This window comes from Prosopis cineraria, unplaced genomic scaffold, assembly GCF_029017545.1.
Source record: "Prosopis cineraria cultivar Desert tree isolate PC_DT_omini unplaced genomic scaffold, ASM2901754v1 PC3, whole genome shotgun sequence".
NCBI lineage: Eukaryota > Viridiplantae > Streptophyta > Magnoliopsida > Fabales > Fabaceae > Prosopis > Prosopis cineraria.
The window spans coordinates 19,507,128-19,579,216 of record NW_026555334.1 but is presented as its reverse complement, the minus strand read 5'-3'; the positions used below and the strand labels follow the sequence as shown (position 1 = coordinate 19,579,216).

The 72,089-nt window shown below is 30.0% G+C and overlaps 2 protein-coding genes across 2 annotated transcripts; both read right to left on the bottom strand.

The window, feature by feature from the left end:
- Positions 1–21,190: 21,190 nt before the first annotated feature.
- On the bottom strand, positions 21,191–31,647 carry LOC129305437 (uncharacterized). Its single transcript, XM_054945468.1, has 4 exons — positions 31,547–31,647; positions 21,880–21,913; positions 21,502–21,694; positions 21,191–21,426 (listed from the first exon to the last, which is right to left on the bottom strand). Exons 1-4 carry the CDS (start codon positions 31,645–31,647, stop codon positions 21,191–21,193), a joined length of 564 nt encoding a protein of 187 aa, XP_054801443.1.
- Positions 31,648–32,896: 1,249 nt separating this feature from the next.
- On the bottom strand, positions 32,897–39,475 carry LOC129304528 (protein RGF1 INDUCIBLE TRANSCRIPTION FACTOR 1). Its single transcript, XM_054944214.1, has 4 exons — positions 38,801–39,475; positions 35,465–35,539; positions 34,756–34,896; positions 32,897–33,627 (listed from the first exon to the last, which is right to left on the bottom strand). The coding sequence occupies exons 1-4, from the start codon at positions 38,981–38,983 to the stop codon at positions 33,379–33,381; spliced, it is 648 nt and encodes a 215-aa protein (XP_054800189.1). The 5' UTR covers positions 38,984–39,475; the 3' UTR covers positions 32,897–33,378.
- Positions 39,476–72,089: the final 32,614 nt, after the last annotated feature.

Below are 72,089 nucleotides of genomic sequence, written 5' to 3'. Positions count from 1 at the left end.
AATTTCTAGCACATGCCATGCAAGCCACGGCTCCTGACGTAACAAGCAACAAGTGGATTTTGCTCCCCCCGATGCCTCCCGACTTGATCCGACTTTTATCCTAACTCAATTTAGAGCCAAATATGACCTAAAAATCCAATTAGCCACCCAAAAATATAATTAAATAAATTAATCATATTTTTAACTAATTTATCCCTTAATTAATCAACTTTTCTAGTTTTAAAGTTTTAGGATGTTACAGTAAGCATGTATAAGTTGCCTTAGGATTTGAGCATATGCATATTATGGTATTTGATAATTTTAAGCTTCCTAGCCCTTGTACATGTGTGAATGAGGAAAAGGTTGGATGGGCTAGTGAAAGAATGTGTATGTGTGTGAATATGTGATATGTGAAGTAGATGGATAGTAATTTGGCCATGTATGAGATTATAAAAATGAAAACGATATTTTGGCCCAATGGGTATAATGGGTACTTTACAGGCCAAATGTGTGTATATGTGATATATCCCGCATGTGTGTGGTCAATCAAGTGTGCATTATCCATTTGGAAGTGGTCAAGGCCCAAAAAGTGGCTAATGACATTTGGTTTTGAATTGAGACACTTGAGTAGTAATATTTTGGCAAAAAATGATCAAAATGCACTTGGATATCCAATTTTTGAAAGAGATATCAGATTGAGTTGAAACAAATGTCATTAGTTAAATTTTGAAGAAGCTTGGTGTGGGCACTTGAACTATCCCAATTGGACATCGTATGTGGAAATGGCATGCATTTGAATTTTATATTAGAAACTGCCATTTTACATCAAATTCAGGTATGTGCATCGCAGCACATGTACTCACATGGCCCAGTGCACGGCACAGAGCGAGCAACTATGGCCTCTGTGCCACATGCCATAGCGCATGTGGCACGAGCCATGGCACACGATGTAAAGTTTTACTTTGTTTTTTGGAATGCATATTTTTTTAAATTAAATACCCAAGTACTTATTACTTTCGTGGTGTATAGGTTTTATGTTATCAGTTTTCTAACCCAAGTGATTTATAAAATAATTTGAAATATTTTCTTGGAATCCCAAGGCTATGCTACAATATACATTAAGCAAGCAACAACATTTAGTAATTTGTGAATGGGTTAAAGAATTGAAATTACCTTATGGCTATGCTTCAAATCTTAGTAGGTGTGTTGACATGAAAGAAGCAAAGTTACATAGGATGAAAAGGCATAACTTTCATGTGTTTATGCAACAGTTATTCCCGATAGCTTTCAAAGCATTAACAAAACCTATTTAAAGTGCCCTTGCTGACCTAAGTCAATTTTTTAAAGATTTGTGCTCAACAAAGCTAAAATATGATCAATTGGAGGCAATGGAAAAGAATATACCCATAATATTGTGTAGGTTGGAACAAATATTTCCTCTAAGTTTGTTTGACTCAATGGAGCACTTACCTATCTACTTGCCATATGAAGCAAAGGTTGGCGGTCCTGTTCAATACCGTTAGATGTATCCCTTTGAAAGGTTGTTCATTTTATTTGTGATACTTTGAATTTTAAAAAAATTCACATAATTTTAAATATTAATGAATATTTTTCTTTCATTAGGTTCTTATGCAAACTCAAAGACTAGGTTAAAAGTAAGGCTAGAGTTGAAAGTTCCATATGTGAAGCTTATTTGGTGGAGGAAACATCAACTTTTGCTTCTTATTATTACCCATCTCACATTCCATGTAGAATGACAAGAGTTCCTTGTAATGATGATAGTGTTGAAGGTTGTTCTTCTTGCCCACTGTAGTCAATATTCAATTTTCCTAGTCATCAAGTTGGAAAAGTAGTCAAACATAAATTAGATCCTAAGGAATCACAAGCTGCAATCCTTCATGTACTTTTAAATTGTCCAGAGGTTGAACCTTTCATAAAGTAAGATTTTAGTGATGTTAGTTTTAAACTTAGTTCTTTCAATATTAATTGATTTGCTTATCTATTTTACTCATGATAGATCTGCCACAATATATACACAAAATTGATACGTGAACTTATTCCTAGGATCAATGATGCAAACCTTAACAAAGACATTTCCTCAAACTTTCCATTATGGTTCAAGAATTATGTATGTTCATTCTCGAATTCTTTTGCAATCATTTTATTTAGTAAATGGGATATAAGTTTTATTTAATCAAAATTTTTTTTGTTTTTACATATAGGTTGGGAATCCAGAAAATCAAATTGAAGATGATTTATTGAAGAGTTTGGCATTGGGGTCTATTTTTAATAGTAGAGATATGGAATGTGTACTTGTTTAATGGATATAAATTTCACATAAAAGCATCAGGTGATGGGATGAAAAGTTCCAATTATGGTGTGTATGTTTGAGTTAAGGACAATAGCCAATCAGAACATGATTTCTATAGGATTTTAACTGATATTATAGAATTAGAGTATGTTGGTTGGCCAAGAAAGAAGGTTGTTCTATTCAAATGTGATTGGTTTGACCCTACTCCTAATCAAGGGACAAAGATTGATATCAAGTATGGATTGGTTGAGGTCAAAGCATCTACGAATATAAGTCATATGATCCTTTCATACTTGCTCAACACACAGAGCAAGTTTACTTTACACCGTATCCCCCTGATAATGGGTGGTTATGTGTTATAAGGACAAAGGCTCGAAGCACAATTGTTGTGCCTAGTACTTCAAATTCTTTCAATGACTAACCATATCAAGAGGGTGGCATACCCCTGTTTCTCCCAACAATTATCGAAGATGATTTTTACTAAAGCCTAGTAGATAAGGAAGCTCATACAAATTAAGTTGATAAAATAAAAGTTAATAAAGATGTTGAGGAGGAAGAGGAGGATGAGGGGGAGGAGGATGATTGGAATCTAGTAGTTTTAGTTTGATATGCTAAGCTTTGTGAAAATATTGTATTTATTGTAGTTAAGGTACTTTTTGCCAATTTACTTAATTTTTGTTTTTCAAGAAAAGTTTGCTAAGAAAAAGGAAGAAGTGATGATGTTAGATACACCTACAGATAATAATGTTGAAACTCATCCTTCATCTTCTTCTGACAACTAAATCTTCCTTTTATTAGATGGGGTGATGAATGAGAGAAGACACGTTTACAGTCTTAGGAAGCAGAGTTCATCTTATACTTCAGGTCACAATAATGATAATGAGCAAGTAACTTCTCAATTGGAGATTGAGATGATGCAGAAAACAATCTCTATGCTAAATGAAGAATTGAAACAAAAACAAGAGAAATTAGAGGATGAGGTTAAGCAAAATAAAGAGATGATGTGCCTAGTCTTTCAACATCTTGGCCTCGATGCTTTTGAAATGAATATTCATGTACTTGAACCATCTCAAGCTAAAGTTGTAGATGACTCCACTAGCAACCTTCACTTGGAAGATGATGACTAGGAGAAACCTTGATCATTTGGTTTTCTCTTTGGAAATTTGTTTTTTGAATACTGATGTTATGGTTTCTTTAGTATTAATGTAAATTTTTGGAAATTGATCAATCTAGTGTATGTCACAGATTATGTTTTAGATACTAGTGACAATATATGCATTTTATTTTACAATTGCTTCCTTTAGAAAATGTTGTTGGTAACTCGTTATTGATTATCATTGTAAAGTTTCAAGTAAATTTTACAAGTTTCAATATGAAACAAATAAAAATAATAAAAATATAGAAAAAGAACAAAGATAGATTTAGATACACTTACAAGTCATCTTAAATTATGTCTTTAACATTATCAATAATAGAGACATTTCTAATCCATCTTTAACTAGAGATGATCTTTTAAGAAATAGAGATAGATATTATATGTCTCTAAAGAATTTCAAAGATGATTTATCAATAGGTTAGAGACCAGATTTATGAGAAGTTAGTGACTGCCTATGTTCGTCTCTATTTTAGAGACACATTAGTTTTAATTTTGCAATGGCGTACGTGCATCTCTAATTGATTATCAAGATAAACTCAGTTCATAATTAGCGACATCTTGTTTAAAGTTAAAGACGACATTTATATGTCTCTATTAGAGATAGTTTACAAATATCTATCTCGAAATAATTTAGCAACGCCACTTTTAGAGACGAGCATGATTATGTTGCAAAAGTAGTATCTAATATGTTGCAGATGGATTTTTTAGTCATTAGAGATGAATTCATGACAGTCTCTAAATACCCTTCTCTTTATAGTGTCTCTTTTTGCCAACATTACTGAAAAGACAAGGAAGAGACTTAACGAATGGAAAGGAAGGTTCCTGAACAAAGCTGGATGTGCTACACTCATTAAGGCTACTACTTCTCAATTTGACTTCATATTTGGATCTGTAAGAAGTGATAGGAGCAGTGGTTGTGGTGGGGTTATACAAGATGATTGAAATAATTGGATATGGGGTTTTAGTTCCAAATTGATATCTATTCCCCCAATGGTGGCCAAGATTTTTAATATTATATAGGTGCTCTACTTATGCAGGGAAGGAAATTTTTCCAAGGTGGCTATTTTCTCATATTGCATTGAAGTGATCAACCTGCACTACTACAAAATAGCCCCTTACTTGACGGTTATTTTAGAAATTAGTTGATGGTTTTTAACCATCAAGTAATGAGACACCATATATTTATTTGATGGTTAAAAACCATCAAATATTCTAGAGATTACTTGATGGTTATTTCAAAATAACTATCAAGTAATCAATTGAACATTTGCATATACTACAGCAATATGCGTGACGGTTATTTAAAATAACTATCACGTATTTAGTAATATTTGATGGTTATTTTGTAACAAGCATCAAATATGTTTTCACAAATTCTGTGTGCCAAATACTTAATAGTTATTTCATAATAACCATCAAGTATTCGTATATACTTGACGGTTATTGCAAAATAACCGTCAAGTAAACTTATGCTTGACATTTCTTTCTAAATAACCGTCAAGTATTTATGATGTGTTTTTTTAAAAGTTTGGGGCTACTTTTTAAGCAGTCCCCCTGCAAATACAAAGTAATCAAATATATATACCAACCAGCCAATAATAAAAAATAATTGAATCATTATTTATATTGAAATTACAATCCAAACATCTTTAATTTATCTTATATCTACCTATACTCTAAACCCGATGCCATAAAAAAAATCTATAACTTTTTTACCTACTTTACAAGTTTAAATTTCAAAATTAATTGGCCTCAGATATAAAATTTACCAAAAAAATAAATGTGTATACCAAAACTAATTGGGCCTAACCACTGCTGCTATCGACATGTTAAACACGACCTGAGCTACCTCTTTAAAGGTTTCCTCTATATGTGCAGCTGCATACTGAATATAGTAGGCATCCTCGAAGTACTGTATGCAAAGAGTTACAACAAATTCAAGTTAATAGCTATCTAACAAAAGTTGTTAAAATTTATAATTTAAGTATCATTAAATTTAATATATACCTTGTTAGGTAATGTGGTAGGGGCATGGGTGATAATTTCCTTCAAGAATCTCATCAATCAATAGCCACAGTCATTGCTATAATCTGGCTGGAGTGGATACTGTGCAAAAAAAATCACATATCAATAAAATAACAGTTAAAAGGCCACAGTTTGTTAATTAAAAACTCAGTCCATTAGGTTTACCTTAACTGTGACCTATGTCTCACAAGAGTCCAATACCTTTAAGCTAGGGGACAAGGTCTTGTTGGTTGCAGTAAGATACAAGACCACAGCCCTAAAAAGAAAATAAACAATAAATGTTAGAAATTCAATATATATGGATATTAAAGTAACAATTGATAAAAATTCAACTTACTTATTAAAAAATTCTACCATATCTAGCCTATTGCTTGGTTCTCCGTTAAGAGGATCAAGATACCAAATTTTTAAAGCAACAGGGTTAACCACAATAAGCATCCAGTGCCCCCTAATAAGAAATAACAAGTGTTATCAAATAAGTAAATATAAAAAATATTTACTTGTACCAAAAGTAGCTAGAAGGTGGCTTACCCTTGACAATAAGGAGCAAGAAAAAAAGTATCATTGCTTGCTCCCCTATCCTTAAATTGATTTGAAAGCTGCCTTGCTTGATCTTCAAGAGCTTCCTTTGTAATTCCATTATAGGCAAAGACATCATGGGGATTAATCAGCTTGAATCTCGACTCAAGGCCACCAGGAACCACAAATGAGGTATAAAGGTGGCTTAGGTAAAAAAATAACCAGGTTAATACACGCACGTGCACACATACATATATATAATTTAAATAATTAACTGAGCATTATCGAAGAAATACCTCATGTAAAAACTCATCAGACTAGTACTGTCCATTTCGTGCTTGAGAATTTCATTTAAAATTTCATCCCGGACAACTTCAAACAAGCCCGGTCTTCCATACAGCCCATCATCAAAACTAATGATATCCCCAATCGTAACTTGACGAGCCATCCTCATAGCCATCACATATATCTCAAGAGAGGCACGGTATTTGTATTCTACAGTTGGCATCAGTGCTGCTGGATATTGCGAAACTATGGCTGACTCTTTGGTATGGCCCAACTTACTTTTTAGCTTGCTCTTCCCTCTTAACTGCACAACAAAAAAGTTAGATATTTATAATCATATTATAAAATTATAAATAACTATTTAAATCGTACCTTTTTCTTTGGAGGCAATGGGTCCTTTGCCGGCTTTAGTGTTACCACTATTACAAGGTGGTCAGGCCATGCAACGAAGCTCCCTACTACTTCCCCCACCATCTGTGCCTCATCAGTAGGAACAAGTAATGGATAGTTGGGGTCGATGGCAACAAGTAGAGAAACTCTAACACAGTTGAGCGGGAGGGGATGATTATGGATTGTGTCCCTGAGAATGTTATACATACGCCCTATTGCAACCACTCTACGTTCAAGAGTGTTTGCCAAACAATTGCAATCGTTCTCGCCCTAATTAAACAAACAATAATAATCAGTTTCTAAAACAAAAATAATTAGACAAATTCATAAGGTAAAATATATTATCTCAGGTAGTTTTTCTAAGGGGACTGTGCAGTTATCTTTCTGACTAGGGCTAATATCACCCAAAGTCCTCCCAAGGACTTGCCCTTTTAACAACATGTCAATTAATGCTGCCTGGGCTAGTAGTTGCTGCTTCATAATGGCTTGCTCTTCTCTCAACTCTTGGACCTCAAACGAAGAAGCTAATATTCACTTTTTTTATCTTGCCAAAATATTGCTTCTTCATGACTCCGAGGCTAACACCCCTGACACAACCAGGGTGGTTAACAGATCCTAATGCCCTAGCCAAGATATCCTCATCCTCAAGAAGGTTGCCCTATGAGACTTCCTGAGAGATGGAATCCTATGTAGAGTAAATATGATTAGTTTGGATATTCATAATTAATTATTAAGTAGTAGATAAATATAATACTTACAATCTTTTCAATAACCTCCTTCATGCAGGAATTGTCAATAATTCCTTCTTTATTAGTGCGTGCCAATGCCCAGAGCTTATAGCGAGATATGGTAACCTCTAATCCCTCCTCCTCTAATTGTTTCTGATCAATGCCTGCATACCCCAACCTCCCTGCTCTATAAGGATATTCATTCTTCGCTACTCTCTCCTTATTTTGCGTACTTAATTCCTTGATGAGTTAATAATAAAAAATTTTGTTAGTACATACACATATAATCAATAAATAACACCAAACTTGAAATTTAAGAAATATTAATACCTTGAATTCCTTCTCACGCCGTGAGGCAACAAGAGCATCCCAATCCTCTTGTTTTACCAAAGGTTGTAATAAGGGAGGAACTAGAGCTATAAATTCAGCATCAGGATCTTTCAAATATTTTTGTATGATGAAATATCTGAAAGACCTTAGTGCCCTCCCAGCCTTTTGTAGGACAAAATCTTGCCTACTCTCATTAATGTCAAATCCTAATTGCAAAATAAAATAAACAACATAGCAGATGCATTAATTTTAAAAATAGTTTATACGAAAATATACTTAGTAAAATGTAACTTACTACTACAGTATCCCAAATAAGAGCCTTCATGGCCTCATCTACTTTGTGCCATGATTTTACTGTGATAGGCACAGTAGTCTTTGCCACCACCCCAATATAACTTATGAATTTTGAGGATTTAATTGCTTGCCCTTTCTTGTTCCATTGCACATCAATTTTTTTTCCTACAGCTCTTGTTTTTATCACCTCTTCCATTATCGTTAGGACCCGTTGAATGTTATTGTACTCCTGCTCTAGCTTTTTCTATATACTCGGAACCTCAGTAGAATTTGTAGCTAGAATTGATGGAGGGGTATCAACAGACTCGCTATCAAAAGCCATTTATCTGTAAAGGAAGATAATTAAATCAAACAAATAACTTAAACAAAATTCACATAATTAATTCAAACATTAATCAACTTAAATAAAAAGAACACAATTAATCAACTTAAACAAAATTCACACAATTAATTCAAACATTAATCAACTTAAATAAAAAGAACACGATTAATCAATTTAAACAAAAAGTTTCATCATTTAAGTTCTCATATAACTGAATTATACTCAATCAAGTTACCCAACAACAATTGATATAAAAATTTTATCCCAACAATCTATTTTGTCCTATAAATTCAATATAACTCAATCATATCTAATCAAGTTATCCAACAACAAAATTAATCACCATCACCACAACAAGGGAAGCAAATTTTCAACAAATTCATGTAATGCCCAATAGTAAATTAATTTTCATATAATCTTAAATTTAATTTCAGAACTAATAAAGAACTAAAAACAAAAGCCTATATACATTCAATCATAAATCGTAGTTCTAATGAACAAAAAATTCATATTCCAATTGCTAATTCCAATCAACTCCCTAATTATAATTAATTGACAACAATATCACAAGGAAGAAGGATAAGCCAACTTACTTAAGAGAGGCAAAGCACGAGAACGAAAAAGAAGAGCAGGGGAAAGAGGAAAGAAGACAACTCGTGTTTTGCACTGTTGAAAAGCAAGTAGGGAAATTTGAAGTCAAATTTACCCTAAATACTAAACCCAAAAATGAATTAAATATATGAAGAAGAAATTAAACTTGCATATGGAAGATGGAGAACGAACCCAAAATGCCCGAAATGAAGACTTGGATGAACGAATAACCCACGAACCCAAAAAAATGGAACCCACGAGCAAAACTCAAGAAGAATCGAGTCTAAATTTGTGTTTTTGGGCAATTTTAGTGACAGAAAATGATTTTCGAGCACTCTGGGTGTATTTTCGAAAACGTTCGAGTTGCAGAAATGTGAAAATGAAAGGTTCTGGAGCGTAAATTTAAAAGGTAAAACTTGACGATTATTATGAAATAACCGTCAAGTATTCATTACTTGACGCTTGTTGTTAAATAACCGTCAAATAAAATACAGACATACTTGACGGTTATCAATAAACAAGCGTCAAGTAATTAATTTTTTTATTTTTCCTTTTAAACCATATATTTGACGCTTTTTTACAAATAACCGCCAAAAAGACAATACTTGACGATTATTTCATAATAATTGTCAAGTATTAATTACTTGATGCTTGTTATTAAACAACCGTCAAATAAAATGCAGACATACTTGATGGTTATTAGTAAACAAGTGTCAAGTAATTAATTTTTTTTATTTTTTCTTTTGAACCATATATTTGATGCTTTTTTACAAATAATCATCAACTACTCCAAAATATACTTGACGGTTATTAGAAAACAAACGTCAAATATATTTATAAAAAAATTAAATCTGGGATGTAGATATATTTGACAGTTACGCCAATATAACCGTTAAATATATACTAAATACTTGACGGTTATTTTGAAATAACCGTCAAGTATTTAGTGCCTTTTTTATTTTTCGTTTGTCACTTATGACCGTCAAATATAAGCCGTCATATTTAGCTTATTCTATTGTAGTGCTAATTGTTTAGGGATGTGATATCAATTATCTCTTTAAGGATATTGTTGAGCAGGCTAGATCCTTTTTCTCTATGGAAGATCAAATTGAGTTCAATCATGTTCTTAGGGATGTTGATTATTTAGCTAGACTATCTCACATTCTAGAAGTTAATTTTTGCCTCTTTGATCGTCATCCATGTCCTAATTTTGGTATGAAAGATGATGAAAGAGGATAGACTTTTTTGGTTTTTTGTTTCTTGATGTATTTCGTTTCCTTCGTTTAGTATTGTATTTCAATTTCCCTCAAAAAAGAAAAAGAAAAAAGGGTACAAAAACAAAGCAAAACAAGTAAACAACAATCCAAAATGAAAGAGCCCACAAAACAAAATGCCTTAGGAATTGGCTAGGAACAAAACCTTTTACAGTTTCCTTTCACTAGATAGCACTCAAGATTCGTGGCCACAAATCAAAACTAGAGATGGAGCCATTTGAGAAAATAAGTTTTTTTCTTTTAATAAACCATTTCAGAAATAGGTTCAATGAGCATAAAGATGGCTTAGACTTTCTTTCACCAAAAAACGTGAATCGGAGTAGCCAGGTCCAGATATATCCAATCACACCCATGAAATTCACCACTAGGCAAGAGATAATGCGGGAAAATTCCTCAAATTTGTTACATTAATAGACCACACTAGAGAGAGGTAGACTTTGACGCTATTAAAAATACAGGATCATAATATAGAAGTCCAGACCAACCTACCCGATTAAACCAATAAATCATTAAATTAAGGTCTTGACTAATTTAATAGAATGTTTTTTAATTTATGATCAATTTGATCACAATTCAACTATAATTTTAATCATTAAATCTTGCACCAGTACCTTAATTGATTCAATGACAGATTTAATTTTCAATACATTAATAAGATCACAAACGTAAGTGAGCTGATGTTGTATATATTTTCACGACATAACTGTGTTACATTGTTATTTAGGTTTGGCATATTTCCCTTTTCTTTCACCATGGACTCCCTCCAATATTTTATATCATTCACTTTTTACAATGAATTTGTTCTCTCCTAAATAAAAATTACTTTGCATACGCTTCTTAAAAATTTTTAAGGCACGTCATGTTTTTCTTATATTAAATGAATGATGCTAATTAGAGGTAAATATGAAACTTCTTTAATTTTATGACCATTTTAGCATGGCAATTGTCTTGGTTGCGATGAAATAATTAGAATTGACTTATATTTGAGATCATAGGATATTATATATATATATATGTATATATATGTATATATATATGTATATATATATATATATATATGTATATATATATATATATATGTATGTATGTATCTCAAACACATATAATCTTTTTTAAAATATACATTATTTTCCTATAATTTTTATGTAAAGTACATGAATATTATTTTTCTCGCTCATAATGGTTGGGACTTTGAATTCTTTCAGTTCCTGGACGTAATTCATATGTACATAGAGTACATATATTGGTCCAAAAAAGGGGATAAATTTTTGTATCATGAAAGCTGGTTTTGTCACGTACTATCTTCAATAATGCATGAAGTAGATAAATTTATCTTATTCATTTTATAGTCTGTTTAAGAGTTAATGACATGTATATTTTTCTTCAGATTCTTCAAAATTACTTAAATATTATTTTTCTTGAATTTGAATATATACTAATTTCATAAAAACGATATTCTAATTTTTTGCCTATTTTAAATTAACATAAAAATAGAATGAACTTACACCAGTCAAATTAAATTCACTAATTAAATTATTCCAGTAAATAATTAAAAATTATTTAAATAATATATTTTCATCGGCCTAAGCATATCAGCTTTAATTAACGAAGACTGTTTGATTATTACCGAACAACAAAAAACTGCTTGATTAATAAAACGTGGGCCCATATGAAAATAAAGCGAAATTTTCAGGCGATATTTGGTTACACCTTCAGTCATACTCTCATTCAATGTAGAGATCACAGAATGTGAGCATAATCTCATGAGCGCACAAAGTTTCTCCTGATCGCTCTCGGATTCCTTTGTACCGTCAGGCTCAAGTAATTAAATCCTTTCCTCTTATATATTTCAAATCTTCTTCTCAATAATACATCATTTCGTTCATTCGCTTGCTCTGAATTTCCGCATTTCGTCCGGTCATATGGCTTCTGATGATGGGGCTGAATTGAAAGCAGCTCAGATTTTGCTTGATCTTCCTCGTTTGATTTTCGATTCTGAGATTCGAACCATGTTTCCTCTCGTTTGGGGCTCCAAGAAAAAGCGAACGATGCACAGGTTCGCCCCGTTTTTGAGTTGCCGCAAAACCCCCATTTCGTTCCCAAATTCGAAGTTGAGAATGGCTCTGAAGAGGAAAAGATCAGCGAATCGTCACCGACATTCCTCTAGCGGTATCAAAGGAAGATCGTGTTTCTGCGATGTGAAGGATGAATCGTCGAAGATGAAGAAAGTGGTACTGTCTTCTAATTCTCCATGTGCTTTTCTCTTCCCTGATCTGAATCTTCCTCTGTTGATCGAAGAAGTAGATGAATAACACTTTCATGATGAGCAAGAAGCGCATAAACCCTCGCTCCGTCTCTGCGCGTGATGACGATGGGAGAAATTGTTGCTGTTCTATCAATGATCTTCTTGTTCAAGTCAAATTCGGTTCAGGTGAAAGAATCGATTCGGATATGTCACTGTATGTAATGAGGGTTTCGTTTCATCGGTGGTGACGTAGTTAACAGTTATATTCAGATAGCTTCAGAAGACTGCAGGAGTGACTAACTAATTAATTAATTAAGGGTGTATTATGTGAATACCATATCATTAACTTTAACCCTTGTTAATTAATTGTACAGAGATCAGTTTTGTGTTATTGACTGAGATATACGAGTATTATGTAAAATCTAATTAACACATTAGATAAGCATATAGTGCATGCGATAAAAAACTGTACAAATGCACAAGTTGGAGTTCTTGATTCGACCATAGTCACCAAGTTGCATGAGCTAGTCCACCAAAGTCTTCCTCTCTGTTCCTTTTGTGAGTTATGTGGCTTTTGGTAGGGAAGCAAATACTGAGTTAGGGTTAGAGAGGGACCTAGCCTATCTAATAATCTTTATTGGGCCCACCAATTACAAGCTTTAGTAAGGTTAATAGCCCAAACTTTAGCTGCTAACCAAACTCAACAGATCACATGTCAGGCCCATTAAATATAGGGAAAATAGCAACTAAAGACCATCAAAAAAAATTTATGTAAATCAAAAATTGATTGTTATCAAAACTTAAATAAAAAAATAAGTCTTAATAAATAATTATTAATTTAAAATAAATTGTTAAAATTCAAATAAATACTTATTAATAAAAGATTAACTAGCATCAACAAGTATCCATTGAATTTTGACAATAAGTGATCTTTGATTGGTATAAATTTTTTTCAGTAGTCTTTGATTGATATTTTTCTTTTAATATATAACCACATAACATAATTGAGCTTTAGGAACCTCCCATTAACCTGTTATAACAAATCAGAAAATAATTAATGTGAGCTCACATAATTTTCCAACATATTATTCCCTCTTTGTTATGTGTTTATGTACAATTGCATTTATATTCTTCTGTTTTGTGACCCATGATTCTATTTTAAGCTTTCTTCGTTGGGTTTTCTTTTTGGGTTTACTTTCACCCCGTGAAGAATGAACAGTCTTCTTTCTTTATATGAAGATGCAAAAGTAACGTTATGCAAAAGAGACAGATATAATATAATTCAAATGATTAAAAAATCTATGAAATAATTTTTTAAAAAAAATCTATTTCAATGAATTTGAAATTTGATTGACATATTTTTTTTATTTTTTATTTTGTAAAGAAACTGCTAGTTTCAAAACATTTTAAATGGAATAATTATAAAAAATAATACAATAATTTTTTGGCAAAAAAATTGTAACGCAGCATAAAATGATAAATAAAGCCCGCCGAGTTCTACAGGATTCCAAACGCGTTGTGCAATTCTCAAATCAAAGTGAGCCTGGATTTGTAGGCCGAGCACTACAGATCCATCCCATCCAAATGAGAAGTATATCTATTTATTTTCTGAACAGGACTTTTTTTTTTTAACCAATGAACAGGTCTTTTATTTTAAATTAACATTTTTATTCATATGGATCATAGACCCAACGTATAAAATTAACATTTTTATTCATATGGATCATAGACCCAACGTATAAAAATCGCCAAATTAATTTATTATGTTACCCAAGTATTTGTTATAAAAAGGACAAATATATTATATAAAAAGGTTAGTAGATTACTGATCAGCGTTTGGCTGGACTTAGTTAAAAGAATTAAATCAATATCTTGACGTTCAATATTTGAGTCATCTTGAAATATAAAATTGCATTAAATAAAAAAATTAAAAATAAAAGGATGGAAGTTTAAAACTTCATGATCATCACATACAGACAAGCAAGTTAATATTTGTTATAAAAATAAAATTGGCTTTTAGTAAACTCTTATATTTGAATTTTTTATTTTCTTTAAATGAAGTTAACTTTTAGCAAGATTCAAAATTGTTACCTTTTTTAGTTTAAAAAAATTTGTTACATTTTAATTACTTTAAAAATATTATTGTTCTGATAAATAATCAGGTCAGATCAGATTTAGAGATTGGTCTGATAAATAATTTAGGGTACACTCCTTTGAGAATAATTTAAGGCAAAATTTGATCTTAACCCATAATCTAATGGAATATTTTACTGCATTACAAATTGCATTTAAAAAAAAACCAGAGAGATTACATATAAGTGTTTCTTAGTTTAGTGTGTTACTATTTCTGAAAATGATATAGTGATTTATATTTATTGTCTTCGGGAAATATATCTCATAGTTTTTCAAAGTTATCATCTTTGTAAAAAATGTGAGTCACTTAAAAAAAATATTCATAGTCTCTTACTATTTAATTATTTACAAATTTTACATAATCTAAAATTGATATATTCATGATTTTTGTTTGATTTCATAACATTGTTTAGATATGTTTAAGAGGGCATGCTTGGGTTGCTCCCCAAAAAGAGACAAAGAAAGAGAAATCAAACTTTAGAACATTGCATTGTCAATTCACGCCAAAAAGTTGGCCACCTTAAGATGCTGCTCAGTCCCCCGTGACCCTGTCATCTGGCGTGACATTTTATAATATATATCCACCTACATCGCGTACTCTTTTCTTTTCTTTACTTTGTTTTTTTCAATCCTATATTATACATAATTCTGTTTTTTTTTTTTAAATGAGATCACCATGCATAAAAAATAATACTAACAATAATTAAGTCAAGTCATGACTCAAAAAAATTTTGTACTCTAAAAGAGATTCATCTAAATCTAAATATACAGGCAGTTAAGAGCTTGGCATGCGAGTTATTCAACATAATTATTGGCTTCCTTGAAAACACGTTCAATTGTCATTATTCAATCTCTCATATGTCCCTTATCTTTGTCAGGGGAGAGGGAGGAGTGTATTATACATGACTCTGTGTGTGTAATGATATATAACACACTTATATAATATGAAAATGGTAACAACTTGTATTATTAAGTAATAATAAGTAATGGAACTTATTTTTTAAAAGAATAAATGTGAAAATTTTAAATAATATATTTTTTAAAAAAAATAAGAGCAAGAGTGAGTATGGATAAAATGAAGTTAGTGCAATTAGAAATATGATGCTAACACCAAGTAAGTGTAGCATGAACAATAGTGATTTGGACCCTTTAAGCATCATTTCATTCCAAAATTTGATTACTAAAAATATATATGGGGAGCATTGCTCACAAGAGGACAACTCCTTGAATAACTCTAGGTTAGTCTTACAAGGTTGATAGTATTATATGAACGTAATTAGGACAAGATTATTAAAATTAGGACAAGTTTCATACTGCAGAAGTGTTTATGGATGTAATTAGAAACTGTTTATTAACATGAGCATTAAGATTTGAACAATCCATGATACATATATATACATATATATATTTGAAATATCTTTTAGTAACAGCGGTTAAATGTTTTGGTACAAAGATTAAGAAATATAATTTTATTAAATTGTCTTTTTTTCGTCAAAATTAATTCGTCCTTGTTAAATCTTCTTTCTTACACCCTCTAGTCCTTAATGCAAATTATGTTAAAAAATTCCGTAGTTTTACTTTTTCACTAATAATTTTATTAATTTTGTTGCAGAAAGTTGATAAATAAAAAATAAAAGGTAATTAAGATATGTTAATTTTAATTGGATAATAATTTTAAAAAATAGGGATACTTTTTTATAATTTTGAGAAATCAAAGCAATTAATTTTTATCTATTTTCTCATAATTTATGTGAAACAGTTAGGCCACTTATATTATGGATGGGATTAGAGTCGGGAATAAGGGTTGGGTCTAAAGGATCGGGTTTGGAGGCCCTATTTATATAAGGGTTCAGGATTTAAAAATAAATTTTTTTAAAGTAATCGAGCTTGAGGACTTGGCTCTTCAAGCCCTGTAAAAAAGGGTTTGGGCTCGATAGCCCTTCAAGCCCTGTTATATTATTATTATTATTATTATTATTATTATTATTTTCTTTGGTGAAACACGTGTTTGAAGCCAATGACCTGCTCACCTGATCCTACACACATTATAATATTATTAATTTTAATTTCTTATAAAATTGATTTAATATAATTTAATAAATATTAGCATATAGTATAAAATTTCTGATATTTTTTATTTTTCTATACTTATTATGTTTGTATATTTATAAAAAATGAATTATTTTTTAACCAAGATTTAAATTTTATTACTAGACTTCTAAATGTGTGTTGTTTAATTTTTAAAAAATTATGAAAATTTTATTTTTTTAATTTCAAAATATTTTAATTAATTTATAATATTTAATTTTATTTTTATTTTTTTATTTTTTTAAAAAAGGCTTTCGGGCCCGGTCCTGAACTCTTTACATAAGGGCCAAACTTGAGAAACAAGATTTAAAATAGGAAACTAAACTTTAGGACTCAGGTCTTTAAGGGCCGAGTCCATAAAAATCGGGCCCGCTTATATTTTCAACTTTAGATAAGATGAAGTAGAAATTTACTTTTGTAATATGTCAACTCTGGTCTAGCAGTGCGGATGTCAAAGACTCTCTGAGAAGAAACCACGCATTAATTATTGGAAACAGCTGAGCGCAGGAACGATGTAGCAATTTTATTTCAAGCCAGTCCCAAAAAATTCTCAAATTTTAAGGCAAGAGCAATGATTAAATTGAAATTACGTTTTTGTTGAGAAATAATTAAAATACCCTTTAATTATTTATTTTAAAAAATATTCATCCACCATTGCCAGAATTCCAGCGACCAAATTCCACATTGACCGGTTATACCATTAAAAAAAAGCGAGGTGAATGTGGAACTCATAATTTAGTTAATAAAGTTTATTTACACATGAAAAAAAAATTTGCTATATATTTTTTATTTGTAAATTTTAAAAATTTAGATACTGTGTAAAAAATAATATTATTTTTATATTTTGAAAGAGAGATCTTCCAGGATCCGCAATAAAAATTGGCAGTAGATATAAAATTTTTAGTAAAAATAATATGTGGGTATTAGATACGCAATAATATTTAAAAATTTATTTAGACAAAGTATAAAAAGTAGATAGGTAACTTGAAGAGCTTTATTTTGAAATTTAATTTTCTCAAAATAACAAGTTATAAATAAAATAATTTATTAATTTTAAATTTTATATGTATAATATAATAATTATAGAATAAAACATAAAGGTAAGTGTTTTAAAAATAATTTAAATTTATTTTATTAAAATTTTAAATTTTAAATAAAAATAGGCATAAATCATATTGACTAATCTATCCCTTATTATATTAAATTTAAAAAATTCATATTCCATTAATTTTTTTTACATACATGTTTGAAATATTATTTTAGCATAATTGCATATTTAATTTTTTTAAAATAGTAAATAAATAAGTTTTATAACTATTAAATTTAAAAAATAAATTAAAAGTTAAAAGAATATATCATTTAAATGTTTTGGCGGTAACATGAATAATTTTTAGATAATATTCATATTTAAATAAAGTTATTTTGATCCAACAAATTAGATTTTAAAAATAAAAAAATATGTAATTAAGATAAATAGAATGAGGACTACGTATTTTACTTTGAATTATATGTGCTTTAAAATAATTTCTATATTTTTTTAATTATATTTATTTGTATTTGTTTCATACTAAAATATTTCCATGCATTGCACAAAGATTAAACCTAATTTACATAATAATATGACAAATACTCAAATCCGATATAGTAGTACGGATATCAACAACTCTGTGATAAGAAACTGCATTGATTATTGGGAAGATTTTAGAACAGGAACACTGCAACAATTTTATTTCAAGCCAGTCCCAAAAGATTTTCAAATTATATTGCAAGAGCAATGATTAAATTGAAATTATGATGGGACTTAAATATAATTTGACATTATAGTGTAAAGATAATATTATCCTTACAGTTATACGTGAAATTCTAGTTGTAAAATATTGAAATGATAATTATAAATTATTAATAAGATAATTATAAATAATTAATGTTAAACTTTGTTAGTAAAGCATAATTCAATTAATTATTAGATGCTTCTCTAGTTTTATTTATAAAATATTTTCAACATATTTTATTAAAATAAAAGAAAAACCTTAAAACTCACTAATTTTATCTAAAGATTTAAAAAGTTTTCAATTTTATCTCTATTAAATATATATATTTTTAATAATATATTTTCTCTTTTCAACATCTATTGGAAGGTTAAAAAAGAAATTTATGATGAAAACTTAATGACTAGCTTATAAATATGAGCATGAAATATATATTTTTTACCCTATAACTAGGATTAAAGGGACTATGTAAAGTTGTTATTGTAAAAAGTTGATGTAATAGCTATAAATTATTAATAAAATAGTTGTAAATTACTTGATCGATGTAATACATATTTAATAGAGGTATTATTATTTTTGCACTCTAATTTTAAATTATACTCAAGTTTCAAGAGATATAGTTAAGGATTTTAAATTTTATAAGACTTATTTATAAATAAATTTATTTCATAGACCCATATATAATTTTGCAACTAATTATTTAAGAAATATAAATAAATGTAAATATATATATATATATATATATAACCAAAGAAGTGACAAATATCATAAAGCAAGGATACTCTATCATAAAAGAGAGACCCATCTGATCTTCATTTTTTTTTTATGATGGGAGAATAACAAATAAATCTCTTCTTTAAAGTAGACAAATGATAATTTGATCGTATGAAATGTGTTAATATTTTTTAAATCTTAAAAGACCTAATCATTATTAAAATTTTTGATGAAATGATAAAAATACTTTTTAATTTAAAAAAAATGATGAGAGAAAGTTATAAATATTTAAATTATTTTAATCATTTATAAAATTAAACTTGTACTTCTCTCTTTCATCATTTTCAATTGGTAATGCTTATATATCAATATACCAATATTATACATTTACTGTTGAAATGAAGAGGTAATAATTGGGACAGATCAAATGGAATGCTTGGCATGTTGATTTCACTCTCTATCATGGCCCTAGCTGTCATTTTTTTCAATAATTTTTTCATATAAATAAAAATATCTAAAACACCTTACTCTCTTTTTTTTAAAATATAAAATATTTTTTATGTTAAATATTTAAAAATATAAGTCATTTTAATTTTTTAATATATAATTAATATGTTTTTTAAAAAAATTTGTAAATAAACAATTAAATTATTCATTTTAAAATAAAAAATATATATTAAAGAATGATAAAAAGTAAAAAAACAATTAACTGGAATACAATTTGATTAAAAATATTTTATATTTTTAAATAAAGAGAATTTATGGGCAAATTAGATTAGAGTCAATAACTTGAATCAAGTCAGATGGGTTAACCCGAACTCGTTTAAAAAAGTTAGAATTAAATTTTGTTATATAAACTTTTTAAAAAAGTAAAATACTTTAAACTTAACATGAATTAAATCCGTCTGAAATAAACTTGCCTACTAAAATTTACAATTCTATGAATATAGAATAAAAAATTTACAATTCTATGAATATAGAATAAATAATTTTAATTAATTTTGATAGGCTAGCTTGAATCAATTGAAAAAAATTAAAGTTAAATTTAATTATATAAATTTTTTTAAGATGATAGAATATTATAAGCGCGACCTAAATTTAGCTAGGTTCGTTCCTTCCGAATTACCGACTTTAAATTAGACGATGAGCGTCCGAAATAACAGAGGGGAAAGTAAGTGGGGTGAAGGCTATAGAGGAAGGGGTGGGAAGGCATAGGCATAGGATGGGTAGGCTACTGTTGCCATCTGCCTTGTCCAATTGAGCTTGTCACATTTCTGACGGCCACTACACTCATCGCCCTCATCATCTATTTCCATGCATTCTTGCCTTTTACGGTCGTTTGACTTGTCAGACCAGCCTTGCCAATTCCCAACCTTTTTTTAAAAGAAAAAAGGGCAGGGATCACCAAGAGTTGAGCTGGACTTGATATATCAAATGTTTAAGCTTATTTTTATAAAATTTAAAGTTTAAACTTAAAAAATAAGAGGTGTTTAGTATAACTGTTTTTAAGCTTGGTTCTATTAAATCTTATAAAAACGGGCTCAAGATTGAATAGGTTAGGCTTTTTTTTTACCTTTAAAAAATAAATTATTTTTAATTTTAATATTAAATTTTTTACTTTAAAATATTTTTATTTTTTAAAATTAGAATTTACATTGTTTATTTTTAATTTTTGAACATTATACTTTATATTTTAAAGAAATAATATGTAATATTATAATGTAAAAATTAAATCTTTAAAATTTTTAAAAAAGGGGAGCTTATGAGTTTAGTCTTAAGCCCATTGAATAAGGGTTGAACTTCACAAAATTGTCATTTTTAGGGAAACCCAGCTTGTGGGCTTGAACTCATAAGGGCGGGCTCATATGGGTCAGGTCTGTTTTTCAACTCTAAAATTAGGCACTAATGATCTAAAATTATAAGTGAGATTGAACCCATTACCTTTCATGTATATTTATTGCCACTAGTTTATTGCCAACACTTTTTGAATTTTTTTTTTTGAATACAAGGCCACGGATGAACCGTGCAAAAGATAACTTAAGTCAAATCAAGACCCATGAGCCGACGACACCTTGGAGGTGGAATGTCATCAAATAAAGTGTCTGAATTTTCTCTTGTAACTTGTCGAGCAAGCCAATTCGCACATTTGTTACATTCTCTAAACGCATGATTGAAGGTGACAGCCCAATCCTTCATGACGAGACATCTGATCTTCTTAATGATATCGCCAAGAGGATGATTCGGATCATGATCCTTCTGAACAAGTGTCAGGGCTTTTAAGGAATCAGTATATACATTAACTTGCTTGAAGTTATTTTCCTAACAAAGCTTTAATCCCTCAAAAATACCCAAGAGCTCAGCGGTAGTGGTAGGATGATAGCATAGACTTTTAGTAAAGCCTTTAATCCAGTTCCCTAAGTCATCACGAATGAGGCCACCACAAGAAGCGTCTTCATTGGGGAGAACAGAACCATCAATATCCAATCTGATCCAGCTAGGTTTTGGTGAAATCCATCTAGTGAAGGATCTATCTTGATTCATCTGCATAATTACAAGTTGAGATTGAAGGTAGAGGTCATTGATTATGTCCTGTGTGCAAGTGAAAATGATGTCTTTCTGAAGAATGTGGTCTTCCGAGTAGATAGATTTGCAGCTCTCTTTCCAAATGTTCTAACAAATATGGGCAAAAAGATTCTTCCAAGGGATTCTTCTCATATTAGCATTACCAACATTGTTTTTCGCATTCCAGAGAATCCAATCCTGAAAGGAAAGAGAAAAGAAAGTCTTAAGCTTAGAATGTGTTACAAGTTTCATCCATACTTCCCTTAATTTAGTGCAATCACGCAAAATGTGGATAAAGTTATCAGGGGAATTGTAGCCAAAGGGGCATTCAGAATTGGAAGAATTAGAGTTTAAATGCAGACGATTCCAAGTTGCTTTCCATAGAAAGTATTTGATCTTCTCGTAGGTGAGCCATTTTCATATAGTATCCCAAATTTTTTTTGTTGCAATTCCCATCCTGATTCTCAATAGCTTTGTAGGCTGACTTCATGGAGAAGTTGCCGTCAGAAGAAGGTCTCCAAACGAAAATATCATTATCTCCAAATGCATTTAATCACATCCGAGGGGAGGTAACGCTTTATTTATCAATGTGCCAACCTCTTGAAGTGCGAAAATCAAAGACTTTGGCATGAAGGATGGCTTTAGCTTTAGGATAAGCATATATGACAAGAGGCTCGGGAAGAGGTGACCACCTTTCGTACCAAAAAGATATTTGATCTCCTTTGCCTACTCTCCAACCAACATTGGCTTTAAAAGTATCCCAAACTTTACAAACAATAGTCCATGTGTAAGATGATGAATTTGGTTTGTAAACCATAGGAATAAGGGGTTTGTTACATTTGTATGTATCGCGGAGAATTCAAACCCAAAGACAGTTGGTCTTAGTAATAATGCCCCAGCACAGCTTCATGATGAAAGCGATATTCTGGTTTTTTATTCTCTTAAACCCAAGGCCGCCATGTTTCTTATCTTTAGTGATCTTATCTCAAGAGAGAATGGAGATTTTAGTGAAAAAAACATGAATAAAGAGCATGGAGATTTTAGTGATCTCTCTAAATTTGATCCTGTGTGCAATATGTTTGGTTGGAAAGATTTGGAGCGTTCTTCTCCTCACTTGATAAAGCGAAACGTTGGGAAAATTATTTTAAGATCCCATTTAAAAACTGGTATTAATTTTTTTTATAAAGAACTGGTGTGTAATTTTTTAGTCATTTTTTTTTGTAATTTTGACATCAACTAACAGCAAAAATTAAATTTTTTAAATAATAGAATGCTCAATGCATTATTTTTAAATATTAAAAAAGAAATTTATATTACATATAAGTTTAGAATTTTGTATGCTCTTAAGTGGATAGTTGAAAAATAAAAACATTATTTAACCCTATTGTTATTTTTCTTTTTCCGATTGATTTTTCATCTCAAATCTGGTGGAGTGTTGAACAGTTTTTAATTTCTTTTTCCTTGTTCTTTTTTGCATTATTTCATTTTTATTAGTTTATATTTGATTTACTCCAAAAAGATATAATTTTTATTAATTATTGAGCCAACTCGATCAATTTTCCTAACTTTCTCATTAATTACCTGCATTTCTTAGTACTTTTTTTTTTTCGGCCAAAGGCATTTCTTAGTACTGAATAATGAAGGCAGAGAGATAAATAATGTGATGTGATGTGATGACTCATGAGATCGATAAGTCGAGGAATGAGGATGGGGCCACAATGCATAAGCAAACAATAATTGCAGTCAAGAAATGAGGAGGTGGTGGTGGTGATGTTGGTGAAGTGAAGCGAAGCACTTAGGGTTGAATTGGAACTTATTTCACATTGAAATTCTCGTTAGTGTTTAGTTATTATTAATTAAGAAATGGTACAAATTGAATGCGTTGGAATGCTCATTCATGCCAATTATATGCTTTCTTCATTTCCTGTGCTGCATGAAACCCCGTGTATTGTAGATTTGATAATTCCAGCTGAGCCTAACAAGATTAATCCAAACTTACTTACAAAAATTTAGGTCTAAGTTTTAAAAAATTATGGTTTTTTATGTTCAGGTCTATCCTTTAAAAAGTTCGAATAACTAAGCTCGGCCCAAATTTTTTCGAGCTTTGGACAGCCCAAATATCCTAAATTTATTTTAAAAATTATTTTTAATTAATTTTTAACTTTAAAATTAATTATTTTATTTTATAAAAAATATAAAATATATTTTTTTGATACTTAAATAATGTATAGAACTCAAATATATGATATTTTAGCATAAAATGACTTAAAATTTAAAAAATTAATTAATATTTATTATATTTTATATATTTTTAAAAAATAATTTTTTATTTAGGTATTCGGGCCAAGCCCAAACTTGATTTGACTTTGCTCGAATTTTTTCAGACCTATTTGGGTCGGGCTTACTCGAGCTGAGCTCGAATAGGCTCAATCCACTTGAATTCTTAATTTTAATGCATTAGCCGATGGTCTATGCTTCATCAATATTATATTTTATTGGTAATTTATTATGAAGTTGGTCAAAAAAGAAAATTTTTTATGAAATAAAATTTCCTAGGAAAGACCCTATCCACATAGTGTATGATTATAATTGGTGCAACTCATATAGAGTACTAGTATACAGTGTTTTATATTATTATTAAAGTTAAAAAAATTAATTTTTAAATTATAGGTTTAGTAATATCTAAGATCATAAACTCATTTGTTAATAAAATGTTCCCTTTTAATTTTTAAAAATAATATAATATGATCTCTGCAGTTAATAAAAATTAACTTTAATCGTTAGTTAACAAGAAAATGACATAAATAATTACATAAAAAACAAAAAAATTATAATAAAAGACCTAAAATTATACAAAAGGGTGATTAAAAGTATGGTTTGGTTGGGTTTTCATCAAAACATAAACCAAACCAAATCAATCGATCGCATAAAAAAAGTGATGTTTGATTAGTTGTTTATTAAAGTTAGTTTGGTTTTATTTTTAGACAATTTGGTTCATACATGGATTAAGTTTCAATATTTTTTTACTTTTTTTTCCTTTGATATTCCAACATCAAAGTCATATTCTCAACTTTATTTTTATAAATAGAAATGAATATCAAATCAAAAATAAAAATATTCAAATTCTATTATTAATAAACATCAGAGTATATGCATTGTAAGTAACATTAACATGAGTTAAATTTCATTACAAATTATCTTAATATCTATAATGAAAATAAACTTGTTTTAAATCAATTAAAGGAAAAAATGTTTTAGTAGCAAGTCGTGAAGTATTTGACTCTCCTCAATCAACAACAACAATACACATCTCCTCAATCTGGACTATCTTTTACTCTCAAAGCAATTAACAAAATTAAGAAAAGTAGGGTTAAGGATTCTATTAAAATATTTGGGCTTGGGCTAGAATTTAGTTGAGGTTAAAATTTAAAAATAATAAACACTAATTAATAGTCTAATATTAATTATAAAAAATGCACTTAAAAATATAAAAAGGTATGGTTCAGGTTTGATTAAGGTTTTAAAGAAAAAAATCAAAACTTGAACCAAACTATTTGGGTTTTTAATTTATAAAACCAAACCAAACTTTATTAATGCTCAATTTTATTCGGTTTTGATTGAATTGGTTTGGTTTAATTGATTTTGTTCACTTTTACCCACCCTTAATTATAGACAATGACATAACAAATTATTGAAAATGACAAAACAAATTTATTGGTTTTTTTTATTAACTAATAGTCAAAATTAATTTTTATTAATGGCAAGAGTTAGATCACATCATTTCTAAAAGTTAAAGAAAAATATTATATAAAAATGAGTTTAAAATTTCAAACATAATTAGATTTATAGTTTAGGAGCCAATTTGTTATTTTACCCTATTATTAATATATGATTTGAAGTAATTGATTTAGAATTTATATTTATTTTGAGATGAACGGAGGATTTTTTATTTGAATTATTGCCATTGAATTTATATTAAAATCAGTTAACTTGTTTATATGATTGAGATCTGATGCTCAAGAATTCACTGAAAATATTTTTAATTGGAAAAAGTGAGTCACCAATCTTGGCCAGTTGGAGTGTAAAATTGATGCTTTTTAAAGGCCAAAATATCCATAACACCCTCGACTTTGGTTGTATTGCATATAAATTCTCTTATATTTAAAATCCCCACAACTTCTCTCATGCATGTTGTTGAACTTATGGTGTAAAAGTTAATTTATTTTTTAAGTTGAGGGTTAAATGTCAAAATCTTTAACTTGAAGATGTGGTTTCAAAATTTTTAAACATGAGAGAGGTAGTATACAATACAGCTAAAGTTGAGGACAGTTATTGATATTTTGGCCTTTTTTAAATAAGTGGTAAATTGTTTACAATTAAATAAAGGCATGTTGAAACTTTATTTATTATTTATTTTATAATAAATTTTTATTATTAATATTATCAATACTTTATTTGATAGGAAAAAAGTATAATTAAATATATAAAACTAAATATCTAACTCTTTTTGTTTAAAAAAAATTCTTAAATTGGAGTTTTATACATACGTACATATATTAATTAAAACAACTTCCACCTTATATCTGAGAATGGACCAAAATTTGATGAAAGAAAAATTTAAAAACTGGCCTATCTTATATGTAAAAAAAAGTTGAGTAATTTTATATATAAAAATTTTAAAAATTCTAATAGGTATATGAGTTATTGAAGGACAGTAAGACGCATGTAAGGGTAGTGAGGGGGTTTTTTTTTTTTGAAAAAAAGATAAATAACATTTTTAACTTTATGAAAAAATAATATATTTTTTATACATTTATTATTTGCTTACATGAGGTGTCACTGAAGTTTTTATGGTGCTTTTCTTAATTTGATATGGAAAACTCTATTAATAATATAACAGAGTAATTAATGGGAGGAGGCTTTGAAAAACAAAATTAAAAGTGAAGGAATTACTTTTAAATATTTAAAAGTAAGAGAAGTTATATACAACTATTTTAATATTTAAGAAAGTTTTATGCATTATTGCCAAAAATAAATAACATTATCCATGGTCTTTTGTATTTATCAAGGAACTCTCATAAATTTAACATTATTAAGTTAACATCATTAAATACAGATTCATCATACCACACAACCAATGAGAGCATTCTAAGAAGACAAAAATCAAATCTTAAACACATTCATGTCTTGTATGAAACTAATTTTTTGTTATAAAAAGGTTGTATTTAGACTAGAGTATTCTAAGAAAAAAATTAACATAATTAAGTTAACATCATTAAATACATATTCATCATGTCACACAACCAATGAGAGCATTCTAAGAAAACAAAAATCAAATCTTAAACATATTTATTTCTCATAAGAAACTAATTTTTTTTTTAAAAAAGGTTGCATTTAGACTAGAGCACTTCCTCTGTTTTAATTTATAAGATATTTTTAAGGATGATATGACATTTTAAAATATAAAATATTTTAATAGAAATAAAATTCTATTAATAATAATTATTTCAATATTACCATTCATTATTTCACTTCTTAAATAATTTTATTTATCAATATTTTTTATTTATGAAAGGAACTTTTGAAAACCTACAAAAAATTGAAAATTATGAAATATATTTAATAAATTTTATTAATAAGTACTCCCTTCATTTAAAAATATAAGGCATTTTTAATCGAATCTCATCTTTCAATAAAGTAACCTATTTTTAAACTAACCCTATTTTTTTATATTTATTTCTATTAAATACCTTACAATAAATATAAATTTATTTATTAATAAAAAAAATTTTAAAAAAGATAATAATTAGACTAAAAATATTTTATATTTTTAAATATCTTACTTTTTAAAAAATATCTTATATTTTTAAAGGAAGAGTATAATTTTAGCCAAAAAAAATTAACTTACTGAGGGAGGATATGAATGGGAGAGGGGGGGAGGGGAGTGACACATGGAAGAACCCCAAGAACTGTAGTTTGGTCGGGCAAAAAGATAGGGGCATAGTTAGAGTGATAATTATAGGGTTAAAAGAAGAAGAAAGGATGAGAATAGAAAGTGACAGGCCATGTGAACTCTCTAACTCTCACCCCCATCTTTCATTATTTCTCCTCTTCAACTATCCTTCCTTCCTCTCCCCCCACTTATCTTCCCCAGCCCTCTCCGCCCGATGAGCTTGAAAATTTTCAGAGATGAGGTTGAGTCTTTAGATTTTTTTTAAATTTATTTAGGTAGGTTGAATGAGCCTGAAATATCCTAACCAAGTCCAAATCTAAATGATTTAGCTCAAATATCTGAAATTTTTTATTATTAATAAAATTAAATTAAAATTAGATAAAAATCAAAATTATTAATTTTTTAAGATAAAACTTATCAAAATCAAAATTGACTAAAAATAAAATAATATTTTATAATTTAAAATTCTAGCCAGTTTAAAACCTAATTTATTAAGGTTGAGCTTGACATTATGAATTTTTTACACATTTGGCTATTGTGAGCTCAATTTGAATAAGTTCAACCTATCTAAATTATTGGCTTTAAATATGTTTCTTCCATCTTACTTCCTCCGAATCACAATATAAAACATTTTCTAAAAACCTTACTTAATCTAACTTATAAAGCATTGGATAACTTTTATATTTATTTTTTTAACTATACCATCATTTCATTTATTACTCTTTTGAAAAAAAAAATCATGCACTAAAATTACTATTATCAAACCTTTTATATAGAGTATTTAATGATGATATAAATGAAAAGATGTGAACATTATTAAAAATTTAAGATTTCAACTACTATTATTAATAAATTGTGAATTAATTAATTATAAGTTATATTGTGATTTTGAGGGGTTAGATTATAAAAATTTTAGAAGTATTTCATTGTCTCAAAATATAAGATAATTTAACAAAAATAAAATTTCATTCTTGAAATTTTTTTCAATATGACCCTTCAAGTGAAAATAAAATTGAAATAATTTTAGTGTAATGATCAAGTTTGTATATTTAAAATTATATTAAATGAATGGTATGTTTATAAGTTTATATTTTTATTTTGAAAAAATAAGTTTGTAAAATGACGTTATTAAACTTTATTAATATACATGATCTTGTTTTAAATTATCTTATAATTAAGGATGGATGAAATATTTTTTAACTATTCATTGATCCAAAATATAAGATACCTTATAATTTTAAAAAATATTTTTTTTTTGACTTTGAATTGATTAACAGGCACTAAGTAATTCTATATGAGAAATTATTATTTCTCCCTCCATTCTAAAACTATTTTTATTTAAGAGTATTTATACATAGATAAGTTTTTTGGTAAAACTGAATTTTAGAAAAAGGAGCGAAAATTTTTAAGTGGGCAAATGATTTTTTTTTTTAGGATGGAGGTAATTAAAAATTTTCAGGGGGTTAATTGAATTTTTTAGAGGCACAATCTTTAATTTTCTTTTATTTATGGCTCCTTATTACATCTCACATTGGAAGAACTTGAGGAGGGTGTGATTTATATAAGTGGGTGTAATGCATACTCATTGAGCTATCCATTTTTGGAAGAGAATAATAATTTTGTGAAAAACTGATATCAGAGTTAAACTTAAATTTATTTAACTGGTGGGTCACTTGTGATGAGAGCATCACAAATTAATTTAAAGAGTTATTACATCTCACATCAAAATGACTTGAAGAGAGTCATGAGTATATTAGTGGTTTCACTACACACATCATTAGGTTAATTTTTCAGGAAGAAAGTAATAATATCATGACATTCAACTATTATGTATGTGGGATTGCTCGGACTAGTATTAATTGTAGATAATGATAAAATTGAAAAAATAAGTCAATTTTTTTGTGAAATTAAAAAAAAATTCTTAACATGCATAATGCGGAGGATCTGTGATGCAGGATCATGGATCGGATGAAGTACAATTACTTGATATTTTTATTTCATGTATTTTTAATTTAATTTTTAAAATTTTAATCTTAGTGCGTAGCTAGGACCTAGGGGTGTCGATGTCTTGCACATGGGAAAAAAACCTCTCAAGCAAACATTAACAGCTGACTTAACGTCCATTGTAGAAACATTTTTTCCTTTTTCAAACAAGTAAATTAGTTGGAAAAAAAAGTAAATTAAGGATAAGATAATTCAAAATTTAAAAGTGATTCACACACACACATATATATAAGCAGTGTGTTGCATGCAATGTTTTAAAAATTAAACCTACAATGAACTAAAAATATTAATAAATCACAAATCTTATGATTTACTCAGTTAGACTTATAGTTAAATTGATAATATAATAATTAAATAAAAATAATATATATATATATATATATTAAAAATGATTCAAAGCGATTCAACCACTCCAAGATTTAAATTTTTAATTTGGGTTTTCAAGAATTACACAAATTAAAACAGGCTAATATGGGTCAACTTCTAGAGCAGGTTAAATCAGGCCGTTTTTTTCTCCGAATTATAGTTTGACCAGTCTGAACATCCTGGTTGATCTGGCTATGAAAACAGTGATTCCATGCTCTGCCCAAGTGAAAGATTGACTTTATTAGGCAGCATCCAGCTCCTTCAATTCGTGATATTTTTTTTTTGAATTAATCAAAGTAAAATACATTCATAAATATGATAAATTAGAGACAACAAACGAAGAGAGAGACAGATCATTTATCATTCGCCTCCTTCTTCATGCCAAGGGAGGGAATGATCAAAATTACAATAAGGTCTCTCTAAAACTAGAGCTTTTGTAGCTATTGAATGAACACTGCTAATAACAATCCTATAAATAAAATTAATAGAAATTAACCAATCCCTGGTAATCAAATTACAAGCATTAGAAATAACATCATGATAGGGATAATCCGTGTGGCATCCTCTGGTGATTTCATCCCGTTGTTCTATCAAAGAAAGATTAATTTTTGCTCAAGTGCTGCTCGCTTTTTCAATTTATCCTTATTATATGTATTATTTTTAAAAATATTTTTTTACTCTCTCTGTTCTAAATTATAAATTATAAGACACTTTTAAGAAATATTCATCATTTTAAAATATAAAATATTTTGATAAAAATAAAGTTTTATTAATAATACTTTTTCAATATTACTATTTTCATATATTTTCTCTTTTCAATATTCTTTTAACATTTGAGTATTAAATAAAAAGTATTTTTAAAAATTTATATTTTCATCTTAAAAAAGTAAAGCTGTAAGATGTATTTAATAAGTTTTATTGATATGCAAATTGTGTTTAAAAATATTTTATAATTTGAGACAAAGAGAGTATATCATAAGCAACCTTTAAATCTATTATACTAATAAAAATTTTAAAAAGGGCAAATTAAACAAAAATCCAATATAATTTATAAAAAGAATATCAATTTTAATTTATATATATAATTATATAGAGTTTAGTACTCCTGTTTTTGAATATAATAAAAACTGTCATGAGCCTATTTGCTTTTATTTATAAGTAAAATAATAAATTTCAAAAATAATTTATCACACTTTTCATAAATTGTCCGTAATAAAATTAATATTTATTCTTATTAAAAATTATTTTATTAATTATAAAGATAATTTAATTCAAATTTTTTAATTTATTATATTTAATTAATTTTTTTAAAATTATGTGAGTTGATTATTATTTATAAACATACACGTGTGTACGAACAGAGGGATAAGATTTTACCCTGGCCTGCGGTGCAATAAATGTAATTTTGGAATTGTACGGCGTGGTGAGACGTAAAAGAAGGAAGTAGTCACGTGACAAAACAACAGAGAGATCATCGCGAGAGAAAAACAAAAGAGGGATAACAATACCATGCAGGCGCGTCTCTCAACATTACCAGCTCTGACCTCAGTGAACTATAATGGGATCTTTTACCAGAGACCTTCAAGATAACAATCAGTCTACCCTCCATTGCTTCATGCTAACAAATCACGCTACTGTTAACGGCTGATTATCTTAATAACAACGTTACTTTCTTTTTTTTTTTTCTTTTTGAAAAGGCTTTGATTGAATTCAAATTTAATGCTAACATATTTATGTTCATGCGCGAGTGTGTCCCCTTTTTTTTATAGAAAAGATTTTATTATTATATAGGGCAAAATCTTTTTGTGAAAAAAATCAAAGCACTGTGTCCCTAAGTCACAGGACCATCCGCAAATTAATACTCTCTTTAATTAGTTCCAAACACAATATTTGTAGGAAAATGGCATTAAAGCCTCAAAATAGATTATTAATAATGGTTAGGTTTTTAACAAAAAATTTTAAAAACATGAAGGACGTACGGTTGCAAATAAGAATTTCAGTTACAAATTGAGTTATATTTAACATTTAAATTTCTTATTTATAATAATAATTTTTAAATTTCAAGTTATTTAATCAATACTTACAATTTATTTTTAAAAAAATTATCGAGTCTGCAGGTTAAAAATTGGTCAAAAACAACAATAATTTGATTTTAAAAATCAAGGTTGTTAAACTTGCAGTTTAAGTAAACTCAAAATGCATATTCAAATTGTCAACTAATAAAAATAAATTTTTATTAGTAAATAGTCTTTAAAATATATAATTAAATAATTAAAATATAAAATATAATATACATTCATATATTATTATAGTCAACATAAAAATTTTAATTTATTTTTAATATTTTTATTTTTTATTAATATTATAATTTTTTTTATTTTTTTACCTTTACTTTTCATTGAACCAGATCCTATTGCTTCTACAAATCAAATTCTACACAATAAATATTTATCTTACTCAATGAATTTATAAACAAATTTATATAATTTTATAAGTTAAAAATGTAAAACTAATAAACTCAAAAAGCCAGCTTATGAGTTTAATTAATTTTATTTTATCTAAATTTATGAATAAATTGATATAATTTTATAAATTAAAAAATATAAAAATGACTGATTTAAAGAGTCAATTCAAAAGTTGACAATAATGTTAAGTATTATCATATTCTTCTCTCTTAATTGTGCCTTCGTTACTCTTATTTTCGTGCTGCTTTTACAACAATCACCACCAATCAAAAGCAATATCCGCCACAAAATCACAGATCAAGAAGTCATGCCCTTTTTATATTAAAAAAAAAAAAGATACGATGAATTTATTAAACACAAGAAGGAACGTAACTCGTGTGAAAAGTCATCACTTCATGCTAAGATACAAATATATTAATGTCAGTAATAAACATTACATACTTCAAATTTCCATTACATCATCAGACACAAAACTGGCGGATACCAGAAGAGCCTGACATCCACCTACACAAGAAGATGAACATGGAAATCTCCTGAATAACATGCAACTAACAAACGAAAACCACCAGAGAAATTTAAAATTTTAAAAAAAAAATTAGAAAATGCACATATTACACATAAATTTTTTCGGGTTTCTTTTTTTTTTTTCATGCATGTTACGAGACGAAAATAACAACTAAAACTGAATAAGCCGTTTATTTGGTCATAATTTTATGGTGATTAGTAATATATTTTTTGGGTCCTGAAATTCGATGATTCAATATTATATATATATATATATAATAAGAGGGAAGAGGACTTGGAAGTAATTAATTAAAGAGGCGTGATTAACTAACTTATTAATATAAATAAATTATTAGGAGTGGTGAGGAGAACTAAGAAAGAGGGGCTCTTTGTGGGGCGCCCTTCCTTCTACCGCCGAGGGAGAGGACAAGGCGAGGGAGGCGGAGAGGTGAAATGACGGAATTGCCGGAGGAGCCGTAGGAGGAGGGAGGGGCAATTTGGGAATCCTGGTCGGAGGAGGCGGAGTTGGAAGCCTCGAAGTGCGAGTAGGTGAAGTCGGATTCCTGGAATTGATGCAAAATGCCAGACAGGTCCTCGCCTTCCTCCAACATGTGATCCACCTACACATAACCACAACATAAATTATAATTAATGCTACTAATTAGTCTCTCCTAATTTTATTTTATTTGTAAATTACTTTCACCATATTTTATTAAAATAAAAAAATTTTAAAACTTACTCACTGTCTAAAAATTCAATAAATTTTTAATTTTATCTATATTAAATATAGATGCTTTAATAATTTATTTTTTCTCAGTAACATTTAACAGAGTCATGAAAGAAAAATTGTAATAAAAATTTAATGATGTATTTTATAAAAAAAAAATTCCTCTTACAAATAAGACGGAGGGAGTTATAGTAAATTAATTACTTTATCCATACCAAATTGTAAGACAACTTAAAATAAAATTACATACTCCCCATTTTTATATATATAAAAATTATATCACATAGTTTAATAAAATTGATTAATCATAATAATTACCTTTGAAAATAAAAAAATAGACTAAAATGTCCTATATTAATTTACATAAATATACATTAATTATTTTTCATTAATGTGAATTATGGAGGGTGATTTAGAAAATGTATAATAAATTCTTATTGATATAGATAATTTTACTTATATAAAAAAATAAGTACAAAATAATAATATCTCTTATAAATAAAAATGAAGGGTAAATAAAAGCGAAGGGAGAATATCAATAAAACACTAATGATTCTTTATAAACTTATTCATTCAAAACCAAACTATAAACTTAAAAAAAAAAAAATGCTCCCACACACTTAATTATTTCTCCCTCATAAAAATTCTTCTTAGTCCTATATATAAGTCTTCTTTTTTCCTTTTTTTAGTTTTAGTAACTTTTGATATCCAATTCCAAAAATACCATCCAATAAATTTAGAAAAATAATATTTCAATTTTCAAAAAAATTCTCCCTCCACATCAAATCACTCCCTTTTAAATGTAGACACAACATTTAAAAATAATTTATTTTTAAAATAATTTTATTATTCTAACTAATTTATCCTGATTTTGGAGAATGAATTACAAAAAAAGAAATAAATAAACATGCTATAATAAAATTTCAATCCTCCCACCAATATTGGAAAAAAGAACCTTGTTCTTTTAAATTGTTTTATATTTTAAGACATCAAAATTCCTCAAAAATAATGGAGGGAATACCTTGCAAGAGAGAGAACAGAAAAGGAAGGGATCCTGAAGAATGCGGTCGCAAGTGCAGCAGGCGTTGGAGGAGCCTTTGCATGGCCGTGACTGTGGCCTCTGCTTTAAGAATATCACCTTCGCTCCGTTTATCGTATATGCCTGCCATTCCCACTTTTATTCATTATTTTCTTCCCTCATTTATTTATATGCATTTTATTTACATGAAGTTTAAGCTTTTCATATAAAATTTAAATTAACAAAATACATATCCAGCACTAAAAATTGATTGATGTCAATTTTCAACATATTAAAATAATTCATATTTATGCACAACAGATTAAATTTTATCATTTCAGTTCACCAAGATCTAAAAAATATAATTTAATACTAAATAATTGCGACATTATTTTCTTTTCCAATTTTTCTTTTTTTTTCCCTGAAGGCACAAATGATATTTAACAATAAATTATTGTTAATATTGTGTACAAATCATGATAAATATTTATAATACATAACTTTTCTACTTTTCTTTTTGTTAAAAAGGTGAAAAAGGTATTTGCCTTGCCTCAATAAAACCATGCGGCCATGGGATCTCACAAAACAAATGGGCGCATACATGGTAATTGCATCATTTTGTCTTTTTTGTTGGGAAAAAAGTATCGTTTCCTACTTTTTTTTATTATTACTTTACTTTTTCGAAGAAAAAAGGTCGTAGTATTTTGCTGACCTGAATATTGGAACAATCAATGAGCTTTTCCAGATCACCCAGTCGAACGACGTCGTGGTACACATACCTTCTCACCTGTAACAGAACGAAACAAAACAAAATTATCCCAAAAAAAAAACGACAACACAAAAAAATGATGGAAATAATTGTAAAAGCTCGAATGTACTATTACAGGTACGAGTACTCAAAAGTCTCGTTTATTTTAAACTAGGCTGATATATATATATATATATATATGTTGCCCACGTTAACTAGGATGATATCACGCTTATTGCAAATGTTTTATCATAACTTGCATGTTTTTATCACTCGTGAAAATTACAAATTTCTACTTTTTATAACATTTTTTGAAAAGTTAAATGTTAAAAAAATAAAACATTTTTAATTTTTTAAGATATAATTATTATTTTTCTTTTCAAAAATACCTTTATTGATAATAATTTTATATTTATTATAAATATTTAATAAGAGTAAATATAAAAAGATAAGGTTAGTTTAAAAACAAATAACTACTTTATTAAAAGTAAAATTTAATTTAAAATATTTTATATTTTTAAACGGAGGGAATACATCTTTTGTATATAAATAAATATATCAATATATAATATAAATATAATTATTATAAAAACAAATTATATTATTTAAAACTAAATAATACAAAGTTATTTATTAGATTCTTATACTCACTTGAAAAGTTAAAAGAGATGCACACATATATTTTATCAATCCTAATTTACAAGACATTTTTAAATAAAATAACATATAGTAATAAAACTCATAAAATACAAATTACAATCTTATTCTTCAAAATAAAAATATAAAATTTTAATAATACTTTTTATTTAATACTTCATTTGTCAAAACATATTAAAGAAAGAGAGAAAATAAAATTAAAAATTAAAAAATCTTAATTTTGAGATGTTATTATAAATTGAGATTAAAGTATAACACTTATCTCTTTTCAATTGTAGATATTTTATTTGAATAATTTAAAAAAAATAACAATAAAATTTTTTTAAAATATATAAATGACAATTTAATTTTTTAAAATACCATAATTTTTTTAAAATTCATGAAAACTTTTCTGTTATTAATAAATTTATTATTGTTATGTTGTTATGAATATCAAAATATTGTAAATATTTAAAAAAAATTTATAAATTATTTATTTTTAAAAAAAGTAATTTAATAATTTATATAAATTTATTGATGATAAAAAAATTTTTAAAAACTTTAAAAGAATTATAACATTTTAAAAAATTAAATTATTATTTATATATTTTAAAAGAATTTTATTGTCATTTTTCTTAATTTAAAGTTAAATTTTATATTTTATATTAATATTACTATTTTTTAAATTAGAAGTCAAAGAAATTCGTTGGACGCTTTCATTAAAACAAAACAAAATACTATATATAGTTCATATCAGTAGAAAAAAGAAGGATAAACATCAAATCTAATTAAGATCCTTTATAGGCAGGAGGTTAAGTTATGAGAGAGAGAGAAATTGAAGGACATGAACTTCATCTGATCTCTCACTAGTCATTATTGACCCCACACTTGTGTCACAGAATCTATTTTCCATCATTAATACCCTTATATTGATGCTTGTTATCACTCATTATGAACAATATTTATGTTCAAATCTTTCATTAATAAATCTTATCAGTGTGATAAAATTTCATTAAAAACAGCAATAAATTCCTCAAACATTTTAAGTAAGATTTCCCTCTACAGAAAACCTTATCTTCTCCTGAAACAGCTAGACACCAAACTCCTAGAACAATTTATCAGAAAACAAATAAAAAATAACTAAACAGAGTGAGACAAGAAAATAATTTCGGAGAAATGATGGGTGCTATGAAAAAACATACCAGATTAGAGGAGAGAGAGATACAATCTTTGTGACTTCAAAAATATGTGATTGATAAAAATTTAAAAGGAAAAAAATCCAAACACATAAAATTACCAATATCAACATAAATGAATATAATAACAGTTTCACCTGCATTGTGAGTTTAAGTTACATTAGGCGACTAGTGGCAACATTCTCAAATTTCATAGAATACTAGAGAATGTGTAATTCATGTAGCTGACTTGTCTAGTGATGAAATTAAAAAAAAACATAAATTAATGTAAATTATAAAAAGTCAAGAATCAAAATGAAAATTCCTACCACACTCACAGGAACTCAAATGAGTTATAATTCAAATTTCAAAAATTAACTGTAATTTAGAGAAATTTATCCCATCAAATCATTCACCTATAGGTAAAATAGAACTCTGGTAATTTTATTCCTTTGAAATTAATAAATGTGAGAATATGGGACACAGTAGTAATAGATAAATAAATGAATAAACGAATTGGCAAGAACAAAATTGGTCAAACTTTCGCTTTCACTGAAAGGAACAGCTGAGAAACCTTTGCAGGTAGAAATGGATAAAAAAGAGATCTTCCATTAATGGGAAACAAACCAAAACCAAAGCAAAAAAGTGGGAATCAAACACCTCATCATGAACCCTTCCCAGGAAACCACATAAACATACACATAAACTTAGATATTGTAGAAACACTATTTAAATTGAGACATTATTGCCCAATTAAATTACCCTTCAATAATCAAATAATATCTTTGTTTTTTGTGGGCCAAAAATCAATAATATCTTTAACCCTCACCAAGTTTCTCTCATTCATCCTCAGAACCCCACAGAGACAAAACATAACCCAGAAATATTCCCTGAGAAACCCCAAATCTTAAATCTAAGAGAGAATCTAGCAGAAAGAATTACTAATTTAATTCATCCTGGACTGAGCACAAATTTTATTTTCTTTTTGGGGAAGAATCATGAACAATGAGAGAATTAGCAATCAGGTCCTGTATATAACTTTTTTCCGACTTCTTTCCCTCAGGAAAATCCATCAGATAACAAGATTCATGGGCAATTTCATAACTAAGAAGGTTATAATTACTGAGAGCCATCTTCTGAAAACGAGAAAGAAGCAAGATAAAACAACAGCTATCTCACAATCCCAGAAGGTGAATAATTGCATGCGAGGCAAAATCAAACAAGACCACAGAGAGAGAGAGAGAGAGAGAGAGAGAGAGAGAGAGAGAGAGATCCAGGAGTCACACACAAAGCTGCATCTGAATTCAACTTTCCAGGAAAGAGAAATACTGAGAAACTATATTCCCAGAAAAAATCTCATGCGGGCATGAAAATGACGAGAAAAATCAAGGAATTCACCCATATCTGGGAAGAAATAGGGGAAATTAAGAAGCAAAAACACACAAAACAGAGAAAGAGGGCAAGAAATTAGAGAGAGAGAGAGAAGAACCTGGAGAAGCGGGTGAGAGGGGTGTGAGGGGAGGCAGTGGGGGCAGATGCTGAGGGAACAGTGCAAGCAAAAGACGTTCTTCTCGTTCTTCCTGTGATTCTGGTGGACCCCACACCCACCAAAGAATGTCTCCGCCATGAGCCTCTCTAGCCATGCAGGCTTGCCACTCCTATCATTCATCATGTCTCCCTCCCTCGATAATACCTTCCTTCTTCTTCAATTTCTCTCTGATGACGATGATGATCACTGCTCTATGTATCCGCACCAGAATTATATTATCGCCCCCTCCCTCTCTCTCTCTGGTCAGGTAGGTTATTTATGGATTGAGAACGCCCTTTCTCTTTCTCTTTCTTTTTTGCTTTGCTTGGAAGGACCAGATAGAAATGGGCACTAATTTGTTCGAGGTTTCGGGGTGCAAGGAGTGAATTTTGGTTTTGAAGATTCTAGTCTGGGGGTGTGAAAGGTGAAAACCCTAGAGGCTAAGCTATACAGGTCTAACTCCTATTGATAGAAGAGGACCTTCCAGAATTGTTGTCGTTTCGAGAGAGAGAGGAAAATGAAAAACCCAGAAAGAAAATGAAATCTGGGAAGAGAGAGAGAGAGAGAGGTGGGGTTGGCGTGGCGTGGTGGAGAGAGAAGGAGGAGAGTTTTAATGGCGGGAAGACAGCCCACCAATGTGTACTGTCTCTGAAAACTTCATTTTTTTTCCTTCTCTCTCTCTCTCTCTCTCTCTGAGCACTCTCCACTATGACACCTTCCTCATTTATTAAGGTCGTCCACCTTCTCATTTGACCAAATGGATGTATGTATGTATATCTTTCACTAGTCCTTACACATCCCTCTCTCTCGCCACTTGTATTTTTGTTCTTCCAAAATCTTCTATTTATTTATTCACTTCATTTTCATACTCTCTCTACCTTTTGTCTTAATTACATGTCAATTTTAACTAATTTTATAATTTTTAAAAGAAATAATAATAATAATTAATATATTAAATTTATTAAAAAATGTGTCACTTTTTAATTTTCCATCTAATCAATAGTCCTTATAAAATATTATATATAAATTAAAATTAAAAGTATGCTAACAACTTGCTACGATTGAAAAAAAAAAGATAAAGTTGTGCTGCCAAAAAAGAAAGATAAGATTAAAAAAATTAATTATCATATATTTGTCATATATTTATGATTAAATAAAATTTAAAAATTTTATCCTATAATTAAGACTAAAGAAATAATTAAATTCACCATAATTTAAAATCATTCTTATTTTTGAATATAAATTAGCTCATTTTATATAAGTTTTCTCCACCATACAACAATAACCAACTTTATTTCATTAGATCTAGCCTGAAATTTTCATTGAATATTCACTTTAGTTTTTCTTTGCCTCTCTACTCCGTATTATATATTTCACCTTTCTCAATAGCGCCACTCACAACCTTATTCGTGTATGAATTAATTTGATTAACTTATGTTTATGCATAATTTGTGTAATATTATCCGGTGAAATTTCAATCATCATCAAACTTAATTAGGCCATGCACGTTTTCCTAAGGCAATGCATATAATTTTCAATGTGTATGAGTTATATCTAAGATCTCACAATTTTGATAGTAAAAAGTAATCAAAGAAATAGACATACAAATTTGAAAGTTCAGGAAATTTTTTTGTCGGGCTAAATTTTAAAGATTATCAAATTATTCGCACATGATTTATATTTAAGGTAAATTAGTATTTGTTTCTTGTCATTTTTTAATAAAAATATAAAAAAATTGACAATTTATTATTCATTAAAAATCGACTAATTAGTCGCAGTATAAATTTGAATCCGATTCATTGAACCACATCATCCGAAGCAAAAAACATGTTGATGTTTCACGGTCTTTTAGTATTACAGGGTTGAACATAGTTGCAAGATTCCAAAAAAGAAAAATTGATATGAAAAAAGTACATATATTTGTTGTTTTATTTATTTCAAAAAGTAGAATAAAATAATTCATTTAGAAAATACATATGTATTTAACTATATAGATATCCTGCAGACAGATGCGGGGTTATGTGTGCGTGTGTGGCTAAACAAATGCTTTGTCAGGTATAAAACATCTACCTCGTCCACATAAAAATATTGGCATACATATGCTTTGATAAACGAAAACAAGATTAACAATTCTTGTATTTCTATGAGGAATGATAAATAATTTACCTCAAGATATATCTCACACAAAGTATAGAGTATGAGCATTTATATGTTGAGTTAATATACAATTTAAATCTTAAATTATATGTTTAAGAAAGATTTAAATCTTAAACTCTTATTTAATATATGCTGAATGCTAAATAATTAAAAATTAGTATAATTTCACTTTTACCATTAAATTAAAGTAAACATCTATTATTATTTTTAAAGTGAGACTTAATGTGTAATTTTTCTCAAATGGGGTATGAGAGTGAGAAGAGTGAAATTTGATAAAAATTACACATTATGTCTCATTTTTAAGTAAATAACTTACATTTGCTTTTAACAACGGAGGTAAAATTATATCAACTTTAATTATTTATAATTAAAAATATATAAATAAAAATTTAGGATTCAAATTATATTCAAATTTATAGTGTAAAATTTAAATTATATATCAATCCTTATATGTTTCGTCCCTCCGTTTGACCTCGCACTAAGTATGACCGCTTAACCCAACAATGTGTCAAGTGTCGTACACGCTTCAAAGTTTTGGTGCCCCATCATGTGAAGTGAATATTACTTAACATATAATTTATAAGAAAAATTTTTTATTTGGTCGCCGTCCTATAATTTGTACTTAGTTAAGACACCATTTTTAAATTTTGACTTAATACAACTAATTCAGTCCCTTAAATTTAAATTGAAGTAATTAGATTCCTATAATTTTAATTGTTTTTAACAATTAAACTATGATAAATTAAGTTATTTCTTAAATATTAAAAACTAATATTTTAAATGGTGTAATACTGAAATGAAGTTTAATAACTAAATTTTAATTGAGTCAACAATATAGATATTGAGTTGCAGTAAATCAAAATTTAAGGACTAAAACTTAGAAGAGTCAAAATTAAAAGGGCATTGGCAAAAAAAAAAAATTATAAGGACAAAATGATTGCTCTTAAAGGGATCATGAAAATTTTAATCCTTAAATTTATTTCAGTTATTAATTTGATGTTTTAAGTTAAGTTTTTATTAATTTGGTCTCTCAAGTTTGCCTTAAATATCATTTTGATTCTCATCGTTTGAAGATTAAAGAGATGGTAACAATGTTAACTCTATTGACATGGACAAAAAAATATTGATGAAAACTATACAGATTAATAAAAAAAATGTAATTACTTATGTAAGAAAAAATAGATTAAGAAATTTCAAGAAATAAAAGAATAAAATATAATGCAAAGAAGTAGATTGATAAAAAATAAACTGATTTGATAGCCAATTTGTTATCATTTAATTACATATATATTACAAGTTAGTAATATATTTTATATATTACATTAATTTAAAAGTCAATTTGCATTTCAAAATATAAAAGGCTAATATGATAATTTAAAAAAATATAATTACATTGATAAAAACTAAATTTGTAAAACTAAATTAATAATACAGGACAAACTTGAAGAATTAAAAATTTCATTATTTTTTAAAATATCTACATCTGCTATGTTTAACATCATTTCCTACTCATAATTTTTTTAAAATTAGAATAATGTAATTAGTTATCTATATCTTAACTTAAAATAAGTTGTAAAAAGAATTATAAATTTTCTAAAAAAAATACTTATACATAGAATCCAAATACAAATAAAATTGTACAATAACTAAAATATACCACCATCGCCTTGGTAAGCCGGCACACGCGTATCATAGTCGATGATGGGATTAAATGTAAGTTAAGGATGAGCCGATTTCTAGCGAGTGTTATTTTACAGGATGCCATGTTCATGGTTATGCATCGTCAAAACTTTTACTGCTTCACTTCTCATTATTTCTTAATTCTTACTCCCTCTATTTAAAAATATAAATTATTTTTTGAGAAATTAAATGTTTAAAAATTAAATCATTTTTAGTCTTTCAAAGTGTAATTGTTGTCTTTTTTTTTTTTTCAAAAGTATCTCTATTGATAATGACTTTATATTTTTTGTAGGGTATTTAATAAAGATAAATATAAAAAGATAGGATTAGTTGAAAAGTAGGTAACTACTTTATTAAGGATGAGATTTGATTAAAAATGCTTTATATTTTTAAACGAAGCGAGTATAAATTTCTTTGATATTATTTCCTATTATTTTTCCTAAATTATTTTATAATGTTCCCTTTTGCTTCAATCATAAAAAGAGAAAGAAATGTTTTTTTTTGTTACATTTATAAGTTATATTATTAATATTTTATCACAATTTTTTTATTTCATCATTCAATATCTTGACAAACCTGAAAATATTATCGCTCACTATCCAAATTAATCCAAATCTTACAGTGTGAGACTATTATTATTAACAACAGCCTCACATATATCCTAGAATGTCTTTGGCATATTAATTTACAATTCCATATCTAAGGATTTGAACTCGATATTTTAAGATAAGCTAATTCAATTATATCAACTAGTTGAATCAAGTGTTTTTGATCAAATTTTAAATTTTTCCTTTTATCATCTCTAAATTTTTAAAAGAGAAAGTATGTTATCAATATATATATATATATATTTAATAGATTCAAAATTGCAAATTTGTAAAATTTTTAGACATAATTAATGAATTTTAAAGTTTTTTCTAATTTTGGAAAAATATGTTAAAAATAATTTATAATTAGAAATGAAAAGGGTACTATAAATTATGTTGGTTACTTTTTTGTTTTGATGATCATAATATTAAAAAAATTTATTATTATTTGTGCAGATTATAAAATTAAGATTATGACAAAACAAACTAAAAGAGCAAAGGAGCAAGTGAATAAGAGAAGATTTAAAACAAATAAGTTTAATTTATTCATTTCCTTTTCTTTTAGCTTGATGTTAAAAATCATTTATGAGAGCTTGCACTTACGGATAATAATAAAATCCTATTATAGACATGTCTGAGGCCTGAATATCATGGTCATGGCTTAGGAAATATCTTAGAAAACACTCCAGTTTGTTTGTTCTCATTTTTGCAATAACTAGTTAGTTTGTTATTTAGTCGGAATGCGCGAACATAAAAATGACTTTTCGTTCAAATTGAGCCATTAACGACAACTTCAATCGATAATTATAAATATAAATACAAATATTTTTGTATTTATTTATATTTAACTTAATTAATATTTATTTATATTTAATAATTTATAAAATTATAATTTATAATATTATTAATTTATGATATTTTACAAATATATTATAAATTTTTTCCTTACATGTATTTTATATATAAATTTAAAATTATTTTTATTTTATATTTATATATACATTTAATATTATTATAATTTTATTTTTATTTATATTTATAATTTTTTAAACAGTGAGAAAAATATTGTTCTTTTGAAAATAATTTAAAAGTAAAATTGTACCTTAACTCATGAAAAATGAATCACACTAACTATAATAATGAATGTTTAAACAATGGTGATAATATTACTCTAATTTAATTAATTTAGAGATAACATTATTATGATGAATAATTTATGAACAATATTATTTTTTTAAAATAAAATAGACCTTAATCAATAAAATATTTTGTTAAACACTTGTTTTATAATTAGACGAGTTTGCATGTGTTTGAATAAAGAGAAATGCGTGTTTTCAATCCACAATTGATTTTTTGAACAAAATTATTCAAACACTACAAAAATATAAAAATCAATTAAAGAGGCAAAACACATATTTTCTTGTAAGTTTATTGCCAAAAATTTATCAAAAATTTTTAAAAAATTATAAAGATGGCCTATGAAAAAATTATAAAAAATATATAATTTAATAAAAATAAAATAAAATTCTCTTTCTTTCTCTTTTTTTCTTAATAAAATTTAAACTTTATATCTTTAAAAAAATTAATATTTAATATTTAAAAATTAAATTATATAATAATTTATATAGTTAAAAATTAATTTTAATTAAATTATTTAAATATTTTTAATTATATTAAAATTAATTTTAAAAAAACAGTATCTAAATAAATTATATTATAACATAATCAATTATAATTAAAATTTATTATTTAATTAATTATTTTTATAATTTATTATATTTAATTAAAATGTAAAGGACACTTTCACTCGAATTTCCACCATTTCCTGCGATAGTAAAAAATTGATTGATGTAAGCATCGTACAATTTGAAAAAGCTTTTGAGAAAATATGGCCAGTTGAGAGTAAAAGAAAAAAGGAATAAGAAAATGAAAACTGAAAGGATTGTAGCGTCAAATCAGAAATGTAGGAGGTCAAATCGTAAATCATTTAATTTTCTTCAAACACGTCAGAAAGTTGGCATTCCCCTGGAAAGTGAGCACATCATTTACAGCCTATCATATGGTATCTAATAATACACACTCTACATCATCCAGATCCTTTTTATTCATAATATTTATATTTATTTTTCACATAAATTATCTATATTTTCTTTTCTTTTCTTTTTAGCAATTAGATACCAAAGTCTCATGATCCCATTTTTCATTAGTGCTGGTTGATGTTCCATTAGTTTGATCCTCTAATTATTCCAGCCTAAGATTTTGGTTGGATTAGCCTTGTTCTCAACTTCAATTTTTACTACAAGATTGCTGGTTGATATTTTTTTAAAATTTTTAATGCTAAATGAATATTCCTTTATTAAAAAAAATCTAATGTATTTTTAACTGCCATTAATTTAATATTTCCTTTAAATTAATATAATCTTTTTTATTAATAAAATTAACATTATCTTTTCAAATTTATCCTTATTTTTATGATGGGTTGAGTGATTTATTTATTAAGAGTAATTTAAAAAAACCTCATTAATCACATATTTAAAACCTAAAAATATCTTATATATTTTAAGCATCCAATCTAAAAAAATAATTTATATTTTTGAATGAGGAGTATATTAAAGTCTCACACACAAATATATTCTGAATATTACTTGGTACTCTAATTTAAACACATTTAATTTATATATGTCACCTAATTAACAATTAAAAATATCCATTATATTGATTAATATATGGCATGCAAAGAGCTGATCAATAATCATTTTTTAATCTATTTTAAAAGAGGTAATTATATTTAGCAATTTTTTTTTGTCAAACTCATATTTAGTATTTACATTATTTTCAATGGGAAGATAGATGTAAATAATATAAAAAAATCACTTCTTTTTAGATAGGAGTAGTATCTTTTACTGATATATGAATTGAGTTTCCAAATACAGTTGAAGAAATAAGTACTCTTATCAGGCATATCATTTGTTTTGTTATAATATATTGATGTTATTTATTATCAGGCTGGCCGAAAAAATTCTAGTAAAAATATCCCTTCCTTTCAAATTATAGAATAATGTAGAAAGATTTTATTATCTTAAATTTTAAAATAATTTAATAAAAATAATATTTCATTAATGATATTATTATTTTAATATTATCTTTCATGTGAAAATAGAATTAAAATGATTGTAAATTTTTAAAATTTATATTTTTGTTTTAAAAAATAAATTATAAAGTATTATTATTAAATTTTATTAATACCTGTAATCTTTTTTTAAATTATAGACAGAGGGAATATTATTTATTTTATTGTCGGATTCTGCTTAAAACTTTAAATATAGATGATGATACTGTTAAAAGTCTTTTTATCATGTCCAAGAAGGACAGCAAAAGTTCGGTCCGAACATTTTTCTTATAATGATTAACGAGTGACAAGTCAATTTTGTCGTTCTGGTTTGGAACCTTTCTAGACAGTATAAATAATATTATTTATTTATTAATAAATTATAAATAATACCTATTCCTTTTGTTGTCATATTATAATTTATTTTTCATATCTTTATAATACACAAATAATTATACCAAATTTGAAAATATATCTAGAAAAAATTTAAATCTAGAAAAATATATAATATTATATTATTTGGACTAAATATGAAACATTGCTTGTTAAAGTGTTTGAGTGGACCATAAATTAACATAAGCCAAGTGATTGAAGAGTCAGGGCCAATCAATAAAAGGGCCAACCCCAAGCTTGAGTTATGGCCAATTAAGCATGTCAAAATCCTGCTAGTTGCAAACCCACTTTGTAGACTGTTGGTATATAAAGACATGATTTTAAACAATCCCGAATCTCACGGGAACAGCATCATCGTATCTAAGTATCTTGGCGATATGGGCTGGTTACTAAAAATGGAAGATAATGAGTAAAGACCATGCCATAAGTTTCATGGAATCTGTGATTCTTCTAAGAAGAACAATCCAGGTTCTAAGGGAGAAACTACCATCACTCTATCATTATCAATAGAGTACCAAAGTACAGAAAAAACAAAAGTCAACACTCGAAAGACTTGCGTTTTGCACCCATAGTTTTTAGGTTTATCGATTAGTTTTACCTTCAATTTAGACTTGTAACCATTTACGTTTTAATAATAATTAAACACTTATTCTACTAAGTATTGCATATCTTTTATATTTGGGTAAACTATGGTAAGGGAGTTTGGGGACCTTTTGTTATCAATTGAGACTTAATGTCTTTGGCATGCCTAGTAACTTCTTGTTCGCGGTGAACAATTTTTCGTATGCCTAGTGGGACCTATGTAATAATGATGGCAATGAAAAAGAATGGATAAAAGGACTGATAAAACAAGTGCTTGTTCTCACGAACCAGAAGGAAACTCTACACTTGCAGGGTTAGAACCATTGATGCTTAAAGTTGAGATGGCTAAACATTGTAAGCACATAGTGCCGATGTCAACAGGTAGCAGCAGCACAAGGCTTGGGTCAAAGCTAGGAAGTGAATAGGCAAATTTGCTAATCACATCCAACGGTCCAATAGCAGAAGTGCTACAAGGAATTCAAGACGGAATGGATAAACAACTGGAGAAAAATAAAAAATTCTTTGCTATGTCCTTGGAAACGTCATAATGCAGGGAAAAGAAAAGACAGCAACTCATGATGCAGGCTTTGCATGATGGAATGAGGAACTTAGTCACATCTTTGAGAGGAACTTCTCTAGAAGCAGGCTTAAACTTAGGGCCGCATGGAGGACAATAGGCAAGAATTAATGCAAGCGCAAGCCCTCGAGGCCACAAGGCTGTAAAGGACTATCCTAATCCCCACATTTTTACTAACACTAATCCTTTAAATAACCCCTCGTCTTATTTACAGGAGGTCAGCATGAGCGACTCGGGAGGCATGAAAATAGTCCTAGAGCATTAGAATAAGCCTCTGAATCGATTGATAAATATGGAGGCTTTGAGGGATGACATTCAGGACATATACCGGTAGGGACTAAGGTCGAATTGGCCATCCTACCTTCTTAAAGCCTTACTTTGAATACATAGATAGAGATAATCCATACCCTCAGGGCTATAGGATTCTTGATTTTACCCTATTGTTAGGAAACGAAACACAGTCCACATTAAAGCACATTGGAAGATTTATTATCTAATGTGGAGAGATTGCCAACTATGATAATTTCACCAACCTAAAACTGAGATTGTTCCCAAGCACTCTCACATGACTGGCATTCACACGGTACACCTCACTGCCCTGCAATTCAATTCTTAGCTGGATAGAAATGGAGCAAAAGTTCCAAGTGTAGTTTTATAAGGCAGAGTTAGAGGTTAGTATAGTAGAACTTTGTAAGCTCACCCAATGGGCTAGGGAGGCTATGGACTAGTATTTGGTGAGGTTCAAAAGGCTGAGGAGCAGGTGCCATGTGCCACTTCCAAAGGCTGAGTTTGTCAAGCTAGCCTAGGCAAGCCTTGATATAGAGCTACGAAAGAGGTTCCAAGGGATGGAATTTTAGGACTTTTATATGCTTGCAACCAAGGTCTGTGGGTATGAGGAATTGCTAAAAGAGGAAGACCATTGTCGGCAAACTACATGTGCCCAGCCCTAATAAGGAAGGCTGAGGAGACTCCCAAAAGGCTTAATTTAGTATAGTATACATTTGACACTTCTAAAATGGAGGAAATCTTTGATTTCCTGCTCAAGGAGAAGTTCATCTCGCTGCCTTCTGATCACAAGATACCTTCAAAAGAAGAACAAAGAGGGAAGGAGTACTACAAGTACCATTACTCTTGAAGTCACAATACTAAGTCTTGTTAGGGCTTTAAGAATGTTGTCCAAGACTGGATTAATAAAGGTGTCCTTAAGTTCTCGAAAGAGGAGTCCATGGTCATGGATGAGGATCCATTTTTGCCATTTTCCACAGTCAAAATGGTAGAGATAAACTTCAATAAATGATGAACCATGAGGAATGATGGTAGATAAAGAGACAGGCAGCCGTGGAACGTTTGGACCAAGGGAGATGCAACGTAAAAAAAAGCACGAAGATGGTATGGGACCACATGGAAGATTCTAAGGGCCAGTCAGACCGAAATAGGCCCTCGTGATAGGACATTGGTCCAGAGGGGCAGAACATGGAAAGCTCAGATAGGTCTAAGGTGGTATGGGACTGCTTGGGAGAACTTACGGGCAAGTCAAAGTTTGAAAACCAGCAAATAATAAAGTAGAATAGCAAATGTAACATCTTGAATTTCTTAATCCTAAGTTTAGAGATTAATTAAGGGTAAAGTGGAAATTAAGTAGGATTAGAGATTTGGATGATTAATTGGTATTTTAACTTGTTTGTGTGTTGTATGAACAGATATGGGTGATAGGAGTGTGTTTTGGGTCGAAGCAAGTGCGTGTGGTGAGAATAAATCTCATTGTGCCACATGCCACGGCTTGTGCTAGGTGCACCATGGCGTATGGACCAGAATTTTCCTTTATAGGTTATGATTTTTTAGAAATTTTAGAGGAGAGAATTTGAGAAACACACAAAATAGAGAGAGGAGAAGGGCTGAGGAGCTAGGTTAAGTCATTTTGGAGCGGTGAAAGGTGATTCGGATCGATAACTTGCCAGGTAAGCTACGTATAACTCTTACCTTCCATTCTACATAAATTTCTCTGAAAATGAGTTATAGGGAAATTGAATTGATAGAATTTGAGGGGTTTGATTCTTGCCCAATAGTAATAAAAAAGTTCTCGGAAGTTAAATTAGAGCTTTGTGACTGGCTTAGAGTTGAATGGTAGATCTTTGAATCTGAAGGCTCAATTTTAGCCTTTAAAGAGAGAAAGTAAGGGCAAAAATCTATTTTGAGTGAAATAAGACCGGTTGAGGTGATGTAAAGTAGTAATTGGGTAGTTATGAACTTAGAATGGATAAATGGAAAAGAGTTTACGGATGAATATAGCCCTAAATAGTAAAAATGAGTTTTTGGTCAAAATGAACTAAATGACTAAAATGTGACAAATATGTTCAGATTAGCATATTAGATGCGTGAGTAGAGAAAGGAAGCTTGAGATAAGCTTGTACGATAGTGAAAATCTATGGGTAACCTTTCTAGTGATAGAAGGGTTGAGGTAACTGAATAATTTTCTTTATTTGACTGTTTATTGTAACTATATGTTAGTATGTTATGTAATGCATGAAACAGTTTTGAATTGAGCATGTTTTATAGCATTGAGTAACTGTGTGTGTGAAACGGCTTTTGATTGAAATGAGCATTGAAATTGCATTTTTGTAATGTAAAGAGTAATATATATATATATATATATCATGTGCAAGAAAGTGTTAAATTGTGAAAAGGGAACCTTAAATGGTTCGAGAAAGCATGATCTGAGAGGTAAGAGTTCACTGAGTGTAGGAGATGATAAAGACCATATGGTAAGGTTTCCTTAGTACCCTGTTAGGGTACAGTGTTGGAAATAATTTTTCTTAGTGCCTTGAAAGGTGCTATGTTGGAGAAGATCTCCTGAGTTCCTGGTAAAGGTACTGTGTTAGAGATGAGAGACTCCTTAGTATCTTTGTGATATGGGTTGGAGTCAATGACACCCCATTGTGTGTATTGGGGGAAAACTATAGTCCGTATTGTGCGTTGGAACATCTTTAGCTAAGTGATTCTACCACTGCAGGTGAGCTCAAGACTAATAAAAGTGTACATTAGTCCTAGATGAGTCTATGGCTTCGTGTCGGGGTGATTTGGAGGTTTGTTTGGTAGAGATCATGCCAGTATTTTATGATATGATGAAATATTTTGAGATAACATGGAATCCTTTGGGATTGATGAAAAGTTGAAAATGAAATGATATATATGATGTAACTACTACTTTATGAGATTTTAATGATATATTATATTTACTTTCATATTATTGTATGTGATAGTTAATAAGAGTGAGTTATTTTGTTATTGAAATTTTTATCTCACCCCCGTGGTTACATGTTTACAAGATCAAGAAGTGATCAGGCTAAGGGAAGAGAGTCTGGACTGGCTTGAGTTGTGAAGCCGTGTACTCTGAGGTTGCGTAATGAACTGAATTGAAAGATTGTATATATAAGTGTATATGAGTTGCCATAGGGTTGCATGCATGTATTGAATTGAGTTTTGTGAAATCAAGCCCGATTATATGTATATGTGTTGTTTGAGACAAATGGGCTTTGATTTAAATATGTTTGTGTTGAATTGGTTTTTTATTCTGGTAAATTTTAAGCCAAAGGACAAATTATGATGAAATGAGTAATTTGGAGGCTAAGATTGCATTGTGAATATGATTGCATGTATATGAGTTAAGAAATAGCCAAGTGGGCTAAGTTATGCAAAGAAATGACATAGTATGTTAAGTTAGTGAATTATGAAAATTGGCCATAGAAGGGTCAAATTTTGATATATGAGAATGATTGTGATTAATTGTAGTCAATCAGATATATTAGATCCTTTTAGACTTGGTTCAAGGCCTAGTGTGATCTAATGAGAGAAAGGGATTGATTTGAGCACTTGAGTGTGCAAATTTTTTTAGAAAAAGTGACTTTTTACACCTGGGTCTAAATTTTGATCGGACTGTTAGATCGTGTCTAAACCTATTTCATTAATTAGTATATGAGCTAAGCTTCGTGTGGGCACTTGAATCACTCCAATCGGATGTCGTATGAGAAAATGGTGCACGTTGGAAGTTTGTCATTTTGCTATCAAAATGACAGTAGAACAATGAATAGATGCACCACGGCGTATGGTGACGCATGCCATGGCACACGACATAGACAGGGTGAGCTTGTGGCTTTGTGCCACATGTCGTGATGCACTGACCGTCCACCACGGTGCACGGGCCAAAGTTTAGTTCTATTTGTGTGCTGAAATGCATGCAATTGAGATAAGAATGCTAGTGGGTTATGCCCACTATGTGATTTATTTTCACTGTGTTTTCTCAGATTGTATTGTGATTTAATTGATTTTATAAGCAAGTCTTCGGTCGAAGCTTTTGAAATGAAAATTTATTATCGTAATTGATGTGAGATAATGGTAACACAGTAGTCTTCTCTTATATAAAGTGGATACATGAGAGGAGGTTACAGCAAACGACCCTTAAAATGGGACATTGGTTTGGAGGGATTGCTTATGAAGGGCCCGGACAAGACTAAGGTGGTTTAAGACCGTTTAGGAGAACCATCTAGCAAGTTCGATTGATTTGTTAAGTACTTAGTGCCATGAGCAGGGGAACCTTTCACAGAGACACCTTTAAGATGGGATGTGGGCTTCGATGGGCTACCCTGACAACATTAGAGAACATTATAAAGCTTCCTTTGATACCAAAGGCCATTAAAAGTTTAGGCTGATTCATTACTTCGCCTGATAACATGCTGCCTCTGAAGTGAAAAGTTGTGAGGCACCGAAAATTTTCAAGTGCCTTAACTAGAACTCAGAAACAATGTCCTCAACGCAAGCGGGTTGCACAAAGGTACCCTAAGCAATAAAAAGCTTAAGCTTGGGAAAGCTTTAATGTACAGGAAGCCAATAAGTTTAGGAGAAGGTCCACAAGGGATTAGGATGAGGAAAGTGAGAACAAAAACTAATGGAACGGGACCATTACCTCTTAATATCTGCTGTGTGGTTTCATTAACGCTCCCTTCCTAATTAAGGTCTACCACCAATAGGACCCATGACAAGTCTAAACAAAATAACTTAGGGGCAATGTGCACAAGTCCATATCAATATTGCCTGATAAAGCCTTAGGAAGATGAGGAACCTAAACCAGCGAAGACACAAATACAAGCAAGGAAGGCTGAAGCACAACATGTGTGCTAGGTCACTCTACAAGCCATAGAAGGAAAGTCAAAATGGGTTATCCTAGAGAAGCCGAGCATTAAAATGACCTAACATCTGAAGCCCTTGTACATTAAGGCACACTACGATGGGAAGTTGATGACCACAGTACTAGTAGACAATGGCTCGGTGGTAAATATAGTGCCAGCCCGTGTAATGCTCAAAATAGGGAAAAAAGAACAAGAGTTGATGCTAATAGAGGTATCTGTAGTAGGATTCATTAGGACTGCTTTGAAGGTCCTTAGGATATTGCCATTACAAGTCGATGTCAAGACTAAATCCTCTTTGACGGCTTTCTTCATAATCAGCATGATAGCACAGTATCAAGCCCTGCTAGGTCAGGATTGAATTCATGCCAATGAATGCATCCTTTTCTCATTATATCAAATACTTCTCATATGAAAAGGGAAAGAAGTAGAAGTGGTTTGGGCTGAGGACAAACCCTTTATAATAGTCACTAACTTCATAAATGTAAGGTACTGTGACATTGATGTGGGCTCGTTCACATTTTGAAGGATACAAGAGAATCCGAAGAGTCCCTCCATACAAATCAACAACACATGCTATTATGCCTCTAACATCATAGAGGTGTGAATTTATTGTAGAGTTGATGGATGATTAAGTTAGACTATAAAAAAGCCGTAGCAGTTGTGATTATCCAAAAATTATGGTTGTACAACATGCAAGAGCGATTGGAAGGCTACGGGCTCGAAACTTTAGGGACCAAGGTCATTTATGAAGACTGAACCCAAAAAATAACACAACTGCACTAGCTAGACCTTGAACTTCTAAAATTCAAAGACATAGCCTTGGAGGTACAGGATCTACTGGAAGAAGTAAACGTCGAGTCCTCGAAGGAGTTAAGGATCACTTTATTAGCTTGTTATTGGAGGAGAAACAAAAGGAGGCCTTTAAATAAGAATTTAAGGATTGCTTTACGTGGGACTATGATGAAATTTCAGGGCTAGCGAGATAATTGGTTGAACACAAGCTTTCTATAAAGCTGAATTATAGACCACATCAATAGCTCGCCAAAAGAATGTCAGTTGAAGTAGAGTTACGAGTAAAGAAGGAGATCAAATGCCTCTTACAGGATGGCTTTATACAAGCTTGCAGGTATGTTCAGTAGCTTTCAAGCATAGTCCCAGTAATTAAGAAAAATGAAAAGCTATGGGTTTGTGTGGATTTTTGAAATGTAAACACGATCACGCCTAGAGATGTGTATGCAATGCCCATTACAGATAGGTTGATAGACGTTAGGGCTAGGAATGCATTATTATCATTTATGGATTGTTTTCAGGGTATAATCAAATATTTATCGCAAAAGATGACATTCATAAAACTGCTTTTAGGTGCTTGGGCTCTATTAGAACATTTGAATGGGTAGTCATGCGATTTGGTTTGAAAAATGCTAGGGCTACTTATCAGTGGGTTATGAATGCCATCTTTCATGATATGATAGAAAAACATTAAGTGTACATAGATGATATAATAATCAAATCAAAAAAAGCACACGATCATATTGAGCATTTGAGGATGAGCTTTCTTCGAATAAGGGAAGTAGGCCTTAAAAATTAAATCCACTTGAATGTGTATTTGGTGTAACTACATGTAACTTCCTTGAATTCTTGATCTATAGAAGGAGAATTGAAGTAGACCGGAATAAAGCAGGGCTATTTTAGAAGTAAAGATGCTAAGCAATAAAAAAGAGCTCTAAAGGTTTTTATGCTAAGTTAATTATCTCAGGTGTTTTATTTCAAATCTGGCAGGGAAGATGAAGGAGTTCTTCAAGCTTCTGAAACTTAAATTTGTCAAAACATTCACCTAGGTTGAATACCATCAGGCAGCCTTTAACAGAATTAAAGAACACTTGACAAGGCCCCCGATCTTAGCAACTCTAAGGGAGAATACCCCATTCTTATTATATTTAACTTCCATTGCCATATCCGTAGGATTTATTTTAGCCCAAACTGTTGATGGTGGATGTGACAAAGCGGTTTATTATTTAAGTAGGTGTTTGACTCCTATAGAGACCAGATACTTAACTGTAGAAATAGTGTGTTTAGTACTATACTATGCTTGTACCAAATTAAGGCATTATATAATAAACACAGTTGTATATGTGGTTTCACATTTTGATTTAATTAAGTATATGCTTCATTGGCCAATCATGACAGGCCATATAGGGAAGTGAAGCTTGGCCTTGGCAGAATTTTCATTAATATTCTTTCCCAAATTTATTAAAAGGCCAAGAATTAGCAGATTTACTAGCTGATCATCCCTCTTAGTCGGGCTTCTTGAAGATGAAAAAGAATTACCTGTGTTCTCAGTAGATTCAGGGCCTTGGGCACTTAAGTTTGATGGGTCTAGCACAGAACAAGCATCTGGGGCCGAAATAGTAATAACTTCTCCTATAGGTGTAAAAACTATATTATCTCTTTAATTAGATTTCGAATGTACTAACAATTAGGCTGAATACAAAGACTACTCGCAGGGCTCGAGATCCTTTAAGAAATGAAAGCTTGCGAGGTAGCCATAGAAGGGGACTCTCAATTGGTCATCAAACAATTAATTAGTGAATATAAGTGTATGAGCCTAGCTCTAGTGATGTATCACTCAAGGGCTTCTCAAATATTAGAAGACTTCAAAACAGTAACCTTGACACATATTCCTCGAGCTCAGAATTGGGAAGTTGATGAACTAGCCCAAATAGCATCAGGGTTAAGGCTTTCAGCTAAACTCACCAAAAAAATAATTGTGGTGGAACAAAAAGAACATCCTTTGATCTCTCAGCATGGCTTGACAGTACAGTGTGATGCAATCTCACAAGAATTAGCTCAGGATTGGCAGGATGATTTCAAAAGTTATTTACAAAATCTTAGCTAATGATATCCCTATAGAATAAGGATACACGCCTAATATTTCATTCTAATTAGAGATGAGTTGTTCAGGAAGGGCCCTGACCGGTTATTACTTAAATGTTTAGCCTTTATTGAGTATATAAGGGGTTTTAAGATTGGTGCATAAAGGAGTGTGTGGAGCCCATCAGTCAGGGCCAAAATGTAATGGATGGTGCATAGGCATGGATATTATTAGCTATCAATGACAAAACATTGCATTGAATATGCTAGAAGATATAAGAAATGCCAGACTCACAGGCCAGCACAACAAATACTAGCATTAGACATACATCCTACCATTAAGCTATGGCCTTTTTGAGTGTAGGCTATAGACGTATAGGAAATATTTATCCAGCCTCATCTAAGGGCCACTAGTTCATCTTAGTGGCCACAGATTACTTCACAAAATGGGTAGAGGCCATCCCCATGAAGAAAGTTGAGCAAGATGATGTTATTAATTTCGTATGTAAGCAAATTGTATTTAATTTTGGAATTCCTTAAACGATTATAATGGATTAAGGGACCATGTTCACTGGAAGCAACTTCAAAACCTTTGTCAAGGAAAGTAGGATCAAACTATTAACATCTTCACCATATTATCCTCAAGCAAATAGGCAGGTCGAAGCTTCTAATAAAGTAATCCTTAGAATTCTAAAATAAACAATCAAGGAAAACCCTAGGGCATGGTATGTACGACTTCATGAAACATTATGGGTGTACAGGACATCAAAAAGAGAGGCCACGAGCACAAGCACGTATGTGTTGACATATGGACATGAGGTCGTGTTACTTATGGAAATAGTGGTCCCTTTATTATGCGTTATGAACATCTTAGGAAGATCTTCTACGAAATATAATGAAGTTATGATGAACGAGTCAATCCAGTGAGATGGGATATGTTTACAAGCATTGTATCATATGATTTCCTAGAAGAAGGAGGCCTCGAGAATGTATAATAAAAGAATAAAAATGAAGTAATTTCGAATGGGCAAGTTTGTATGAAAACTTGTTTTACCACCTAGTTCTAAGGACTGGACGCTTGGTAAATTTTCACCTAATTCGAAAGGACTATTCAAAGTTGGTGAAGTACTTAAAGGAAACACGTATTGGTTATTTACTCTTGATAGGACTCCACACAGACATGCTATAAACGAAAAATACTTAAAGAAATATTGGCTGTCGTAATAGAAAATTACAAAGGGTTAGTAGTGCAAAAAGTAAACATGATACAAAGACCTGAGGCCAAGAATGGCCTCAGTTAAAACAAACAATAATCTTAAAAAAATTTATCCTTTTATTCATATAAAAATTATGATACAAGGGGTAATAAAAAAATATTTCATTGTGTACAATAAGCCCAGAGGACATCCCATGTAGCCAAGGCTGCGTTTAGTTCAGCAATCAGTGATTGATGTCGATTAAGGGCCATCTCTAATTCCAACATTGAACGAAGCTTCTCTTCTGAAATGGCCCATGCATTATCTAATGCTTTACTAGCAACCTCTAGCTGACACTCTATATTACCCTCCTTAGCAGCTGCCAGTTGGAGGCTCAAGTCAGCCACCTTAGCCCGCAAGGAATTGAGATGGTCTACATGAGGAGTAATTTCCTGAACTTGATCATTGGCAGTAGTTGCTTGAGCCTTGGAAGTAGTATATTCATCCCTAATAGACCAACTACTCACTAGATGGTTTGAGAAGGATGAGAGCTCTATGCAATAATGATTTATGATCCTATAGCGTTCTAAGACTTGGTCATGGAGGAGCTCTAGCTCGGGCATGGGAATGACTTTCTCAACAGTAGTTATGGCTTGGATCATCTCTTCATAAAGGAAGTAGAAGTAGGTTTTGGTTGAGCTAGAATTGAACAACCCTCCAAGCATCCAAGCTATGTCCATATCAGGAATGCAGATGCTAGCTAAAAGGGTGTCAATGGGGGCCGCCCTCATTTAGGTAAGCTAAAGAAAGGGGTAATTAGTGAAAGGAATAAAAAGAGAAAGGAAAAGAGTACACAATAGATTGATACTTAACTCGAGTCCACTATGGCCTTGCCTTTGCTTGTGGAATGTGGGATAAGGGTAGATTGCAAGGATAACTGTAAGATTTTCTCCATTCAGCCTGTAAGAGTAGTGGGCTTAGACTCATCCCGCATGGAAGCACCCTGAGTAGAGGCCAAGGCAACCATCATAGTCTTTGAGATTAAAGGGCTAGCAGTTGTGGGACCTAAACTAGTAGCTACTGAAGGCTCCTTCAAGGGTCTTTTAGAGCCCTTAGTCTTAATACCTCCTGATGGAGTGATAATGAGAATCACCTTTGGGGCCATAGTGGAGGCAACCTCTCGAACTTTATTAGAAACCCTGAGCCCTGAGCCACCAGCACTGTCCAGGGCCGTAGTGGAGCCAACCTCTTAGACTTTAATAAAAGGCTCGAGATTCCCTAGGTCACTAGCACCATCTAGGGCTATGGCAGATGTGGCTTCCTAAACCTCAGTAGCAGCCCTAGAGTCTTTTAAGTCTTTAGTCACCTCTCAGGCCATATTGCGAGCGATTTCTATAGGATCCTCTAATGTCTTTGGATCTTTGAGAATTACCTTAGGAATGGCAGTGGAGGCGATCACCTGAGGATTTAAAGCTTGTGCCTCTAACCCTGCAAGAAGAGGAGGGATCATTTTTCCTTCATTTGAGTCGGTTGCAGGAGCAAGGATTATTGGCACTTTTACAAGGGCTTATCCTCTTGAGAATTAGGTCAGGAGGTGTAGATGAAGGTTGATCAAAGACACCAAAGGGACTCCTCTTAGAATCAGGCAAAGGGGATAGAACCCATTTCTTCTTGTCGGGACTATCTCCCTTATTCATGCGGCTCGAGGGATGACTCTTCTTAAGTTTGGGCTTCTTTGGGACCAAGACATGGGAAGATGCATTGTCCTTCTCAATCTCTTTGACCATAGACCCTAGTAAAGGGACCGTCTCAATCTCTAAAGTAGTAGGAGCATCGATGTTGCCCCTAAAGAAGTTCACTAACATGTGTGATTGCGTCCAATCGCAGCTTTCAGAAATTCAAAACAAGTAAGAATATATCAGTAACAAAAGGCAAACATAGTAGGCAACACTTATTGGAATGGCTCTTTATGATGCGTTTGAAGCATTGGGGCCATTATTTATTGAAGCAAAGGCAGGCATCTTTATCCACTAGTTCTACCTTACATTGCTTTTAGGTAGTGTGTGGAATGGCCCCTTGGTTGATAGCCTCTTGGTTCAGTAGCTCCATATTAACTTAGGGGGATGGCCTTTGGGGTATGCATTGGCTCAACCTGAACTAGCCCACTATTAGTTAAAGGTGATATGACTATAGATAAACCCTTAAGGATTTAGAGGAAGAGCCAGTGTAAGGAAGCCACATTTTCCTTAGAGTAGTGGTCGAGAGAAATACCTCGTTCCTTAACAATAAGGCAAGCTTATTCTTCTGGTCCACCAAAAATCTATACCAAGTAGGGAGGTGGCGATTTAGAATGTTGAAAGGCTTCAAGGTCCTTCGAAAGGACTAGTTTTGCTGATAGAAAAAATTGAAGAAATTCTTTGATTCGTTCAAAGGATGGGCACCCAATAGATAAGTGAAAGGGTGAGCAATGTGGGCATCCTTAGGGAAACGTTCTGGACGAAGTAGAGGGAAGTAAGCAATCATTTACAGCTTCAAAAACTAGACAGGCCTATAGAAGTTATTAAAGGGCTCTTTCAGCATAGACTCCCTCATATCATCATATAGATAGCATAAAAACATAGTCCTCAAGGCCAGTTGGTTGCCACAGAGTAGGGACTGAGCGATCCACAATTGAAGTTGCACAGGCTTCCCTCCCTCAGGTGCCAAGATCCATTGGCTCAATAGGATCCAAATGTTCCATGAGGGTGACAGGCTTTTCAACTGGCTTCTTAAAAAACAACTTTATGATCTTTGCGTAGGAACCATCATCCCTAACTTTGATTTTCAGGTTGGCAGGAAGAGTGACATAAGAGTCATGCCTCTTAGGGATAGCGTAAAAGTTCTCCTCCCCAGTGATTGGTAGCCCCAAGTATATGAACACATCCTAGAGCGTGATTGACATGGGGCTCAACTTGAAGATGAAGGCGTTATAGTCAGGTGACCAAAAACTTAAAAGGATCATCAATAGATTAACTAGAATGTTGACATCAACCAATGAGAATTGGATTAGGTCATAAAGACCCATCTCTTTCCACTGCTATTTGTAAGTTTATCTTAATTGCTTTACCTAGTTAGACTAAGTGCGAGGAGACCAGGGCTAGTTTTTAAGCTTTTAGTAAGAAGATTTAGTGAAGGCTGAAGTCATCAGGCCATAATCAGATTGTGGATCGAGGTTAGTGGCTATAAATTTGGCTAGGCAGGAGTGGTTACCTTAGAAAGGTAAGGGGAGATGGTCAAATACCCAACATCGCTCTTGTTGGTGATTTGAAAGCTCTAGGGAGAAGTACTGGAAAGATAAAAAACAATCAGTATTTTATCCCTAAAAACATAAGGACCAAATAGAAAGAAAGAAGCTTACCAGAAGGCGACGGAGTCATGGAAAGATGAATCCTCTTAAACCAGAAATGGGGAGGCATCAGATTAAGGGCCCAATCTAGAAAAATAACAATAAAGTATGTGTCATCGTCAATCCTTCTAACGGAGCAATAGGATTTTGGATTGTGACTAAGGAATCAGGTAAATTGCCGATAGGAGGGTTAGAGGGGTAAATATGGTAGTAGTAAAAGAAGAAGCCATTGTTGAGCAAAGGTAGAATGAAGTAAGAAACACAGAAGCTTAAATAGCAAGAAACAGCAAGGAGGGCAAGGGGAACAACCAAAAAAAGAAAACAAGAATTTATATTGCAAAGGGCACTCAGAGATAAAGTGACATTTCAGTTTTTTCAAACATGCCATGTGGCTTACATTTATCAACCACTAGCACGTGGGGGCACTATTTAGACTAAATATGAAACGTCACTTGCCAAAGAGTTTGAGTAGGCTATAAAGCCATATAGGACAAGTGATTGAAGAGTCAGGCCCAATCAACAAAGAGGTTAGTCTCGAGCTTAGTAAAGAGTCACGGTTAATTAAGCATATTGAAATCTTGCCATTCATAAACCCACTATGTGGACCGTTGGTATATAAAGACATGATCTCAAATGATCCTTGATCTCACGGGAACAATAGTATCATACCCAAGTATCTTGATGAGATGGGCTGAATACTAAAAATGGAAGACAATAAGTAAAGATCATGCCATAAGTTTCATGAGATCTGTGATTCTTTGAAAGAACAATCTAGGTTCTAAGAGAGAAGTTACCATCACTTTGTCACTATAAATAGAGTACCAAAGCGCAGAAGAAAACAATAGTCAACACGCGAAAGGCTCATGTTTTACACCCATAGTTCTTAGGTTTATCAATTAGTTTTATCTTCAATTTAGACTTGTAACCATTTTCGTTTCAATAATAATCAAATACTTTTTCTATCAAGTTTTGCATATCTTTTATATTTTGGTAAACTGTGGTAAAAGAGTTTGGGAACCCTTTATTATTAATTGAGACTCAACATCTCTGGAATGCTTGGTAACTTGTTGTTCGTGACGAACATCTATATAGCATACGAAATCAATCAAATTCACGATCTTCTACTTTCAGATATAGTTAATCATTTTTATGTATATCATCATCATTAATCATTCATGACCATTACTATTAGTCAATTTTTAAATCTAAAATTATTACACACGTGTAATAAAGAAATAAAGAAAAGCTAGGTTGGACGTTGGATAAAAACTGCAATATATATATATATATATATATTAATTTTTGTTATTTTTTCTTCTAATATTTCTTTCTTTGTTTTTCTTCCCGTCTGATCTAAATCAAAGATAAAAATCAATGCATCTAATCGGCGGAATTCTCAAAAATAATAGTTTCTCCCTCTATGATAGCTATGCTTGTCATAAGCTAATTACTGGCTGGCACAAGTGTGTTGTGTTGAGTAAGTAACAAACCGGTGATGATACTTCTTATGTGCTTAAACCTGTACATGTCATGTCACTTTTGAATTATGTTGTTTAACACACACACACACACACACACAGACGCACATCCTGCTTCCACCGCAACCATTTTTTGCATTTTGGTGACACTAACAGTGTTTTTTCTTCTTTTAATCTTTACCCTCCAAACCTATAAGCGAAGCGTTTTTCTCTGAATCCTCAATCTACAAAATGTTGTAATTTTTTTTTATGTGCTAAGGTTGATGAAGTCTTAGTGTATACTCCCATCGTTAGATATTTAAAAGATTGGATATTAAAAGATATAAGGAACTTTTAATATTTTAAGGTATAATTATTATTATTTTTAAATATTCTTATTAAATAAATCACTTTATATTTATTTTAGGGTGAAATACACTATTAAATAAGGATAAATATGAAAAGATAAGATTAATTTGAAGATATATAATTACTTTATTGAAGGATGAGATTTGATTAAAAATACTTTACATTTTTAAATAAAAAGAGTAAATATTAAGATGAGAATTTGGATGAGTAAGAAGAACCATGAAAAAGAGCAAGTGTGCGCATATGTTATGTGTAAATAAGATGCAGCGTTGGGTGCTTTTTTGAAAATATTTCGTATACTTCAAAATATTTATTTAAAATAGTTGATGACCAAATTTATTGCTCAAACATTTAGAAATTCGTAATTAATATATAATGGTGATTAATGATTCAATATACTAACATTTAGAAATTTGTAGTGATTAATGATGATGCTTTAACTTGTCAAAATCTACAATATTTATTGATCGATTTCTTAATCTAGATTTAATGTTCCAATGTTTAGCAACTCTGAAAGGTTTTTAACAATGTTAAATGGCGTCCAACATTTGTATGCCTCGACTGCCTATATAAGGTTTGCGTGCTGCTCTCGAACTTTTGAGCATTCCTCTTCCATATCTTGAGTTCTCTCTTGTTTGTGTATTTTTGTTATTTTGTCATTCTATTTTGTGTAGAAAGGATTCATTTAATTTTGGGGAATTGTTTCATTTAACCTTTGTGGCGGAATAACTAAAACTAGATTATCTATCAGATTTTTTTTTTCAATACAAAATTAAACGATTCATGCCTGGTTTGAATGGAGGAAAAAGTGAGAAAAATATATGGAAGACAAGAGCAGAATATTAGTAGGACAAACTACAAAAATTAGTATTTTTTAACCATTTTTGACAGTTTTCTATTTTAATACTCTTTTCTCCCTACTTTTCTCCAAATCCAAACTAAGAGTGAATGTTATTTTTTTTCAATAAAATTCTGCATCTTTGAATGTTTGAAGTTATTTTAATTTCTAAAATATAATAATCATTTACATATATAAAAGTTCTTGAAACTTATTACATGCATAGGCGTAATCAACGTTGCATATATACTTGGATATACACGGTGGCAGAGCCACATCACCGTGAGGGTGGGCAAATGTACTTTTGAGAGTGGACAAATGTGCTTTTTCACTGTAAAAAAAAATTATAAGTAGGGTACGTAAATTTTACAATTTTATATCCTCTACTTTTAATATTGTACTCCCTTTCAATTAAATAAAACATATTTAAGTTCAAAAACTTATTATATATATAATATTTTAATTATTAATATAAATATGAAAAGTATATTTACATAAAAAACAATATTAACATGTTTAATATAATTTTTTTTAAACATAATGATCGATATATTCATATATGTTATTACAATTTTAGTGTTAATATAATTATTTTTAATTATTTATTTTTTTAAAAAATTATTAATTTGATAATTAAAATATCTTGCAATTCAGATTTTCCGATTTTCAATCTTGACTCTGTCACTGTATACACAGCATGATATCTAGCATGTTGAAAGTAGTTCATGCATCAGCCCTAAAAGTGCCAAGCTCTCTCTCTCAAACACATATGCCCATTCATACATACATACATATATATATATATATATATATATATAATATAAATTATAGAAAAATGAGAAGTTGGCCTAAAATGATCATCAGGAACAGTGAAATGAATTGAGCGTTACTGTAGCTGCTGGCCTTCCTCAGTTTCAAAGCTGATCATCTTTACCCAACGCGGCAACGCTTCCCATGCTCTTGTTTCTTTCTCTCGTCCTTATTCTCCTTTTTAATAATTTCCACTTTCTTATTTGTCATTTAATTTGTTTAGACATATGTGAGTTATATTTTTTTTAAATATGTAACTTACTTAATGTTAATTCAAGGTCAAAAATTTAATTCAAAATAGATAACATATATATTTTTTGTGTATATTTGGAAGTGATGGCGCATGTAAGAGAATAACACAATTTAGTTAAAAAGCCATTTATTTAGATTAAAAGAAGGACTTAGATTTTGTAATACTATTTAGATCAAGAAATTCAAATAATGTTCTTAAATATATACTCCTTCTTATTCTAATTATATGGAAAAATTAATTAAGTTTACAGTTCTTAAGAGATGGTAGTTCTTAATTTTTTGTTAAAATAGGGTGACTTTTTAATTTTACCCTTTACCGAAATTAATAATCATAATAAAGTTTGTATAAAAACTAAAAATTAGTTAACAATTTGGTGCAATTAATGAGAGGCAATATTAAATAAATAAATAAATAATTATATCTCTACCTTATAAGTATTTAAGACCAAATAAAATTTTAAAATTTTATCTTATAATTAAGACATGAAAGAGTACATCTTACACTTTTGATAGACTTCAAAATAATGCTTTGAGCGGTGTTAACCTTTTTAGGAAAAAAAAAATTCAGGTGTATAATTTGTTTATTGATTAAATAATTTATTGAAATGCTAAAAACGAATAATATTGTATTTATTGAATGACTCAATTCAATTGTGTTCCTGTCTTTACTAATTTTGGGAGGTGTGTCATCATATTTTCAATTTTCTAACTTCGTCTCAATCTTCCTGACATTTGTAAAATCCCATGTGGTATGGTTTCAGGTGGAGAACATTCTTTAAACTAATAATTAAAAAATAATTATCCATGACTCATCTTTCATAGAAATTCGGGACAATTCATCAGGCTGAATTATTAAACCAATATTTTGACTAATTGTTACAGTTTAATTGCAATTTTAATTATTGACTTTTAAATCAGTACCTTATCAATTTAATGATCAATCTAATTTTTAGTATTTGATAATAAACTAGAAAATAAAATTTTAAACTTAAAAACGAAGTCGATGGTGTGTGTATGGGGGGGGGGGGTAATGATCTTAAGTCTATATGATGAGTTACACAAAAAATATGGCAATGAATACTGAATTGTGAAAGAATCCAATGCTCACGAGCTTAGGGTTTGAGTGGAGCACGTGTCCTTCGGTTGAACAACATAGAAACTCTACAAGACTACAACACAATAAAATATATGCCAAATCTGCAGATGATTTTTTTGACTCGACCGATCAAACTATGAAAGAGGAGATTCTCTCACTTATTTTTTCCCCCTTCCAATTTCATATAAATTCCTAGCCATCAAACAGAGTATGTTGGATTACATGTTTTTAGAATAGATTTTTATTTTGAAAAATAAAAAAATAAAAAATTGTTTACAAGTATATTTTCTGTTATTTGCTCCAAAAAAAAATTGTAAGTTGTTCTAGATAATTAAAAAAAACCATAACATCTGTATGATATTTTGTTATTTTTTGTCCTGTAAAATTAGAGAAAAGACAGAAAATATCATATTTTCATTCATAATAATTATATAAATAAAATAAATAATTGTTTCACCTTTAATTTTACCACTTTAAATATGTTTTTCATAGTAATGGTTCAAGCATTTTTTAAAATTTTTTGTTTCAACAAAAAATTACTGATTAACCTGAATTGCAGTTTGGCATTGTTCATTATTGACTAACCTGAATTGGAATTCTCTTGAGGCTATGATTTTTTAATCAATAAAGTCCAAACTTAAAACTTCATTTAAGAAATATCAGCGTCAAATGTCATTGATGAAAGATTTTTTTTTTTAAACATCAAAGCAAGTACTTTCATATTATTCATGAAACCTAGAGAGCATCTCTTTCCAATGACTCCTTGTTTTGGTTAAAATTATAAGATACTTAATGAAAATGAAATCATTTTCCTTTTGTCCTTAACTCTTTTATTATAAAGAGTGAGCACTATCACAAAACACCCCATTATTTGATAGTTATTTTAGCTTATATTTGACCTTTTTAACTGTAAATAAATGGGCACCATATATTAGGGCTATACTTTCTTGACAGTTAAAAACTGTTAAGCATTGGGATCTTTACTTGACAATTATTTATAAATAACTGTCAAGTATATGCTAACATAATTGTTTATGTAAGCAAACAGAATACTTGACAGTTATTTATAAAAACTCATCAATTTTTAAAATACTTGACATTTTTTTTAAATAACCGTCAAGTATTTGTGGTGTATTTTTTAAAAGAATAAGTTTCTTTTCAAGCAAAGCATAAAGATACACAAAATAACAAAAAAAAAAAAGCTAGCCAACATCTAGAAATATACAATGAATATTTCTATCAAGATCACTATTCAAGGATAATAAATTAAATTCCTATACATATAGCCCTATAAACCCTAATTTACAAATTAATTAAATTTTCAAAACTAATTAAGTGGCCGGCCTTAGGCATAAAAATTGGCAAAGAAAAATATAACATGAAAAATGTATATACCTAACTATTAGGCTAGCCTAACCGCTACTGTTACCCACATATTGAACACGGTTTAGGCTACCTCTTCAAAGATTCCCTTTATATGTGCAGCTGTATAACAAATGCAGCAGACATCCTCGAAGTAATGTAAGCAAATAGTCACAACAAGTTTAAGTTAATAGCTAGTTATTTAAAATTGGTTAAAATTTATAATTTAATTGTAATTAAATTTAATATACCTTGTTTGATAATGTGGTAGGTATTGGAAATTGTATGTTAAGGCCAATCATTGTACTATGAACATTGCTATTTAATGAATTTCGCTTTTATCATCATATTAATTACATGTTCACTATGATAATTGTATCTTTGGACAAACTATAGTGATTATTTTAGATGTCCTTGGTTGGTCATCTATGAGGGATCATAGATGAAACAAGACTAGTATGACTTTAATTAATTATAGAGATATAAATTAAAGTTATAGGCATTTGAAAGGGTACCAAGTGCTAAATCCACTTGCTTTGAGAAAGTTGCATGATACAAGTCATAATAAGCTTATCTTATATGTAGCCATGTCACTAAACTCTTTGATATGAGATCATCATGGATTCTTACATGAGGACAATTGAACTTTGACCCAGTCAAAAGTCACCTTTAACCTAGTGATCATAAAGGACATGATTGAGTTTATTGATATTCATACAGAGAAAAATGAGTAGTCAAGATAAAATTTGTCCCTCACATTAATTGATAGATATTACTGGGCTCTTCAATGAGTAAGAGAAAATATATGACCATACTACAATGGAAAAGATTTTTCCATTACTATAGTCAGTCTACTTAAAGATTGAGAAAGTAATAGTCAGGTAAAGGAGAATAACAATTTCATGTCTCACATTTGATCGAAATATTGCGTGACAAAAGAGATGTGATATTGTTATATGATATGTTACATCAAATCATTAATCCCTATATGAATTGGGCAGTCACAATACCTTGCTAGAGGCCACTTATGACTTGTGGGCTAGTAGCATTATTGGCCTATTGCCAACTTCATATGGGCTTATAGGGTCACACACAAGAACAGCCCAATTTGAATTATAATATCTAAGTTCATTGAATCAAAAATGTATCTAGATTCAATGAATGTAATGCTTTATCTAGGGTGAACAAATTGTGCGCGCGCGCGCGCGCGTATTTGAATATTTATCTAATAAATTATTTATATATATATATGAAATATAAAATTCAAAATCTAATATATATATATATATTTCAATATATATATATTTATTATATATGTATGTGTGTGTATATATATAATATAATATAATATAATATGTATATATGATATATATGTCATGTTATATTATATTATTGTGTTAATTTTACATTTAATTTTATATCATAAATTTAATAACTAATATGATATAAGAAGATATTATATTAGTTCTATAATTTAACTTTTTGAAAAAAATTTAAATTAGATATGATATCATAAATTTAATTTATGAGATAAATTTAATTTAGTTTTGTTGGCTATAAAAACCCTAATCTATATATTATAGATAAGGGATGAGTTTTTAGAGAGAGAGAGAGAGAATCTCTTGATGGAAAAACTTTGAGAGCTACAAAAATATCTTAAAAATAAAGGAATGTTTGATTGACAGATGGTTAGATGTTGGAAGTGCTAGCACACTATTCACATTGAAAAGTTGTTTATGTGGATATTGGCAAATGGAGCTGATCTGCATTGTCAACTCTAAAGGTCTGAAATACTTGAAGAAAACACGTGAGAAATTCGACATCTGAAAGGTAACTCTTTTATCGACATTGACTTAAATGAATGCGATAGGTTTGCTATCATGATTGGAGATTTAAATTTTTAATTTTTCATTACACCTCCCAATCCAACAGTAAGGGTATGGATGATAATGTCCTTCATGAATTTCATCAGGCAATAACCACAATCATTGCTTTAATCTAGCTAGAGTAGACAATGTAAAAAAACCATATATATATATGTATATATCAATAAAATTGTATAACATGTCACAATTTTTTGATTAAAAACTTGGTCAATTAAATGAATATATTAATGTTGACACATTTCTTAGAAGAGTCCAATGTCTTCATTCTAGGGGACACACTCTTGTTGATCACAATGCGATACAATACCACAACTCTAAGAAGGAAGTATGGAATGAATGTGAGAAATATATATATGAAAATTAAAAATAACAAGATATAACAAGTGAAAAAAAATATAATTTGACTTACTGGTTAAAAAGTATGACTATATTTTTCCTGTTGCTTGGTTCTCTATTAAATAGATCGAGATACCATATTTTTGGAGCAACAGGAATGACCACAATAAGCAAATAGTACCCCCTAATAAGAAATAGTAAGTGTTAGCAAACAAAAAAATATAAAAAATATTTACTCATAAAAAGTGTTAGCAACTCATCCTTGGTAGTAACGAGCGAGAAATAAAGCATCATTATCTGCTCCCCTTTCCTGGAATTTATCTAAAAGCATTCTTGCTTGATCTTCAAGAGCTTGCTTAGTAATATCATTGTTAGCAGAGATGTCATAGGGATTAATCAACTCAAACCTCTACTCGAGGCCAGCAAGAACTACAAATGAGGTACAAAGATGACTTAGATAAAAAATAAACGAGTTAATATGCATACATGTACACACACATATAATTCAAGTAACTAATCGAGCAATATTAAAGAATTACCTTTGGTAGAAGCTCATCAAATTAGTGCTTGCCATGTCGTGGTTGATGATTGCATTTAAAATTACATCTCAGAGGACTTCAAACAACACTTTTTCGAATAGTCCATCATTAAAATTAATAATATCCCCAATTGGCGCTTGATGAATCAACCTTGAAGCCAAAGCATAAGTCTCAAGAGAGCCATAAAATTTATTAGTTACAATAGGCATTGGCCTTAGGTGCTATGAAATCATGATTGAATCTTTGGTATAGCCTGACTCCTTGCCCTTCAAATTGCTTTTCCTTGATTGTACAATAAAAAGTTAGACATGTATATTAAAAGATTCTAAACAATTATTTAAATCATACATACTTTTTCTTTATTGGCAATGGGTGCTTTATCAGATTTAGGTCCTTTGCTAGCTTGGGTAGTCTTACCATTGGAAGGTGGCTAGGCCATGCAACAAAGCTTCCCAAAGCATCTCCTATCATCTACGCCTTAAAGGTAGGATAAGGTAATGGATACTCTGGGTTGACTACAATAAGCAAAGAAACCCTAACATAATTAGGTAGGAGGGGGAGGTTATGGATTTTATCTTGGCAACATTGTACACTTTTCTCATTGTAACTACTTTGCGTGAAGGATCATTTGCTAGATAGTTGCAATCATTCTCGCCCTAAATAAACAAACAATGTCAGTTTCGAAGGTAAAAAAATAGTTAAGTAAATACAACAGATAAACATATTACCTCTAGTATTTTTTCTGAAGTGACTATGCATCTATCTTTGACGTTAGGGCTAACCTCACCCAAAGTCCTCTCAGGGATCTACCCCTTTAGTAGCATGTCAATTAGCTTTGCCTGGGCTTTTAGCTGTTGCTTGATAATGGCTTGCTCTTCTCTTAGCTGTTGGACCTGAAATGAAGAAGCTGGTATTCGCTTCTTAATCTTGCTAAAGTATTGCTTCTTCATGACACAGAAGCCGACACCCCTGAAATGACTAGGGTGGTCAGGGGTCCCTAAAACCCTAGTCAAGATATCTTCTTGCTCAAGAAGCTTGCCTTTTGAGACTTCTTGAGAGATAAAATCCTGTGCAAAGTATATATGACTAGTATGTATTTTCATAATCAATTATTAATTGATAGACAATAATAATAATAATACTTACAATTTTTTTAGTAACCTCCTTCACACGAGGGTTGTTAATAATTTCATCTTTGTTTGTTTGTGCCACTGCCTAGAGTCTTTGGCTGGATATGGTAATATCTTATCCCTTTGGCTCCTTGCTCTGTAATGATATTCATTTTTGGCCACTCTTTCTTTATTCTGAGCACTCATTTCCTTGAAAAATAATAAAAAATTCTTGTTAGTATGTATATATACCATCAATAAAAAGTACCAAAATTTAAATTTAAGAAACATAAATACCTGAAATTTCTTGTCATGTTGTGAGACAACAAAAGCATCCCAATCCTCTTGTTTTACTAAAGGCTGTAATAGGGGAGGAACTTAGGCTATAAATTCAACATCAGAATCTTTCAAATATTTTTGTGGATGAGTTTGAAGGACAAAATCCTTCTTGCTCTCATCTATTTCAAATCTTGACTACAAAATAAAATAAACATGTTAGGTGCATTAATTTAAAAATAAAATTATAATAGACTATAACCTAGTAAAATGAAACTCATAGGTATGGTTTCCTAAACAATGTCTTTTATGGCTTGATCAACTTTGCGCCATGATTTCATTGTGATAGGAATATTAATCTTTGCCACCACCCCAATATAACTAATGAATTTCATAGATTTGATGGCTTGCTCTTTCTTGTTCTATTGCACATCTATTTTTTTTTTTGCTTGCAACTCTTATTTTTGTAACCTCTTCCATTATTGTCAGGCTCTGCTGGATGTTATTATATTCCTACTCCAGTTTTTTTTTGCAATGCTGAGCATTAGTAGAAGTTATAGCAAGATTTGATGGTGGGATTTCCATAGACTCAAAATCAGAAGCCATTTATCTATAACATGGTTAAATAAAAATTAATCAACTTAAATAAAAATAACATAATTAACTCAAACATTAATCAACTTAAACAAAAATCACACAATTAATTCAAACATTAATCAACTTAAATAAAAAATCACACAGTTAAATTAAAGTTTACATGCTCAAGTCACTCTTTTTCATTTTCTTGACTCTTTTTTACTTCTGCCTCCTTGAAATATTTTCTTCTTATACTGCAATAATTTACTCCTCTTTGAAATCTAAATGCATTCATTGTGATCATTTTTCACGTATAGAGCATCATCTACAGTGACATTATTTTGATTTGATGTCCCTTCAAATGGATCATCCTCAACTGCTACATCTTCATTTACTTTTTCATTTAACAGAAGAATAGACCATCCTTTATTAATAGGATCAAGGATATAAAACACTTTTATAGCTGGATGAGTACCTAATATTTTGACTCATTAGAGTGTTGGGTGAATAGATATGAATAGAAGAATCATGTTTTGGAATGAGGTGTGTGTGCACAGTGAGGATTTTCCTTACTGTGCCACGAGCCATGACACAAGCTACTTGCACCATGGCATATGACATAGA

Coding starts and splice junctions, on each gene's coding strand:
- LOC129305437 (XM_054945468.1), bottom strand. CDS start 31,647: ATGGAGGGTAGACTGATTGTTATCTTGAAGGTCTCTGGTAAAAGATCC. Junction 21,914..31,546: donor TTGAGAGACGCGCCTGCATG/GTATTGTTATCC, acceptor CTTTCCTTTCAG/GATTGGATTCTCTGGAATGC. Junction 21,427..21,501: donor CACTACCGCTGAGCTCTTGG/GTATTTTTGAGG, acceptor ATTCCTTAAAAG/CCCTGACACTTGTTCAGAAG.
- LOC129304528 (XM_054944214.1), bottom strand. CDS start 38,983: ATGATGAATGATAGGAGTGGCAAGCCTGCATGGCTAGAGAGGCTCATG. Junction 34,897..35,464: donor TTGATTGTTCCAATATTCAG/GTCAGCAAAATA, acceptor TGGGAATGGCAG/GCATATACGATAAACGGAGC. Junction 33,628..34,755: donor TCTGTTCTCTCTCTTGCAAG/GTATTCCCTCCA, acceptor GGTTATGTGTAG/GTGGATCACATGTTGGAGGA.